General features: G+C 43.4%; 12 non-coding genes and 38 pseudogenes across 12 annotated transcripts; 49 read left to right on the top strand and 1 right to left on the bottom strand.

The window, feature by feature from the left end:
• Positions 1–4,571: 4,571 nt before the first annotated feature.
• On the bottom strand, positions 4,572–4,686 carry LOC136728226 (U5 spliceosomal RNA). Its single transcript, XR_010808591.1, has one exon. It is a non-coding gene; the product is annotated as a U5 spliceosomal RNA (small nuclear RNA).
• A 31,408-nt stretch (positions 4,687–36,094) lies between these two features.
• On the top strand, positions 36,095–36,213 carry LOC136728553 (uncharacterized; annotated as a pseudogene).
• A 219-nt stretch (positions 36,214–36,432) lies between these two features.
• On the top strand, positions 36,433–36,551 carry LOC136728581 (uncharacterized; annotated as a pseudogene).
• Positions 36,552–36,766: 215 nt separating this feature from the next.
• Positions 36,767–36,885, top strand: LOC136727821 (uncharacterized; annotated as a pseudogene).
• Positions 36,886–37,094: 209 nt separating this feature from the next.
• LOC136727939 (uncharacterized) lies at positions 37,095–37,213 on the top strand (annotated as a pseudogene).
• Positions 37,214–37,434: 221 nt separating this feature from the next.
• LOC136728388 (5S ribosomal RNA) lies at positions 37,435–37,553 on the top strand. Its single transcript, XR_010808738.1, has one exon. It is a non-coding gene; the product is annotated as a 5S ribosomal RNA (ribosomal RNA).
• Positions 37,554–37,768: 215 nt separating this feature from the next.
• Positions 37,769–37,887, top strand: LOC136727810 (uncharacterized; annotated as a pseudogene).
• Positions 37,888–38,105: 218 nt separating this feature from the next.
• LOC136727788 (uncharacterized) lies at positions 38,106–38,224 on the top strand (annotated as a pseudogene).
• A 210-nt stretch (positions 38,225–38,434) lies between these two features.
• Positions 38,435–38,553, top strand: LOC136728457 (uncharacterized; annotated as a pseudogene).
• A 208-nt stretch (positions 38,554–38,761) lies between these two features.
• On the top strand, positions 38,762–38,880 carry LOC136728561 (5S ribosomal RNA). The gene has a single exon (XR_010808761.1). It is a non-coding gene; the product is annotated as a 5S ribosomal RNA (ribosomal RNA).
• A 560-nt stretch (positions 38,881–39,440) lies between these two features.
• Positions 39,441–39,559, top strand: LOC136727731 (uncharacterized; annotated as a pseudogene).
• A 215-nt stretch (positions 39,560–39,774) lies between these two features.
• LOC136728205 (uncharacterized) lies at positions 39,775–39,893 on the top strand (annotated as a pseudogene).
• A 221-nt stretch (positions 39,894–40,114) lies between these two features.
• Positions 40,115–40,234, top strand: LOC136728617 (uncharacterized; annotated as a pseudogene).
• A 219-nt stretch (positions 40,235–40,453) lies between these two features.
• LOC136728314 (5S ribosomal RNA) lies at positions 40,454–40,571 on the top strand. Its single transcript, XR_010808670.1, has one exon. It is a non-coding gene; the product is annotated as a 5S ribosomal RNA (ribosomal RNA).
• A 215-nt stretch (positions 40,572–40,786) lies between these two features.
• LOC136728161 (uncharacterized) lies at positions 40,787–40,905 on the top strand (annotated as a pseudogene).
• A 220-nt stretch (positions 40,906–41,125) lies between these two features.
• LOC136728288 (5S ribosomal RNA) lies at positions 41,126–41,244 on the top strand. Its single transcript, XR_010808647.1, has one exon. It is a non-coding gene; the product is annotated as a 5S ribosomal RNA (ribosomal RNA).
• Positions 41,245–41,455: 211 nt separating this feature from the next.
• LOC136727904 (uncharacterized) lies at positions 41,456–41,574 on the top strand (annotated as a pseudogene).
• Positions 41,575–41,798: 224 nt separating this feature from the next.
• Positions 41,799–41,917, top strand: LOC136727730 (uncharacterized; annotated as a pseudogene).
• Positions 41,918–42,132: 215 nt separating this feature from the next.
• LOC136728204 (uncharacterized) lies at positions 42,133–42,251 on the top strand (annotated as a pseudogene).
• Positions 42,252–42,472: 221 nt separating this feature from the next.
• LOC136728615 (uncharacterized) lies at positions 42,473–42,592 on the top strand (annotated as a pseudogene).
• A 221-nt stretch (positions 42,593–42,813) lies between these two features.
• LOC136727874 (uncharacterized) lies at positions 42,814–42,932 on the top strand (annotated as a pseudogene).
• A 210-nt stretch (positions 42,933–43,142) lies between these two features.
• LOC136728010 (uncharacterized) lies at positions 43,143–43,261 on the top strand (annotated as a pseudogene).
• Positions 43,262–43,478: 217 nt separating this feature from the next.
• LOC136728716 (uncharacterized) lies at positions 43,479–43,597 on the top strand (annotated as a pseudogene).
• Positions 43,598–43,812: 215 nt separating this feature from the next.
• On the top strand, positions 43,813–43,931 carry LOC136728137 (uncharacterized; annotated as a pseudogene).
• Positions 43,932–44,152: 221 nt separating this feature from the next.
• Positions 44,153–44,271, top strand: LOC136728353 (5S ribosomal RNA). Its single transcript, XR_010808706.1, has one exon. It is a non-coding gene; the product is annotated as a 5S ribosomal RNA (ribosomal RNA).
• Positions 44,272–44,491: 220 nt separating this feature from the next.
• On the top strand, positions 44,492–44,609 carry LOC136728313 (5S ribosomal RNA). The gene has a single exon (XR_010808669.1). It is a non-coding gene; the product is annotated as a 5S ribosomal RNA (ribosomal RNA).
• Positions 44,610–44,825: 216 nt separating this feature from the next.
• Positions 44,826–44,944, top strand: LOC136728160 (uncharacterized; annotated as a pseudogene).
• A 220-nt stretch (positions 44,945–45,164) lies between these two features.
• Positions 45,165–45,283, top strand: LOC136727769 (uncharacterized; annotated as a pseudogene).
• A 224-nt stretch (positions 45,284–45,507) lies between these two features.
• On the top strand, positions 45,508–45,626 carry LOC136727873 (uncharacterized; annotated as a pseudogene).
• A 218-nt stretch (positions 45,627–45,844) lies between these two features.
• Positions 45,845–45,962, top strand: LOC136728391 (5S ribosomal RNA). Its single transcript, XR_010808740.1, has one exon. It is a non-coding gene; the product is annotated as a 5S ribosomal RNA (ribosomal RNA).
• A 554-nt stretch (positions 45,963–46,516) lies between these two features.
• On the top strand, positions 46,517–46,635 carry LOC136727872 (uncharacterized; annotated as a pseudogene).
• Positions 46,636–46,856: 221 nt separating this feature from the next.
• LOC136728381 (5S ribosomal RNA) lies at positions 46,857–46,975 on the top strand. Its single transcript, XR_010808731.1, has one exon. It is a non-coding gene; the product is annotated as a 5S ribosomal RNA (ribosomal RNA).
• A 221-nt stretch (positions 46,976–47,196) lies between these two features.
• Positions 47,197–47,314, top strand: LOC136728427 (uncharacterized; annotated as a pseudogene).
• A 216-nt stretch (positions 47,315–47,530) lies between these two features.
• LOC136728159 (uncharacterized) lies at positions 47,531–47,649 on the top strand (annotated as a pseudogene).
• A 221-nt stretch (positions 47,650–47,870) lies between these two features.
• On the top strand, positions 47,871–47,989 carry LOC136727739 (uncharacterized; annotated as a pseudogene).
• Positions 47,990–48,199: 210 nt separating this feature from the next.
• LOC136727896 (uncharacterized) lies at positions 48,200–48,318 on the top strand (annotated as a pseudogene).
• Positions 48,319–48,542: 224 nt separating this feature from the next.
• LOC136728308 (5S ribosomal RNA) lies at positions 48,543–48,661 on the top strand. Its single transcript, XR_010808665.1, has one exon. It is a non-coding gene; the product is annotated as a 5S ribosomal RNA (ribosomal RNA).
• A 222-nt stretch (positions 48,662–48,883) lies between these two features.
• LOC136727791 (uncharacterized) lies at positions 48,884–49,002 on the top strand (annotated as a pseudogene).
• A 210-nt stretch (positions 49,003–49,212) lies between these two features.
• On the top strand, positions 49,213–49,331 carry LOC136727775 (uncharacterized; annotated as a pseudogene).
• A 216-nt stretch (positions 49,332–49,547) lies between these two features.
• LOC136728211 (5S ribosomal RNA) lies at positions 49,548–49,666 on the top strand. The gene has a single exon (XR_010808578.1). It is a non-coding gene; the product is annotated as a 5S ribosomal RNA (ribosomal RNA).
• Positions 49,667–49,885: 219 nt separating this feature from the next.
• Positions 49,886–50,004, top strand: LOC136728693 (uncharacterized; annotated as a pseudogene).
• Positions 50,005–50,213: 209 nt separating this feature from the next.
• Positions 50,214–50,332, top strand: LOC136727845 (uncharacterized; annotated as a pseudogene).
• Positions 50,333–50,546: 214 nt separating this feature from the next.
• LOC136728569 (uncharacterized) lies at positions 50,547–50,665 on the top strand (annotated as a pseudogene).
• A 223-nt stretch (positions 50,666–50,888) lies between these two features.
• On the top strand, positions 50,889–51,007 carry LOC136728526 (uncharacterized; annotated as a pseudogene).
• Positions 51,008–51,222: 215 nt separating this feature from the next.
• Positions 51,223–51,341, top strand: LOC136727764 (uncharacterized; annotated as a pseudogene).
• Positions 51,342–51,566: 225 nt separating this feature from the next.
• LOC136727813 (uncharacterized) lies at positions 51,567–51,685 on the top strand (annotated as a pseudogene).
• Positions 51,686–51,899: 214 nt separating this feature from the next.
• Positions 51,900–52,018, top strand: LOC136727993 (uncharacterized; annotated as a pseudogene).
• A 203-nt stretch (positions 52,019–52,221) lies between these two features.
• Positions 52,222–52,340, top strand: LOC136728511 (uncharacterized; annotated as a pseudogene).
• Positions 52,341–52,545: 205 nt separating this feature from the next.
• On the top strand, positions 52,546–52,664 carry LOC136728132 (uncharacterized; annotated as a pseudogene).
• A 3,458-nt stretch (positions 52,665–56,122) lies between these two features.
• On the top strand, positions 56,123–56,237 carry LOC136728248 (U5 spliceosomal RNA). The gene has a single exon (XR_010808611.1). It is a non-coding gene; the product is annotated as a U5 spliceosomal RNA (small nuclear RNA).
• The last annotated feature ends 12,359 nt before the right edge of the window (positions 56,238–68,596 follow it).

Raw genomic sequence — 68,596 nt, 5'->3', positions numbered from 1 at the left:
TGAGAATAATTAACATGAATAAACTTACTGCTGAAGATGTAACCCTTACCCAGTGGCTAACCCTAACTATGTTACAGATGTTCCCTAAACACTTATTTTGCAGGATCAATAAAAAATTGTTAGGATTTTTTAAACTTTTACTGACACACATAGTTAATAGCAATGTGTTATAACTTTACCGAAAATAATAATCTGTATATCTTTAATTGTTTAGACGTTATTAAGATATAATGCATCTTTCACACAGGGAACATTTGTAACATGTTAGGAAAAACAAACAAATGATTTGAAAATATTCATAATTACAGCATACAATTTGTCAGGCTTCATAAGAATGGTATTTATAACATACTCTGTAAAAATCAAGCAAATAGCATTTGTGGTTCACGAGAAAATATATATATATAATCAAAGCTATCAGACTATAGCAGCCGGTGTATGAAGACACATACGATTATACAGCATTATTTGGCAGCTTCGCAAGACCTAATTTGAAACGTTGTTGGTAAGTTAGATAATTAGTGGGGACCCTCTATTTGCAGTTCTTCCCCTCCATAATTGCTAAAATAAAGTTTTACTGACATTTTATTGACCCTACCACTGCATAGGGCACATCTGTAACATGAACGCTACTGAATGGCACATACATTGAAAACTACGGAGAACTGAGACAAATCCACTTTACACTTCATAAATAATCTTAAAACGTTTCCAACCAAGGCAACACCCACTTGAAATACGTTCACTCTCATTTTTGGTAAACAAAAAGAGAGATTGTTACATATGTTCCCTATGATGCATCTACAGAGAGAGAGAGACAGACAGACACTAACTCTCTCTCTCTCTCTCTCTCTCTCTCTCTCTCTCTCTCTCTCAGCTGGGAGTGTGTGGGAGGGGTCTGCAGTGAGCGGGAGTGCTGCTGAGAGCTCTGTCCTTTGGCTGCGTTTTTTTGTTGCTTTACTTTTTTCAGTTTGTTTATTTTGTCTTCTGTTTTCAGTGCTTTTCTTATTGTGGGGGAACAGGGGAGGGGAGGGGGGAGTACCGGTAGTTCTTCCCGGGTCGGGGGGTCGGACCCCCTGAATGCGTCTTTTGAAAAACTGACCCGACGCCATGGAGTCAAGATCGCTCCGGTGCAGTTCTGCCCCCTAGAGCAGTGTGTGTTAGCGGTTGGGGAGGTAGCAGGGTGTGAAAATATCAAGTCTGCTGCCATTGTTATCTTCTTAAAAACCACTGATCTGCTCAATCAGCTAGTGGCTAATGGCACAGTGTTAGACGACACTTTCACCCCGGTGTTGCCGCTCGCTGCTCCTGCCCGGAAGGTAACGCTGTCTAACGTCCCTCCGTTCATCCGCACCGGCTCGGGCAGCTGATGTCCGGCATTAAGAGGGTCCCGCTGGGCTGCAAAGCCCCGCAACTGAAACACGTCGTGTCCTTCCGAAGGCAGCTGTATATGATCCTCAATAACATCAATGAGGATCTTAATGTCTCCGAAGTTGGATCTCTCTTGCTGCCACCACCACGAAGATTGCTCTTTAGTAATGTTGGAAAGTCAAAGACAGCAACCGTCAGGGTTCTTGCATATGACGTATTCGTGCTGCACCTCTCTGCAAGGATCCAGGACAGTTTGTCAATGTAAACTCCAGTGCCTGGGAATATTTCCACCTAAAAGACAATGGTAAATAAAAAACAAGTTTATCCCCAAACTATTCTTATATTACGTTAAGTGGAATACATTATCAGTAAGGCTGTGATTTTGTTACAGAAATGTGTTATTAAAGACCACAGTATGTCTCAATTCTAAGTTTATTAATTTACAGACATAATAAAGTCAGTGAATCTGTGACACCCATAATTCAATTACATTCTTATTATCAACTATAACTATGAATATAACTGATAATGTAGCATCATTAGATTGTTTACAACCAATATTTGTTTTCAATATATATATTTTTACCTTGTCTTTGTAATATTGTAGACCAAGAGTGTTATACCTGTTTTGGTGATTCTTTGTCAGATTCAGAACAATTTGCTGTGGGGCTGTCAGAACCACTTGATGGTGACACACTTTTGTCTTCATTGCTGATAAATGTGGCTTTTGTTACAATTTTTTTCAGATTGTCCAAAAGGTCTGGAATCTCTGGAGAAAAAAACCTTAGTATTAAATGATAATCATTTCTAGTAATATATTTAATACAAAGTGAAAACAAAACCATCAATGCCTGCAATTATACTTGAGAGACTTGCTCTATGTTATTGGCAAACTGACCTTTTTGTGGGTCATTAACATTAGCTACAAAAAAAATAAAAAAGATAAAATACAAGAATTACCAGGTCTAATGTAATGCATATAGTCATTAATGTAGGATTATGAAGTTATGTTGAAAAACTTTATTTAATAATCAGTATTATTAAACTATTAGACAGTGCACATTAAGAGTCTGTATTGTGGTTCTAGATTACTTCAGTATGATCAACTATAATACATTACTCTGGAATCTAAATTACTGAAGAATAACATTTATCAAGGTAAGGAATTATTTGCTATAAATAAAAAAACTTACCATCAACCATACGGTTTCGAAGACATTGGTTTTCATTTTTAAGTCTTGTGTTTTCCTTTTCGAGCTGCTTAACTTTTTGCTGTAGCTCAACTTCACTGGACTCTTTAAATGTCTGTAGAATATGACGGGATCTAATTCTTGAAGCTCCATCGGTTTTCTTTCTTATTTTGTGCTGTATTCAGAGAGGAAAAGAGTTTAAAATGAAAATATATATATATATGAATATGATAAAAAAAAAACAATCCTGCAATACATTTATTTAATATTTGCAGTAATTATCTCACCGGTAACTGTGGTTCATCAAGGTCACTATCATCTGAAATTTGAAGTTTTTTGTTTGGTTTAGGTACTCTCTTCATTTTAGGACAGGGCATTTTTGTTAGGTCATTAAGTTTTCTTCTTAGTTCGCCTTCTTTTCCTAAAATAAAAATAAAATAAATAAAACCCTGCATTATGTCCACAGATATTTGGGGATTATATTTATTTGTCATAAAAATACTGTGCTTTGACCATACAAATTAAGATGAACAGCCAACACTGAATCAAAACTGAAGTTAAATTATATCTGGTTTAATTTATTTTGTGATTTGGGGGATTTTATTGTATAGCACAACACACAATAAATCGTTCTTACAAATGCCAGTCAAGTATGACGAGTTTTAGCGCCCTCACCACCACCTACCATGTTATAAGAGTATGTTAGAAGTACAACACATTAATAACTTAAACATTCATTTCAAATATACTGTGATTGTATATATCAAATAGCATGTAAAGACTTTAATGTTTTTTTTTTAAATAAACATTGTTACCAGTCATAATGATCTGCGCTTCATGGACAGGCCATCCACCTTTTGGAGGTTTGTTCGTGTCTCTCCACTCTGCTCTGAAGTTTCGAGTCGTCTCTTCGTCATCATCAGCAATGCTGAATAAATCAAAATTGCGAAAGCAAGCAGTGGGAATCACGCTGTAAGAGTCTTTGTCGACCCCGCTTTCCCACTTCACCAACACGTGCATCACCGCCATACTACCTTCACCTTCTCGTCCGTTTTTTCTGCACCTTTTTCCCCCGACAAGTCACGGCACAAAAAACAGTCCCGCTCTGCATTCTGGTACTTGGCGTTCTTAATAACACCAACAGGGTGTAATCGCATAGACCACTCGAGTATAAAGTACTACATATCCCATCAGTTACAGTTTTTTTTCATCTTCTGAAACTGCAATTTAGCACTTTCAACTGTTTCTTAGTGATTCCTAGAATTACTAACCGGTATTGTAGTCAATGTGTTTATAACCTTTTTTGTTTAACGATTTGTGTGTTATCCTATGGGATCCCATGGTCTTTGATTTGGTCACGGAAGTGATTTGTCTTTGATTTGTTGATCTAGAGTTGAATTTTAATTAGTTTTTCCCTTTTGTATAATTAGTGTAGTGCTACATTTAGTCTTTGTTTTTAAATAAATTTGACAATTTATATCTTTGGAATTGGTGTCTGCGTCCAATTATTACAGAAATTGAGTTCTACAAGACTCCAGGATTCGTGATAAGGTGATACTATGAATTCACTTCTTTAATTGAAATGTATAAGTGTACCTTACGCTACATATATGTATGTATGTATGTATGTATGTCCAATTGCTTTGACAATACAAATGAATTGAATTGAGAGAGAGAGAGAGAGAGAGAGACAGACAGACAGACTGACAAACAGAAAAACAGACAGACACAGACACACACACACACAGAGCCAGCCAGCCAGCCAGCTCAGCGATGACATCACGAGCCTCTCTCAGCTGACTGCTATGACATCACAGAGCACGTACATTCCGTTGCTTGCCGTCTGTCAACCACTCAGTCACTGCCAGCCAGACTGGCTGGCTGGCTGGATGGGGGGGCTGCTTGCTGCTGCTGCGTACCTTAGCAAGCTTATTTGCTTGACCGGCCTTCCTACTCCTCTGCCCACATGCCCACCTATGCCCGATCTGCTGTTCACCTGGATCACAGCTCCGCCCCAACAAGGCAGAGCCCCCCAAGAATGGTACAAACTCACCCACGATCCCCTCCACGGAAAGCTTTAGCAAAAGGCAAAAGCGTTATACGTAATGAAGAGGAACCCGAGTCCAAGACGCATCCGACCAGCCATACATATTTGTGTGTATTAAAGATCACATTTTCTTACATTTAGTTTTTCTGTACTTTATTACATCTTATTGTGATTTATAAAAGTATTGTTTCTTTTCCATATGTATGTATGTATGTGTGTGTGTGTGTGTGTGTGTGTGTGTGTCTGTCTCTGTGTGAAAGTTAGTGTGTGTGGGTGTGACAGTGTGTGTGAGTGTCTGTCTGTCTGTCTGTCATGTAACTCGCACATCTGTGAGGGCACCATTTTTGCAGAAGAGATGTACACATTTTGGAGCAACATATGCTGCCATCCAGACATCATCTTTTCCAGTGACGTCCCTGCATTTTCAAACAGATCACATTTTATTACACTTTGTTTATCTGTACTTTATTACATCTTATTGTGATTTATACTTGTAATGTTTCTTTTCCATATATATGTATGTACAGTGGGGGAAAAAAGTAATTGATCCCCTGCTGATTTTGTACGTTTGCCCACTGACAAAGAAATGATCAGTCTATAATTTTAATGGTAGGTGTATTTTAGCAGTGAGAGACAGAATAACAACAAGAAAATCCAGAAAAATGCATTTCAAAAAAGTTATAAATTGATTTGCATGTTAATGAGGGAAATAAGTATTTGACCCATTTTCAATGCCCTGGCTTAGGGAAGGAGGTTCTCACCCATGATTTGATGGTACATGGCCCCGTCCATCGTCCCTTTGATGCGGTGCAGTTGTCCTGTCCCCTTAGCAGAAAAACAGCCCCAAAGCATAATGTTTCCACCTCCATGTTTGATGGTGGGAATGGTGTTCTTGAGGTCATTCCTCCTCCTCCAAACACGGCGAGTTGAGTTGATGGCAAAGAGCTTGATTTTGGTCTCATCTGAGACCACTTTCACCCAGTTCTCCTCTGAATCATTCAGATGTTCATTGGCAAACTTCAGACGGGTCTGTACATGTGCTTTCTTGAGCAGGGGGACCTTGCGGGCGCTGCAGGATTTCAGTCCTTCACGGCATAGTGTGTTACCAATTGTTTTCTTGGTGACTATGGTCCCAGCTACCTTGAGATCATTAACAAGATCCTCCCATGTAGTTCTGGGCTGATTCCTCACCGTTCTCATGATCATTGAAACTCCACGAGGTGAGATCTTGCATGGAGCCCCAGACTGAGGGAGACTGACAGTTATTTTGTGTTTCTTCCATTTGCGAATAATCGCACCAACTGTTGTCACCTTCTCACCAAGCTGCTTGGTGATGGTCTTGTAGCCCATTCCAGCCTTGTGTAGGTCTACAATCTTGTCCCTGACATCCTTGGACAGCTCTTTGGCCATGGTGGAGAGTTTGGAATCTGATTGATTGATTGCTTCTGTGGACAAGTGTCTTTTATACAGGTAACGAGCTGAGATTAGGAGCACTCCCTTTAAGAGAGTGCTCCTAATCTCAGCTCGTTACCTGTATGAAAGACACCTGGGAGCCAGAAATCTTGCTGATTGATAGGGGATCAAATACTTATTTCCCTCATTAACATGCAAATCAATTTATAACTTTTTTGAAATGCGTTTTTCTGGATTTTCTTGTTGTTATTCTGTCTCTCACTGCTAAAATACACCTACCATTGAAATTATAGACTGATCATTTCTTTGTCAGTGGGCAAACGTACAAAATCAGCAGGGGATCAAATACTTTTTTCCCTCACTGTATGTATGTATGTATGTATGTATGTAAGTTTGTGTGTGTGTGTCTGTCTGTGAAAGTGATTGTGTGTGAAAGTGTGTGTGTCTGTCTGTCTGTCTGTGAAAGTGTGTGTGTGTGTGTGTGTGTGTGTGCGTGTGTCTGTCTGTGAAAGTGTGTGTTTGTGTGTGTATGGGTGTGACAGTGTGTATGAGTGTCTGTCATGTAACTCGCACATCTGTGAGGGCACCATTTTTGCAGAAAGAGATGTACACATTTTGGAGCAACATATGCTGCCATCGAGACATCATCTTTTCCAGGGACGTCCCTGCATTTTTCAGCAGGATAACGCCAAACCACATTCTGCCCAGATTACAAGCGCATGGTTGCGTAGGCAGAGAGTGCGGGTGCTAGCATGGCCTGCCTGCAGTCCTGACCTGTCTCCGAATTGAGAATGTGTGGCGCACTATGAAGTGCAAATTAAGACAACGAAGGCCCTGTGCAGTTGCGCAGCTGAGGAAATGCATAATGGATGAATGGGGGGAAATCCCACTTGCTAAACTTAACCAAGTGGTGTCTTCAGTGCCCAAGTGCTTAATAAGTGTTATTAAAAGAAAAGGTGATGTTACATAGTGGTAAACAGTCGACTGTCCCAACTTTCTTGATTTCTTTTCACTGCTAATGAGATGCTGTAGAGTGAGTTAGTTATATTGCTTTCAGGAGCTCTAATCGTATTGATGAGTTCATGCAGCATTTGTAATTGAATTTCAAAAAGAAATCTTTGCTGTCTGGCCTGTGTGTATGAGATGTACTCTGTCAATCTTTGGCTAACAACTGAAACATTGGTAGAACAGAAATGGCAACATAAAAAAGAAAAGTACATTTTAAAAGAGCACATTAAATAGGATGAATATACAGTTTTTTACAATCACTTTGTCACTAATTTCAGAACCTTGATGTCATTTTTCAAAACTCTAGACACAAAACTCAAAACGGTCATCACTTGTAACACAGGCTGTCCAATGTTCAAAACATTGCATTGTGCATTCATATCTTTAAAGAAACCTAGCACTTGCAGACTTGTTGGTTCAAATAACTCATTTATCATGAAATACCATAGTAACATAGTAACACAGAAGATACCGATAGTTTCACTGTGTAGTTGTTCGTACAATCATTAAATATTGTAGTACAAAATATGTGATACATGTTTCATTATGGTACTACACATAAATACATCACTGTAAAAGGACTAGTAGAGAGAATACTACAGACACAGTGGAATCATTGAACAAAATCTGAAATGTATTGATGCAATACAATCAAATCACACCATAGGTTTCTTTGAATCCATGCAAAAATAATTAGCTACAAAAACGAACAAAACTACAGTAAAATGTCAACTGCAGTGTTCCTCACCTGGCTTAGTGTAAAAAGCAAAACAAAGGATTGATTACTGTACTTCTAAATTTCCATCAGCCCTGTGTTCAGGTTCAGGTTCTCACAACCATTTTTCACAAGAGGCATCTTGAAACTGAACATACCTGAACATACTCAGTCATCAGCTGCTTCACTCTGCATTTCTTTCAAAAGGCACACTATACTCTGTGCTACACATTGGTATGCAGTATACAGTCATTTGACAATTGAGAGTAGCCTAATGTTTAGTGCATGCTGAAGACTTGCCGCTTCTCAGTACGGACATTTCTGATGATTGAGGCCACAGTTGATCCTGAGTTGATTCTGAGGTTTGATTGAATCATTGTAGCTGCCTCAGTCATGGTCATGCCATGATTTACAACATGTTCTACAACTATTTCTCGGATTTCACTGGACACTATTTGCTGTTGCTGCCGCTGTCTGGTCCGTGGCCTTGTCCTCTACCACGTTCCCCCAACACCTCTCAAATGAGGCCCATGGCTGCCTCTCTGGTGAGGCCTAAGCCCTCCTCTATGACGAGGCCCACGACCACCTCTCAGAAGGGGTGCATGTCCCCTTCCATTCCTTTGACCACCACGTCTTCCTCCTCCCACTGCTTGACCTCTATTGTGACCTGGATGACCTGCCGGCTCCATGTTATCACTGTGTTGCTCGGGTGGATAGCACTCATTTCACTCGATACTCGTACCACAATGTGAAATCAATCATCAATAACCAGTTGGCAGTATTGGAAAAGCAATTACAAGGGCCTGCATACATACAGTAATGTCATATCTGATGTGGAAGAAGAATCATCTTCAACCAGGTTGGAGCGTTAGTTGCAAAGCCTTTAATACACGCAGCGTGGAGAGGAACAGTGACTCAAGAAGATCCCAAAGTCGCTCTGCCTTCATTTTAACAGTCAGAGCTTTTATTCACAAAAATCAAAGAGCTGGTTATAATCAGAAAGTCATTACTATGTTATCTTAAAAGTTAGCTAAGCAGAATTTATATCATTATAGGACAGAGTTCATAGATCAACACATGGATTAGGGAGCAGGCACTTCAATCATACTGTTTGACATTGTCTCCAAGATTCTCATCGTAAATAACAAGCAGAAATCAAACTACCTTCTGGCCTGACCTTCTAGCTTGACCTTATCTTTCTTAAGTATACAAGAGAGAAAAACAGGTATTAGAGAAAGAATTTCTAACTTTCCTTCCACACTGAAAACATGGTGTGGAAAAGTGCTACATGATGATGAATGATGATGAAATATTACATCCATAGATAATGTAGTCCAACTGGTTCATGCTCCTCGGTTATTGGTGTCAATGGATCTCATTATCCTGAAACTTTCATGATCGAAACATGGAATACTGTTCGTCAGTTTCCATAAAACTATGAATTAAGAGTAATGCAACAGTCACTTATCATTTTGAGCAGCTGTATCAATTGATAGTTAGATCTTTGTAATGAAATGAATAGACAGTGATCTCAGATGTAATGTGTGAATTGCATTTTGAAATGGTAATACTTTGACGTTAAGTTGTATCATTTTAGTTCAATGAACAAATGATCTGAGGTTGATGTGTATTGTATCCAAGCAATTGAAAAATGTGCATTTTGATCATCGGGTGTGAGTTTAGTGTCTAGAGTTTTGAAAAATGACATCAAGGTTCTGAAATGAGTGCCAAAGTGATTGTAAAAAAGTGTAATATCAGGGGACAGTGGCTATTAGTGATCTGGCCTTCCGTGGCCTCTGTATTAATGTAACAGGTCACATTGTATGTGTACACTGATACTTGATAGTATAATATAGTACAAGTAAAAAACATACATAGGTATCATAGAAGTATTTTGCAGAAATGATTATGGATACTTATCAAAATGGAGAGGAAATGCTAAATCCAGTCTCCCCAGGCTGAGCTTCTATTGCTGCACCTGCTAAGTGGCTGCTGGCCCCACTATATGGATAGAGCCACACCAAGTACAAGAGTCTCCCCATTGCTATTTATATCTCCCTATCCAGTCTTCTATACGTGTCAGGTATACAAGTGTGTGTGTGTGTGTGTGTGTGTGTCTGTCTGTCTGTCTGTCTGTGAAAGTGTGTGTGTGTGTGTGTGTGTGAAAGTGTGTGTGAGTGTCTGTCTGTCTGTCTGTCATGTAACTTGCACATCTGTTAGGGCACCATTAATGCAGAGATGTACACATATTGTTTATTTTCCATATATATGTATGTATGTATGTATGCATGTCCAATTGCTTTGACAATACAAATGCACTGAATTGAGACAGAGAGAGAGAGAGAGAGAGAGAGAGGTGCTAAGGCACATTTGTAACATAAATTAGGGAACATTTGAAACATGCTTAGGGAACATTCATAAGAACATAAGAACATAAGAACATAAGAAAGTTTACAAACGAGAGGAGGCCATTCGACCCATCATGCTCGTTTGGTGTCCATTAATATCTAAGTGATCCATGGATCCTATCCAGTCTATTTTTAAATGTTCCCAAACTTTCAGCTTCTACCACTTTCCATCTTGAATGCCTTGAAGCCCAATTTCCATTTGTTGTCCCCTGGTGCGTGTGTCCCTGCTGATCTGGAAAAGCTCCTCTGGTTTGAGGAACCTTTCATGATTTTGAAGACTTGGATCAAGTCCCCACGTAATCTCCTCTGTTCCAGGGTGAAAAGGTTCAGTTCCCTCAGTCTCTCCGAGTAGGACTTTCCCTTCAGACCTGGAATAAGTCTGGTTGCTCTCCTCTGAACTGTCTCTAAAGCAGCAATATCCTTCTTGAAGTGTGGTGCCCAGAACTGTACACAGTATTCCAGATGAGGTCTAGCGCATTGTACAGTCTTAACATTACTTAAATTCTACACTTTTGACGATATACCCTAGCATTCTGTATGCCTTTTGTATTGCTTCCCCACATTGTTTGGATGGAGAAAGTGAATCCACATAGATTCCTAGGTCTTTCTCATGCATTACTTCATCTAGATCTGTACCTCCCATAGTGTAATTATAGTGGACATTTTTGTTTTACTGCATGTATTACCTTGCACTTGTCCACATTGAATTTCATTTGCCAGGTGTCAGCCCACAACTGAATTTATCTAAGTTCCTCTGAATAGCATGTGCTGCCAAGATTGTATCTGCTAAGCCACCTATTTTAGTATCATCTGCAAATTTGACAAGGTTGCTAAGTATCCCAGAGTCCAGATCATTAATATAGATTAGAAAAAGCAAAGGCCCTAGTACTGATCCCTGTGGAACTCCACTAACAACCTCACTCCAGTTAGAAGTGACTCCTCTAATCTGTTTCCTATACATCAACCAGTTCATAATCCATCTACTTACATGACCCTGAATGCCTACAGCTTCCAATTTGAGGATCAGTCTTTGGTGTGGAACCTTATCAAAAGCTTTTTGGAAATCTAAGTATATCATATCATATGCTTTCACGTGATCTACAGCTGCAGTTGCATGTTCAAAAAAATTTATTAAGTTAGTAAGACATGATCTGCCTCGTCTAAACCCATGTTGACTATCTCCAAGAATATGGTTTTCATTGAGATGCTCCTCTATTTTCTGTCTAATCATTTTTTCCAACATTTTACAGGTGATGCAGGTGAGACTGATTGGTCTGTAATTTCCTGGCTCAGTTTTGTCCCCTTTCTTGTGGATTGGTATGAAATTTGCTGTCTTCCAGTCAGTGGGAACATCCCCTGTTCTAAGTGTCATTTGAAATAATCGAGTTAACGGCCTATACATAATTTCCCTCATTTCTTTAAGTACTGTTGGAAATATCCCATCTGGCCCAGGTGATTTGTTTGATTTTAATTCTGCTAGTCCCTTTAGTACCTCCTCCTCATTTATCCTGATCTCTCTTAGGGTTTGACTGGATTGATTGTCAACCTGTGGCATGTCATCTGTTTTTTCTTTTGTAAAAACCTCTGTGAAATACTCATTTAGAATATTTGCCACATCTTGTTCGTTTTCCAAGATACCTCCATTTTTGCCCTTTATCTGTTTCACCTCCTCCTTAATTGACCGCTTGCTGTTGTAATTTTGAAAAAAGCTCATTGCAATGGTTGTAGCTCCAAGAGCTATGTTTCTTTCTATTTCCCTCTTTGCTTTCCTGATCCCTTTCTTAAGATCTCTTTGCAGCTCAACATATTCTATGTATTTTGTTTCATCACCATCCCTTTTGTATGTGCTATACAACATTTTCTTCCTCTTTATATTTTTTTGCATGCCTCTGGTTTGTATGTATGTATGTATGTATGTATGTGTGGAAGGAAAGTTAGAAATTCTTTTCTCACAACTGTTTTTCTCTCTTGTATACTTAAGAAAGATAAGGTCAAGCTAGAAGGTCAGGAGGCCATAAGGTAGTTTGATTTCTCTTTGTTATTTACAATGAGAACCTTGGAGACAATGTCAAACAGAATGACCTACGTGCCTGTTCCCTAATACCATGTATAGACCTATGAACTCTGTTCGATAATGATATATGTTCTGCTTAGTTAGCCTTTAAGATAACATAGTAATGACTTTCTAGCATGTATGTATGTATATATATATATATATATATATATATATATGAATGTATGTATGTCCAGTTGCTTTTGACAATACAAATGAATTGAGAGGGAGAGAGAGAGAGAGAGACAGACAGACAGACTGACAAACAGAAAAACAGACACACACACAAACACACACACACACAGAGCCAGCCAGCCCGCCAGCCAGCCAGTCAGCCAGCCAGCTCAGCGATGACATCACGAGCCTCTCTCAGCTGACTGCTATGACATCACAGAGCACGTACATTCCGTTGCTTGCCGTCTGTCAACCACTCAGTCACTGCCAGCCAGACTGGCTGGCTGGCTGGATGTGGGGGCTGCTTGCTGCTGCTGCGTACCTTAGCAAGCTTATTTGCTTGACCGGCCTTCCTACTCCTCTGCCCACATGCCCACCTATGCCTCTACTCCAAGATACTTATACAATAGAAAAACTATGGTAATAATAATATAGCCCAAGACAAAAAATTAATCTTTCTAGACTGTATTAAAGTTCAGCACTTCGGAAAAATAGAATTATTTTGTATTTCAATAAAACAAAAATTATTACTGGTATCCACACACCCAACCAATGTAAATGTCACGGACGGTGTTAATTAGCTCCTTAATCACCATTACTTATTATATTTATATTTCACTTCACTTTATGCAATATGGCTTGTGTATTTTGTTTGGTTCTATATTGCCATTATTTTGTGTGTTGATTATCTTTCACTTTATTGTTTAATTTGTTATTCACTTAGTATTATTTTGATTGTTTGCACGCGTGCCTTATTATTTTTGTTTCTTCTTTCTTTCACAACTCACCTGGGTCCACCTGCACTCTTCACACGCGTCCCCACTTAATCACCCTGCCCTGGGAGAGGAGAGGATTATCTGCTGTAGTCCACTTTCCAATGTGGGAGGTCTCTGCGGCTCATATCTCATTCAATTATTTATTCATTTATCCTACATCAAGTTTATTTATTTTCCCACGTTTCATTCAATCACCATCAGAAGCTCTCTGTGCTAAAAGTGGCAGCACATTTGTCTCACACACATCAAACTCACCTTTTCCTGCTTCCCAAGCCTTATCAACTTACTCAGACCCTCGTCAACTTACTCAAACCCTCTTCAACTTTGGTTAACATTGCTCTGCATTCTAACAGCTATTCTTTCTCCTATTCTTAATTTCTTACAAGAAATGTATTCAGGTTTTTTTATCAATATGTTTTATTTATATTTATACAGATGTCACTCCATTATTCGTTTATTGAAGTCATATATGTACCTAACAAAATATTAGCCAATAGGCCATTGATCTCAATAATGATTCCCATAATCCTAGGACACCTTCTCTTTTACTCTTCCTTTCCATTCTTCCTTTTCTCCTGTAAAGCATTTTATATTACTTGAGCTTACTTATTCTATAGTTGTAATCTTATACTTCTGCGGTATCTTACCCTTTTCCTACATCACTCATCTTAAAACCATGGTCTACTTTGACTTTCATTTCAGGTATTATATGCTAGGCACCAATAACCAAACATTTTCTGAAAGACTGTAACATGTCACCAGACTGTTTACATTCTCCTGCTTTCACAGGCTGTCAGGGCTGCACCAGGCTCTCTTCTAGCCTTTCGTTTCCTTGAATTTGACTTTTGACAGAGCTTGTCCATAACATGATGTTTAACAAACAAATTCTGGTTCTTCTTGTGGAGACACCATGACTATTTATGTATTACTATTATTATCCATCTGTTTATTCAATGTATATTTTGGATTACTTTTCTTATAATAGTCTTTCTTTCTGATTTCTGATGCTTGAGGCACTCTGTATAGAGCCAAAGATCCTCATGAATATGATAAATCTGTTGTTACATTTTTAAATATAATTCTAAAATGATTGCCAAAACATAGACATTTACCTTATATCACCTTCAAACTATACATATTCATAAACACACAAAGCACATACACATTGATATCTAAAGATAATTCAGATATCCGATCTGTGGCATGTTTTATTGACCCTGCAGTGTCTCAAACAGCCCTTATAACTTATTATTTAAGCTTATGATTATTTAGAATAAAATGTCAAATAATCCCACTCGATTATTTCATTATTTCACTATCTCAGTTTTCTTGATCCATTGTGAAAAAGTTCTGTTATTTCCTCCTCATCTGTAGAGGCTACATTAGCCCACTCCCCGGTCTGATATTCTCGTAGTAACTGTATCCAAATGTTGGGCGGACATTTAGCCTTCACGATGATGTGTACATCGTGCGGGTGAAGGAGGTGAATAACCATCTTTTCATCTAGAATATCCCAAAAAGTTGTGTTACCCTGGTTTGGTTTTAATTTTGGGAGGGACGCCCATATCATTTCTTTTTCTCCTGGGGAGAAGGGGACATGGGTTTTAGTCGTATAGACTATTGATTGACCTTCCTCTTTACTCTGTCTAGTTTTGACTTGCATGGGTGCAGCTGGGACCGTTTTCAGAGCGGTCAGATCTGGATACAATGTATTATTATAACCAAAATCAGTGATTGATTTATATTCCGGATTATATGGGGGAGGAGCGCTAGCAAAACCTCCTTTTTCATATTCCCATGCTTTGCGATCTAAATCATCCCAATCGGGCCTGTCGTCCTCGGAGTGATCTGTGTCGCGACGCGCTCCTAACACGGCAGCACATCGTGCACCTACACCTTCACCTTTTCTGACCACTTTTCTTGCCCTTCTAATTTGCCTTGTAGTTCTATTAATTCTATCGTATTTTTCACAACTTCTTCTCTCAATTCACATTACTGTTTATGATGATCTTCCATTTCTGTTATTTTCTTTTCTTGATTCTCACCAACCTGACACAATATCACAATTCCTTTCTCTGTCTTATCTGGTTGTTGTTGCTTCCACCAGTCCCGGTGCTCCTTCGGAGACCAGTCTTTCTCCCAACTTCCTTCCAACATTTTCTTCTCTACATTCTGTTTTTTTATTTCTCAAAAAACCAATAATGCTGGTGTCACTCACTGTGACGATTTATCTGAAATATTACATTATTATATATTATATTATGTATATATATTATAATAAAAACAAACACTCCAGTAAGGTACGGACACCCGTACATGACACTGGCTAAGGTAAGGGAACCCATAAACAACCATAAGCACCCCCGGACCTAGGACAGACTGTAACTTGCTAACTTGCTAACTTGCTAACTGTTTTGTTTGCTTCACATCGTTTGCTGCTAGTTGCATGCCAAACGAGTTCGTTCTGTCCAAAATATAAGCTTTTTTCTTCTAATAAACTCAATAAAAATACAGTGCACTAGCAACTATTTCCCTTTCAAAAGTTGTAGTCCCGTTTCAGTTAAAACAAAATGTGTTCTTCAAACAAAGAAAATACTTGTGTTTCTTTTCCCTCTTTACCTGCTCTTATCACAAAGCTTCTCAACACAATCTCAGGTGCAGGTGCACTCTGCGCTATCCTTTGCCCGAGCTTTGTCCAGGAAAACTCACTGTAGCCATCTTAGTTCAACACGGGCTCTCCTTACCTGCGAGTCACACGGGTCCAGTTCACTTTGCAAGTGAACAGTCTCTTCTCAGAAACAATAAGGAAACTTGGAAAGAAACACAATCCCAGGTCGGTGTTAAAAAAAAGTTATTTGTTTTCATATTAAAAGAAAACATTTGTATTTTCTCTGCACACTTTACAGCTCCAATTAGCACACTCAACTAATCCCTGCCCCCCTCAGAACCGTCACTAAAGAAAGGTACTCACAGTCATTTTAAATATGACATCCTGTAGTGTTTGTTTTCAAAATATGATCTTATTATCACTTGAACCAAATAAATCCTTTGACCCACTAATACCAAATTACAGTTATGGGGGCCACAGATGTGATTTGAAAATACGATCTTTCATGTCTTTCTGTTGTGTTTTGACCTGGGGATCTGTAATTGTCCAAGTGGCTACTGCACATGTACTTATTTAATATTAAATGTGTTATTTAATTAGGCTTGGTTCTGGTGAGCATGTACAAGACGTCAGCTTTTTAAATAACTGTGTGTATTGGATCATACACATTTTAGAAATACTCTCTCAAACTTCCCGCATTGGTACCTCACCAGGGAGGTAGAAAACAGCAATAGCATTGAAAAAGTGTGATTGTAGTTCTGCTCTTCTGCAATATATTTCTACAATATCTTTAACATCTTCTTTAACATTGTTTTAAAGGCTGGGACCAATATGGTGGAATATCTCCAACACACGGACATTGAGAGACTCGACCCCTTTGTGCTGCTGCTCAGAGACCAACTCTCAGTTGTCTCTGAGTAGGCTATGGATCAACTTCCTTTCCTAATATGAAGGAGACCATGGATACAAAACCTATGAAAAACAGGTGATTATTGTTATTCTTCTCATTATAAACTACTTAATACATCTCTCCCATAAAGTACAACAGGATAGTGGTGACGTCATTCAGGATTGGATTGCCATTGGTCAAAAGCCCTCTGAGAGAAATTGTGTGGCGACACTCCACACTCTTAGAAGAAATTGTTCTGCACAGAACCATAAAGGGTTCCTCGAGTAATCGCTCTGGTGGATCCCTTTATGGTTCTATGTAGAACCCCTTCAAAGGGGTTACATGAAGAACCCCCAAACATAGCGTTCTACACAGAACCATTCGTTTTAAAATGTTATATATAGAACCCATTCAAAAGGGGGACACGTGCTATACCTGAATTTGTTTTCCAAATACAATCTTAAAAAAATGTATGAGTTCATATATACAAACACACATACACAACGTAGAAATCGCACTACTAGTGAAGTAACTTCATTTACATTATATGCCACAACTCCTCAATTTGGAACGCAAAAACAAGACATCTGATTTAAAAGTGTAAACTAATTACGAACAGCACTTTTGATTTTTATCTTCAATTCAGGGGCTACTTATTCGAACAGTAAACTGTATTCTCTCTTCAGAGTGACTGGAATGTTTTTGCCTACATTCAACTTAAATATGAAAGTTTCCAAAAACGGCATAGTTTTCTTTAAGGCTATTCAATGCCAAACACAAAATTCTCTCTGCTTTCAGTGCTTGTCCTTCAGCACAATTACACAGGTTCATGATGTTCTCATTTCAATACATTGTTTTCTTATTTAAACTATTTGACTTTGAGCTTACATTGAGAATAAAATCACTTTTGCAAGTAAAACCTGGCCAAGAAAGGAAGCAGCACTACAATAAAACAATACACAGAATACAAAGCAGTTCCTTCAAAAGTGAAAGTGATAAAGAGTGATGTCTGTCAGTAAATTACGTTGAGATACATATTGGTTATTTTGAATTAGGAGTCCAACTTCAATAACTTCTATTAACAAGCCAAAATACAGATCAGAATTACGGGTAATTGAAAATAATATGTAGCGCCTAGGTAAGCTTGGATGTGTTCAGAGAAACACTAAAAACGGACCTTCCTCACACCCGTCTTGTTGAGGTGGACGTGGTCATACAGGTGATGTGGCTGGATGTCTCAGTGGTGTGCCAGGTGGACGTTGGGGAGGAGGGCACATCTTCGGGATACTTCTGCGTTGATGGCCTGGATGATGTGCAGGGGCACGTCTGTGCGGGGCAGCAGTGTGGAGATGGTGATTTTGGCAGTTTGGAATTCCTCTGTGGCTTTCTTTGCCACCTGTCTCAGGGCTGAGGCCACATCGCCCCTGCGGGCACTCAGGTCGTTAGTGCCGGTGTGGATGAGGATGTGTTTGACCTGGCACAGCCTCCTCTTGGAGAGCAGCTCCAGGGCTCTCTGTGCTGTCGGGCACCAAAGCTTTTTCACTTTTCGCCCAGGGAAGAGGCGCCTCTCATCCAGGAACTTCCCATTGGAGTCGCTCAGAATGACCACCTCTGTGTTGACCTGCCACTCCGGGTTTTGCGTCGGGAGTGGTGGGGGCAGCGGGTGTGTTTTAGGGGAGTGGCGTTTCAGGGGTTTGTGTATTAGTGGCAGGTCTGGTGATAGTGGGGGTGTCAGGAGTGGTGGGGAGTGTGGGTGGATCAGTGGGTGCATCAGTGGGTGCGTCAGGGGTTGTAGGTGTTGTGGGGTCAGTGCAGTGCAGTCTCTGTGCTCCTCTCTTAGCTTCTCCAGCTGGCTCTGCAGGCTCCTCAGCTGGCTGTGCTGGGGTGTCCTGGTCAGCTCCTCCCTCGCTCTGTGCAGCTCCGTCCTCAGGGTTTGGCTCTGCTCCTCCTGGTCTCTCACTGCTGCTCTCAGCTCATGGATCTCAGCCTTGTGGTGCATCTTTAGTCCCTGAACTCCGCAAACTTCAGCTCCAGCACTGATAGGCATTCCTTTAGTGTTTTAATGTTGCTGGAGAGTTTTGGGGAGACAGGGGGGCAGTCTGTGGGAGATGGGGCACTGTCTGGCTCCGTGTGGCTGGGGGCAGACTGCAGGGTGGCCGGCTCTGGCTCGTGTTTCTCTACCTCAGTCTGCTGCTTTGAGGTGTGGAAGCCGAGAGATAATTGGTCCAGGCTGCTCTCGCTGCCCTGCACCATGATGGTCCCGTTGTGGTATACATTAAAAGTGAGCATCACACTGTCTGTGTCTTTCTCTACCAGCACTGAGATCTGCCTGCCTCTGCTAATGCCCCTCTTGTTGTTATTGGGGTATGTCTGGCACAGGGTTTTGTGAAAGGCGGTGGGGTACTGGGTGTAGAACAGTAGATTGTTCTTGACCCTGTTTTCTCCTTTACCGGTGTAGTCTAGGATGAGGGTCTCAGGAGATGCTCTCATCACAGCTTGTTTGTAGTCCTTCTTAGCCTGTGCAGAGCGAATGTCTTCAGGGTATCGGATTTCAAAAGGCAGCTCTGCAGTCAGACTGCTGTTCGATAGATTTCTATCAGTCTCAGTGGCAGTTGGGCTCTCTCCTACTGTCACTCTATTCAAATTGGAGCTCTGCATTTTCATTGGCTGAGTCAACTACTGAGAATGCTTATTTATTTTATTAATACATATTTTTTTGTTTAATTATTTGTCTCTATAGGTGAAAGGTCTTACCTCCAATTCTTGTCTTCAGCTTTTCTTTTCTGACTTTTCTTCCTGAACTGTCTCTCTGCTTTCTTCTTTTTGTGTTTCTCTTAAAATTATTATTTTTTGAATACTTTTTCTTCTGAATTTCTATTCCATGTCTTCTGTGTATGTTTATAGTGCTATATATTCATTTGTAAATGACAAATTAAATCCGCTTATGTATAAAAACAAATGTTTTTTAGGAGCTCATATTCCTCTCTCTCTCTCTCTCTCTCTCTCTCTCTCTCTCTCTCTTTCTCTCTCTCCCTCTCAATTCAATTCATTTGTATTGTCAAAGCAATTGGACATACATACATATACATACATACATACATACATACATACATACATACATCTACACGGAAAATAAATAATAGAATTATGAATCACAATAAGATGTAATGAAGTACAGAAAATGAAAATGTAAAAAAATGTGATCTTTAATACATACAAATAAAGAAAATAGGTTTACTATTTCCAGATTCCTTTTTTGAAATACAATGACATGCATAACAAACAAGTATTTACATTATATTTACAGCCGGTGCTCGTGTGTCACTGTGTCCCTCAGGCTGTGGTAGGCGCTGACATATTGGGCAGCCAGGGTGGCTGTGTGTCCCTCCCCCAGGAGGACTGGCGTTTTTCTTTTTTCTCAGTTTTGTCACAGGTTGGGTGGGCATCCATTATGTTGTTACAGAATTTGTCCCTTATTTTGGGCTAAAGCTTTCCGTGGAGGGGAACGTGGATCAGTTTGTACCATTTTTGGGAGAATCTGCCTTGTTGGGGCGGAGCTGTGACCAGGTGAACAGCAGATCGGGCATAGGTGGGCATGTGGGCAGAGGAGTTGGAAGGCCGGTCAAGCAAATAAGCTTGCTAAGGTACGCAGCAGCAGCAAGCAGCCCCCCCATCCAGCCAGCCAGCCAGTCTGGCTGGCAGTGACTGAGTGGTTGTCAGACGGCAAGCAACGGAATGTACGTGCTCTGTGATGTCATAGCAGTCAGCTGAGAGAGGCTCGTGATGTCATCGCTGAGCTGGCTGGCTGGCTGGCTCTGTGTGTGTGTGTGTATGTCTGTGTGTGTGTGTGTGTGTCTGTTTGTCTGTTTTTCAGTCTGTCTGTCTCTCTCTCTCTCTCTCTCTCTCTCTCTCTCTCCCTCTCAATTCAATTCATTTGTATTGTCAAAGCAATTGGACATACATACATGCATACATGCTAGAAAGTCATTACTATGTTATCTTAAAGGCTAACTAAGCAGAACATATATCATTATAGAACAGAGTCCATAGGTCTACACATGGTTTTAGGGAACAGGCACGTAGGTCATACCGTTTGACATTGTTTCCAAGGTTATCATCGTAAATAACAAACAGAAATCAAACTAGCTTCTGGCCTGACCTTCTAGCTTGACTCTATCTTTCCGCCTTATATACTTGGTGAATAATTGAGGAAGTAGCACCAAGTGACCACATTAGGCTGCCTGAGGGTTTCTGGGGAGTGTAGTTGTCTAGGGTCGGTTTTCTTCCCTAGAGTGCAGACCTTGCAGCAGACCTGGCCTGACATGTCTGCCATGTATGACCCTGCCCCTTGGTTTGTCCCACATCCTCCCCCCCAGCTGCGACCCCATAGGTCGAGCGACAGCCGCAAAAAAGCATGCACCCGGGACAGCCCATCAACATTCCCCATGGCCTTCCCTGGCCTGTGCTGCAGGGTGAAATGAAAATGTTGGAGACTCAAAAACCACCTCATCACACGGGCATTCCTGTCTTTCGAACGATGCATCCAAGTGAGGGGGGCATGGTCAGTGATCAGGGTGAAGTGCCTGCCCAACAAATAGTATCGAAGACTGTCCAAAGCCCACTTCACTGCCAAACATTCTTCTTCAACTACCAAATAATTTATTTCATTGGATTCCAACTTTCTGCTAAGGAACAACACCGGGTGTTCGTGATCACCCATTCTTTGGGACAAAACCACTCCGATCCCCACCTCAGAGGCGTCCGTCTGGACTATAAATTCTTTCTGAAAGTCAGGTACCATTAAAACGGGGTTGCGGCAGAGCGCCTCCTGTAGGCTCCGGAAAGCCCGGTTTGCTGTATCACCCCATCTAACCATATTGGGTTCTGTAGCCTTAGTCATATCAGTCAGAGGGGCCGCTAAGGTAGCATAGTTGGGAATAAACCTCCGGTAATACCCAGTTAACCCTAAAAATGCCCTAACCTGCTTTTTATTGACAGGCCTAGGCCAAGAGTTTATGGCTTCAACCTTGGATATTTGGGGTTTCACCATACCCCTCCCTACTGTATAGCCCAAGTATTTGGCCTCTTCCAACCCCAAATTGCATTTGGTTGGATTAGCCATCAGGCCTGCTGCATGTATTGAATCCAATACCGCTTGGAGCTGAGACAAATGTGATTCCCAATCTGGACTGTGAATGACCACATCATCTAAATATGCTGCCGCATACGTCCTGTGTGGTCTAAGTATGTGGTCCATCAACCTTTGAAAGGTGGCAGGAGCACCATGCAGGCCAAAGGGCATCACTGTGTAGTGAAACAGACCATCTGGGGTTGCAAAGGCTGTTTTTTCTTTGGCACCCGGGGTCAAGGGAATCTGCCAGTAGCCCTTGGCTAAGTCAATAGTTGAAATATAGCGAGCATTCCCAATATTCTCTAACAATTCATCTACTCGGGGCATTGGGTATGCATCAAACTTTGAAATTTCATTAACCTTTCTAAAATCATTACAGAATCTCCAGGAGCCATCAGGTTTGGAAACCATGACTATAGGGCTGGACCACTCACTGTGGGATTCTTCAATAACCCCTGCCTCCAGCATTTCCTTAACCTCATTTCTAATAGTGTTCCTGCGAGCTTCTGGTACCCTGTAAGGCCTCATATTTACCTTCTTTCCTGGGAGAGACACAATGTTGTGAGAGACTAAATGGGTACGCCCCGGTATGCCTGAGAAAACTTCCCTATTACGTATTATCAAGTCGTTCACCTCCTTCAACTGGTCAGGTGACAAGGCAGCTGCAATATTCACCTTCGGTGTCCCTAGTGGCTGAGGGGGGTAAGTCAACATCAACACTTCCCTGTCCTTCCAGGCTTTTATTAAGTTGACATGATATATTTGTTCTGGGGGTCGGCGGCCGGGTTGCTGAACCTTATAGTTCACTTCCCGTATTCGCTCTATAATCTCATAAGGTCCCATCCACGTAGCCAGAAATTTACATTCTACAGTGGGAACCAACACCAACACCCTATCACCAGGCTGGAACACCCTCAGTGTAGCCTGACGATTATAGGCGAATTGTTGGTGTTCCTGTGCCTGCCTTAGGTGCTCTCTCACAATGGGAGTGACTGTGGCTATTCTCTCTTGCATAGCATTGATGTGCTCGACTACACTCCGGAAAGGAGTGGACTCGTGTTCCCACGTTTCACGGGCTATGTCTAATATCCCCCTGGGGTGCCTCCCATATAACAGTTCAAAAGGCGAAAAGCCCAGGGAAGCCTGTGGGACTTCCCTAATGGCAGACATCAAGTAGGGCAGCATGAATTCCCAATTTTTCCCATCCTTATCGATTACCTTTCTTAGCATGGACTTCAGGGTCCTATTAAATCTCTCAACCAACCCATCTGTTTGTGGGTGGTAGACTGATGTTCTCAACTGCTTAACCTGCAACAATTTACACAGATCGGTCATAACCTTAGACATAAAGGGTGTGCCCTGATCTGTTAATATCTCCCTCGGTATCCCCACCCTACTACACATCAACATTAGCTCTTTTGCAATACCTTTTGAAGCCATGGTCCGCAGTGGAATGGCTTCTGGGTACCTGGTGGCATAATCCAAAATAACCAGTATATACTGATGCCCTCTGGCTGATTTTGGGAGAGGTCCCACCACATCCATAGCTATCCTAGCAAAGGGGGTCTCTATGATGGGCAAAGGGACCAGTGGGCTTCTGAAGGCTGGTTTAGGAGCATGTAGTTGACATTCAGGACATGAGCTACAATGTTCTGTCACGTCTGCATGTACGCCTGGCCAGTAAAACCTCCTCAGGAGTCTATCCTTGGTTTTGTCCATCCCCAGATGTCCCCCCAGGATATGCCCATGTGCCAGATTGAGAACTGTTCGTCTGAATGGGGTGGGAACTAGCAATTGCTCCACAATGTCCACCCCTATCTTATTTACACGGTACAATAGGTCATTTGTTACCATAAAATAAGGATAAGCTGTTGGCGGGTCTGCAGTAGTCATAGGGGTCCCATTTACTACCTTCACATTTTCTTTAGCATAGTGTAGAGTGAGATCTCGCACCTGTGCGCTGCCAAAATCAGTGGGGAGTCCCTCTAACACTGACACTTCTACATTGTCAGCTTCAGGGGTCTCTATGAATGGATTCTCACCCACCCTGCTAGTGCTGGGTTCCTCACCCTCCATAGGGTCATCTACGTCACTACATTCCACCCCTATGTTTTCAGTTTAATTTTCCCCAACTAAAACCTTCACTGTCGACTCAACTGGAACCAGGTCTACTTTTAGCTCTAGTTGTGGGATCGAGGTAACTTCTGGCTTACAGTTTTCAGTGTGCATTTCCAATTTACTATGTTTTCTATCTAGTTTTCCAAAATTAGGAAAATATCGTCCCAGTATCACATCATATGGCATGTTGGGTACCACACCGACTTCGTAATCTAGTTTCCCGGCCTCTGTCTGTATGTTTACAAGGGCTGTGGGATAGGGGCGTGTGTCACCATGTGTGCATGTGATACTGAGCTCCTGATGTCTATCCAGCTTGTTGGTCGCTACTAATTTTTCTGTGACCAGTGTAACCATACTGCCAGAGTCGAGTAGAGCAGCCACTTCTTTCTCATCGACTATCACTGTACACATGTGTTTTGGATTAGGTACTCCGCCTATGAAAACATCCGTCCCAACAGGGCAGGCATAAAATACCGGTTTCTCTTTCCCCATATCACACACATTACATTGCATTGGTTCCTCTCTACCTGGGCAGTGGGCCGCAATATGTCCTACTTTGTCACAATTGTAGCAGACAATTGGTTGTGATGGTGACCCCCTATAACCCTTAGTCTCGGCTTTAGGCCCCACCTTTGCCCCCCCCAGTCTTGCTCTTTTCTTCCAACCCAGCGCGTCATGTTTCCCAGAGTACTTTGGAACCATCTTACCCGGTCCGCTGGTTCGTCATGGCCTGGGGAACGAGTTTTTAACCTCCGGTACATGCTCTGCTGCTCCGGCTGTATAGAACCGCTCTACAATGGCCACCAAGGTGTCAGCGGACAGCACCTCATTCTGGCCAACCCAGCATCGAACGTCCTTGGGCAAACAGCGTTGGTAGTTGTCAAGGACTATGGCCTCCACCACCTCGGCTGATGAATGGACCTCTGGCTGTAGCCATTTCCTGGCCAGATGGATCATATCAAACATCTGCGTTCGGATTGGTTGTCCTGGTTGGTAGGCCCACTGCTGAAACCGATGTGCCCTCACTGCGGTGGTCACGCCCAATCGGGTCATTATCTCCGCTTTCAATTTATCATAGTCCTGGGCGTCCTTCAGCTCCAGATCAAAGTACGCTTTCTGTGCATCCCCTGCCAGATAAGGTGCCACAAGCCCTGCCCAGGAATCTTTTGGCCATCCCTCTTTCCGCTGTCCTCTCAAAGGTCATAAGGAAGGCCTCAACATCGTCCTGTTTTGTGATTTTCTGCAGAAAGTGATTGGTGCGGGGAGTGGAATGGGTTGCAGCCCCCTGTGGCCCAATCCTGGTTGCAAGTGCTTCAACACTCTCTTTCAGCTCTTTAGTCACCTTTTCCTGCTCTTCTCTAAACATTTTATTTGTATCATGCTGGACCTGCTGTGCTTCCTGATGCATCCGCATAGCATCCTGGTGAGCCACCTGCTGCACCCTGGTCGCTTCCTGTTGGGCTATTACAGCCTGTAGTTTTTTTTTTTTGGGATAAAAAAATTCACTCAGCCAGTCTGGGTTTCATGAGGTGCTGCCCGCATTCTACACCAAATGTGACAAAACGCCTTGGCTGTACACATGTGCGGGTCTTCTCTGTGATCTTCTTAGGAGTAAAAACCAGTCATGACCCAGGGAGGAGGTTGCAAATACAGGGCTGTGCCTGTATGTTTACTTCAAACAAAACAAATCTGAAAACAAAACCTAACTCACACTGGAGTTGTAACTAATCTTACATAATCATTCTATTTTAAACAAAGTCTGGAATAAATAAGTCTTGGCTTTCTCCTTATGAGCTACCTCTGTTTGCCAGATAACTCACCCTATTGTCTCTCACTTCTCTCTCTCTCAGGCCCGCCTTATATACCTGGTGAATAATTGAGGAAGTAACACCAAGTGACCACATTAGGTGCTAGAATGGCTGCCTGAGGGTTTCTGGGGAGTGTAGTTGCCTAGGGTCGGTATTCTACCCTAGAGTACACACCTTGCAGCAGACCTGGCCTGACATATCTGCCATGTATGACCCTGCCCCTTGGTTTGTCACAATACATACATACATACATATACACGGAAAATAAATAATAGAATTATGAATCACAATAAGATGTAATGAAGTACAGAAAAAGAAAATGTAATAAAATGTGATCTTTAATACATACAAATAAAGAAAATAGGTATACCATTTCCAGATTCCTTTTTTGAAATACAATGACATGCATTACAAACGAGTATTTACATTATATTTACAGCCGGTGCTCGTGTGTCACTGTGTCCCTCAGGCTGTGGTTGGCGCTGACATATTGGGCAGAATGTGTCCCTTATTTTGGGCTAAAGCTTTCTGTGGAGGGGAACGTGGATCAGTTTGTACCATTTTTGGGAGGATCTGCCTTGTTGGGGCGGAGCTGTGATCCAGGTGAACAGCAGATCGGGCATAGGTGGGCATGTGGGCAGAGGAGTAGGAAGGCCGGTCAAGCAAATAAGCTTGCTAAGGTACACAGCAGCAGCAAGCAGCCCCCCCATCCAGCCAGCCAGTCTGGCTGGCAGTGACTGAGTGGTTGACAGACGGCAAGCAACGGAATGTTCATGCTCTGTGATGTCATAGCAGTCAGCTGTGAGAGGCTTGTGATGTCATCGCTGAGCTGGCTGGCTGGTTGGCTGGCTGGCTGTGTGTGTGTCTGTGTGTGTGTGTGTGTGTGTGTGTGTGTGTGTCTGTTTGTGTTTGTCAGTCTGTCTATCTGTCTGTCTCTCTCTCTCTCTCTCTCTCTCTCTCTCTCTCTCTCCCTCTCAATTCAATTCATTTGTATTGTCAAAGCAATTGGACATACATACATACATACATACATACATGCTAGAAAATCATTACTATGTTATCTTAAAGGCTAACTAAGCAGAACATATTTCATTATAGAACAGAGTTCATAGATCTACACATGGTTTTAAGGAACAGGCACGTAGGTCATACCGTTTGACATTGTCTCCAAGGTTCTCATCGTAAATAACAAACAGAAATCAAACTACCTTATGGCCTCCTGACCTTCTAGCTTGACCTTATCTTTCTTAAGTATACAAGAGAGAAAAACAGGTTTGAGAAAATCATTTCTAACTTTCCTTCCATACAATAATACATACATACATACATATGGAAAATAAATAATAGAATTATGAATCTCAATATAATGTAATGAAGTACAGAAAAAGAAAATAATAAAATGTGATCTTTAATACATTCAAATAAAGAAAATAGGTATACCATTTCCAGATTCCTTTTTGAAATACAATGACATGCATTACAAACGAGTATTTACATTATATTTACAGCCGGTGCTCGTGTGTCACTGTGTCCCTCAGGCTGTGGTTGGCGCTGACATATTGGGCAGAATGTGTCCCTTATTTTGGGCTAAAGCTTTCCGTGGAGGGGAACGTGGATCAGTTTGTACCATTTTTGGGAGGATCTGCCTTGTTGGGGCGGAGCTGTGATCCAGGTGAACAGCAGATCGGGCATAGGTGGGCATGTGGGCAGAGGAGTAGGAAGGCCGGTCAAGCAAATAAGCTTGCTAAGTTACACAGCAGCAGCAAGCAGCCCCCCCATCCAGCCAGCCAGCCAGTCTGGCTGGCAGTGACTGAGTGGTTGACAGACGGCAAGCAACGGAATGTTCATGCTCTGTGATGTCATAGCAGTCAGCTGAGAGAGGCTTGTGATGTCATCGCTGAGCTGGCTGGCTGGCTGGCTGGCTGGCTGTGTGTGTGTGTGTGTGTGTCTGTTTGTGTTTGTCAGTCTGTCTGTCTGTCTGTCTCTCTCTCTCTCTCTCTCTCCCTCTCAATTCAATTCATTTGTATTGTCAAAGCAATTGGACATACATACATACATACATGCTAGAAAATCATTACTATGTTATCTTAAAGGCTAACTAAGCAGAACATATTTCATTATAGAACAGAGTTCATAGATCTACACATGGTTTTAAGGAACAGGCACGTAGGTCATACCGTTTGACATTGTCTCCAAGGTTCTCATCATAAATAACAAACAGAAATCAAACTACCTTATGGCCTCCTGACCTTCTAGCTTGACCTTATCTTTCTTAAGTATACAAGAGAGAAAAACAGGTTTGAGAAAATAATTTCTAACTTTCCTTCCATACAATAATACATACATACATACATACGGAAAATAAATAATAGAATTATGAATCTCAATATAATGTAATGAAGTACAGAAAAAGAAAATGTAATAAAATGTGATCTTTAATACATTCAAATAAAGAAAATAGGTTTACTATTTCCAGATTCCTTTTTGAAATACAATGACATGCATTACAAACGAGTATTTACATTATATTTACAGCCGGTGCTCGTGTGTCACTGTGTCCCTCAGGCTGTGGTAGGCGCTGACATATTGGGCAGCCAGGGTGGCTGTGTGTCCCTCCACCAGGAGGACTGAGCGTTTTTCTTTTTTCTCAGTTTTGTCACAGGTTGGGTGGGCATTCGTTATGTTGTTACAGAATGTGTCCCTTATTTTGGGCTAAAGCTTTCCGTGGAGGGGAACGTGGATCAGTTTGTACCATTTTTGGGAGGATCTGCCTTGTTGGGGCGGAGCTGTGATCCAGGTGAACAGTAGATCGGGCTTAGGTGGGCATTTGGGAATAGGAGTAGGAAGGCCGGTCAGGCAAATTAGCTTGCTAAGATACGCAGCAGCAGCAAGCAGCCCCCCCATCCAGCCAGCCAGCCAGTATGGCTGGCAGTGACTGAGTGGTTGACAGACGGCAAGCAACGGAATGTACGTGCTCTGTGATGTCATAGCAGTCAGCTGAGAGAGGCTCGTGATGTCATGGCTGAGCTGGCTGGCTGTCTGGCTTGCTGGCTCTGTGTGTGTGTGTGTGTGTGTGTGTGCGTGTGTCTGTCTGTCTGTCAATTCATTTCAATTCAATTCAAAGGTGCTTTATTGGCATGATCTATAACAATATTGCCAAAGCAGATACAAATGTTCTATCAATCAAGACAAAACATTGCAATACAAGATTCAGTGGAACAAATATAGTACACATTGAAATAAAATTAAGTAGGATATAAACCATATTTGTTGTTTGTATCAAAATGTGTGTCATGACATCAGAAAAATCACTGTTTTTATTTTGTTTTGCAAATGGAGTGCCACAGGCTGGTGTCTACACACTGTCTCGCAGGCTGTGGCAGGTGGATACATATTGCGCTGCTAAGAAGGCAGTGCGCTCCTCCTCTCCCAGCAGGACGGGGAGTTTGCAGCAATCGGGGATCATGCTGAACTCAGGGATATGCATTTTTAATATTTTAAAGTATGTCTCCCTGATTTTTGTGTATTTAGGGCAGGACAGCAGGAAATGCGCCTGTGTTTCGACCTCCCCTAGGTCACACTGGCTGCACAGCCGCTCTTCTCTGGCAACCCAGAATTTTCTGTAGCGGCCTTTTTCAATGGCGAGGCTGTGGTCACTGAGCCTGTATTTAGTTAGATTTTGTCTCTCTTTTATATTTTGGATTTTTAAGTATTCAGCCAATGTAATGTTTCTATTCAGGGCCCGGTAGCATTCCAATTTGTTTTGTAATTCTAATTCGTGTCTCTAATCTTTTGTGTATTTGCTTTTCAGGTACATGTCAATTTTCCCAATTGTTGTTGTTTTGGTCATTGTGTGTTCGGGCTCTGTGAGCCTCAGAGCCGTGGGGGCGTTTCTGTGTACGTGTAAGATGTTTTTATTAAATTCTAGGTGGAATATTTCCATGGGGCTTTTGTCCCAATTGTTGTTATTGAGGTTCATGAGGGGACCCCACACTTCGCTCCCATATAGCAGGATTGGTTGGATGATGGAGTTTAATATTTTAATCCAAATAGTTATTGGTATTGTTGTTTTCCCAAATTGTGTCTTTATGGCATAAAATGCCCGGCGTGCCTTGTCTTTTAATGCGTTTATAGCCAGGCTGAAGCTCCCTGACGCACTGATGGTCAGGCCAAGGTAGTTGTATCTGGTGCAGTGCTCTAATCCAGTGCTGCCCAGAGTGAAGCGGTACCTGTTTCCCTGAGATGGGGCTTTTTTCTGGAAAACCATAACTCTGGTCTTGTCCAGATTGACTGCCAGGGCCCATTTCTGACAGTACTGCTCTAGCAGCGCCAGGTTCTGCTGAAGCCCCTGCTCTGTGGGCGACAGCAGCACCAGGTCGTCTGCGTAGAGCAGGAACTTGATCTCTGTGTCATGGAGAGTTAGGCTGCGGGCGTCAGACTGCTCCAACACTGTGGCCAACTCGATGATGTAGATGTTGAACAGTGTTGGACTCAGACTGCAGCCCTGTCTCACTCCCCGCCCCTGAGTGAAGAACTCTGTTCTTGAGTTGCCAATTTGAACTCCGCATTTGTTTTCAGAATACATTGATTTAATGATGTCATAAACTTTACCCCCTACACCACTCTGTAGAAGTTTATAAAATAATCCCTTGTGCCAGATTGAGTCAAATGCCTTTCTAAAGTCTACAAAACAGGCAAATATTTTTCCTTTATTGTTTTGGGTATATTTATTTATGAGGGTGTGTAGAGTGTAAATATGATCGGTTGTGCGGTGTTTTGGTAGGAAGCCAATCTGACTCTTATTCAGGACACTGTGCTTGGTAAGGAAGGCCAGTATCTGGGCGTTGATGATACTGCAGAACACCTTCCCCAGGTTACTGCTCACACAGCTGCCCCAGTAGTTATTGGGGTCTAATTTGTCTCCACTTTTAAAAATCGGGGTGATCAATCCTTGATTCCCGACCTCAGGGAAACACCCGGCTCTCAGCACCAGGTTAAAGAGTTTGAGCAGAGCCTCCTGCAGCTGCGGGCTGCTGTGCTTCAGCATCTCAGGGCTGATGCTGTCGGGGCCGCTGGCTTTCCTGGGTTTGAGGATTTTGAGTTGATGTTTTAGTTCCTGTATTGTAAATGGGTTATCTAAGGGATTTTGGTTATTCTTAATGATTTCTTCCAATTTATTTAGGTTTTTTAATATTTTAACCTGTTCTGGCTTTGGATTGTTTTCAACATTTTGGTAAAGTTTTTCAAAGTGTGTTTTCCAGATTTCTCCATTTTGAATTGGTATTTCATTTTTTGTTTTTGGGGTATTTATTCTGCCCATATAGTGGTCTTTTTTCTTACTGAGGAGTTGCTTGTAGTGCCGCAGGGCCTGGCAGTAGCTGAGGCGAGCCTCCTGGTTGTCGGGCTCTCTGTGTTTAGTGTTGGAGAGATGTCTCAGGTGTTTCCTAGAAGTTTCACACTCCTGGTCACACCACTGTTCTTTTTTTCTTTTAGACGATTTCATATTTTGGTTTTTAATTGTTTTAATGTTTGATTTTAAAGCCAGTCTCTCAAATATTTCATTCAGTGTTTTGGTGGCTGAGTTTATTCCGTTTTGGTTTATTTGATAGTGTGAGGATTGATATCTGTCTAACATGTTTTCAATCTCATCACTATTCAGGGCTCTTGTGTAGTTCTCTGTGCTGGGCTCTGACCATCTCTAACTGGGTGGCAGGGAGACCAGTTTTGTGGGAAGTTTGGCTCTGACTTGTGGCTGCGCTGATCTTTTTAGGTAAAGTGTTATTTGGCTGTGGTCTGATAGTGGAGATTGTTGTCTGACTATAAACGCATTGTTGGCTTGTGGGTCCAGGTCAGTTATGGCGTAGTCCACCACACTGCTGCCCAGAGCCGAGCAGTATGTGAATCTCCCCAGAGAGTACCCCCTGGTCCTGCCATTGATGATATATAGACCCAGGCTTTTACATAGGCGCACTACCTGCTTCCTGCTCTTGTTTACCACGCTGTCGTGGCTGTGTCAGTGTGGAGGTGTGTGTGTGGCACAGCGGGGAGTCTCCGAACAGGTGTGTGTTCCCCTCTGTATTGATGTAGTCCATCTCTCTGCCAGTCCTGGCATTGAGATCGCCACACAGCAGTACAGAGCCCAGGGTCTGGAAGTGGCAGATTTCGTTTTGAAGCTCATGAAAGCCTTCCTCATTATAGTAGGGGGAGTCTGCGGGTGGCATATAAATTGCACATAGGTATATATCTGTGTTATTTTGTAGGGTGTCTTTTCTGATTTTCATCCACAGGTGTGTGTCTCCTCTCTGTACTGGGCATAGGGCTGCTCGGAGCTCCTCCCTGTACCACACGATAATCCCCCACGAGGCCCTGCCACACCTGACTTTGGGTTTTTTATAGGAGGGCACAATCAGCTCCCTGTATCCATTGTATCCATCCAGTGTATAGACATATCTGCACAGCACCAAGTCTCTACAAGAATGAAAACATCTGAACTATTTACAGTGTTGATCAGTTCAGGGCCTGTGCTCTTCATTCCAAAAGTTGAGGAGCGTAAACCCTGCATATTCCAACTGCTTATTTTAAAGGACATGTTAATATATTTTATTATACTTGTCTCTTCTACATAAGAAAGTTTAATTTGTGGTCTACAACTGATATTATATTACTATTAATAATTATATATGGATATACATAATAATCACTCAAAGATTTTATCTTTGCATCAAAATATCAGAATAATTAAATCACATTTTTTCTTACTCTCCATCTCCACAACCATATATATGTGTGTTGAGGCTCAGTTAACTCAGCAGTGTGATACAGATGACACTGAGGAGTTGCCTTATCTGGGCCAGCTGGGCAGCATCGGGCCTCCAGGCTCTGGAAGCCGCTGCTGCGTGGCTGTGTGGCTGTGCTGGTCCCCGGCTGTCCGCTCTGCTGTGCTGGACGGGCCCTCTGGGGATGGGGGGGTGGGGAATGGGGCCGCGGGGTCTCAGGGGCTGGGGCTGGGGTGGAGCCGGTGGCTGGGGATGTGGCCGGGGGCTGGGGGGTTTGCTCCTGGTCTCGAGGTGGGGGTGTGTGGGGTTTCGGCCCAGGGTTGTGTCCTTGAGGACCTTTGAGATGATCCTCACACCCGTCTTGTTGAGGTGGACGTGGTCATACAGGTGATGTGGCTGGATGTCTCAGTGGTGTGCCAGGTGGACGTTGGGGAGGAGGGCACATCTTCGGGACACTTCTGCGTTGATGGCCTGGATGATGTGCAGGGGCACGTCTGTGCGGGGCAGCAGTGTGGAGATGGAAATTTTGGCAGTTGGGAATTCCTCTGTGGCTTTCGTTGCTACCTGTCTCAGGGCTGAGGCCACATCGCCCCTGCGGGCACTCAGGTCGTTAGGATGAGGATGTGTTTGACTTGGCAAAGCCTCCTCTTGGAGAGCAGCTCCAGGGCTCTCTGTGCTGTGGAGCACCAAAGCTTTTTCACTTTTCGCCCAGGGAAGAGGCGCCTCTCAACCAGGAACTTCCCATTGGATTCGCTCAGAATGACCACCTCTGCGTTGACCTGCCACTCCGGGTTTGCGTCGGGAGTGGTGGGGGCAGCGGGTGTGTTTTGGGGGAGTGGCGTTTCAGGGGGTTGTGTATTAGTGGCAGGTCTGGTGATAGTGGGTGTGTCAGGAGTGGTGGGGAGTGTGGGTGGATCAGTGGGTGCGTCAGGGGTTGGAGGTGTTGTGGGGTCAGTGCAGTGCAGTCTCTGTGCTCCAGTGATGTGTAGCTCCTCTCTTAGCTCCTCCAGCTGGCTCTGCAGGCTCCTTAGCTGGCTGTGCTGGGGTGTCCTGGTCAGCTCCTCCCTCGCTCTGCGCAGCTCCGTCCTCAGGGTTTGGCTCTGCTCCTCCAGGTCTCTCACTGCTGCTCTCAGCTCATGGATCTCAGCCTTGTGCTGCATCTTTAGTCTGTGCATCTCATCCCGGAGCTGATCGCACAAGGAGGTCTGGGCCAGGGTGCTCAAGGTCTGCTCCCTGAACTCCGCAAACTCCAGCTCCAGCACTGATAGGCATTCCTTTAGTGTTTTAATGTTGCTGGAGAGTTTTGGGGAGACAGGGGGGCAGTCTGTGGGAGATGGGGCACTGTCTGGCTCCGTGTGGCTGGGGGCAGACTGCAGGGTGGCCGGCTCTGGCTCTTGTTTCTCTACCTCAGTCTGCTGCTTTGAGGTGTGGAAGCCGAGAGCTAATTGGTCCAGGCTGCTCTCGCTGCCCTGCACCATGATGGTCCCGTTGTGGTATACATTAAAAGTGAGCATCACACTGTCTGTGTCTTTCTCTACCAGCACTGAGATCTGCCTGCCTCTGCTAATGCCCCTCTTGTTGTTATTGGGGTATGTCTGGCACAGGGTTTTGTGAAAGGCGGTGTAGAACAGTAGATTGTTCTTGACCCTGTTTTCTCCTTTACCGGTGTAGTCTAGGATGAGGGTCTCAGGAGATGCTCTCATCACAGCTTGTTTGTAGTCTTTCTTAGCCTGTGCAGAGCGAATGTCTTCAGGGTATCGGATTTCAAAAGGCAGCTCTGCAGTCAGACTGCTGTTCGATAGATTTGTATCAGTCTCAGTGGCAGTTGGGCTCTCTCCTACTGTCACTCTATTCAAATCGGAGCTCTGCATTTTCATTGGCTGAGTCAACTACTGAGAATGCTTATTTATTTTATTAATACATATTTTTTTGTTTAATTATTTGTCTCTTACCTCCAATTCTTGTCTTCAGCTTTTCTTTTCTGACTTTTCTTCCTGAACTGTCTCTCTGCTTTCTTCTTTTTGTGTTTCTCTTAAAATTATTATTTTTTGAATACTTTTTCTTCTGAATTTCTATTCCATGTCTTCTGTGTATGTTTATAGTGCTATATATTCATTTGTAAATCACAAATTAAATCCGCTTATGTATAAAAACAAATGTTTTTTAGGAGCTCATATTCCTCTCTCTCTCTCTCTCTCTCTCTCTCTCTCTCTCTCAATTCATTTCATTTGTATTGTCAAAGCAATTGGACATACATACACATACATACATATACACTCACCTAAAGGATTATTAGGAACACCTGTTCAATTTCTCATTAATGCAATTATCTAATCAACCAATCACATGGCAGTTGCTTCAATGCATTTAGGGGTGTGGTCCTGGTCAAGACAATCTCCTGAACTCCAAACTGAATGTCTGAATGGGAATGAAAGGTGATTTAAGCAATTTTGAGCGTGGCATGGTTGTTGGTGCCAGACGGGCCGGTCTGAGTATTTCACAATCTGCTCAGTTACTGGGATTTTCACGCACAACCATTTCTAGGGTTTACAAAGAATGGTGTGAAAAGGGAAAAACATCCAGTATGCGGCAGTCCTGTGGGCGAAAATGCCTTGTTGATGCTAGAGGTCAGAGGAGAGTGGGCCGACTGATTCAAGCTGATAGAAGAGCAACTTTGACTGAAATAACCACTCGTTACAAACAAGGTATGCAGCAAAGCATTTGTGAAGCCACAACACGTACAACCTTGAGGCGGATGGGCTACAACAGCAGAAGACCCCACCGGGTACCACTCATCTCCACTACAAATAGGAAAAAGAGGTGAGACATTCAGATGGTAGAGTCAGAATTTGGCGTAAACAGAATGAGAACATGGATCCATCATGTCTTGTTACCACTGTGCAGGCTGGTGGTGGTGGTGTAATGGTGTGGGGGATGTCTTCTTGGCACACTTTAGGCCCCTTAGTGCCAATTGGGCATCGTTTAAATGCTACGGCCTACCTGAGCATTGTTTCTGACCATGTCCATCCCTTTTTGACCACCATGTACCCATCCTCTGATGGCTACTTCCAGCAGGATAATGCACCATGTCACAAAGGTCGAATCATTTCAAATTGGTTTCTTGAACATGACAATGAGTTCACTGTACTAAACTGGCCCCCACAGTCACCAGATCTCAACCCAATAGAGCATCTTTGGGATGTGGTGGAACGGGAGCTTCGTGCCCTGGATGTGCATCCCACAAATCTCCATCAACTGCAAGATGCTATCCTATCAATATGGGCCAACATTTCTAAAGAATGCTTTCAGCACCTTGTTGAAGCAATGCCACGTAGAATTAAAGCAGTTCTGAAGGCGAAAGGGGGTCAAACACAGTATTAGAATGGTGTTCCTAATAATCCTTTAGGTGAGTTCATCGTAGCTCTTAATACTCTCTTTCTGTCTGGAGGAGATATAATTGAAGAATTGTACACGTACCCGGCTACTTTCAACACCCTTTCCTGCACTGATATTTTTCCCTCCATTTTTCTTTTTTTTTTTTTTTTTTTTGCTGGAAGTTCCGTCAATACCCGTCAGTCTTTAAGAGACATCATGCAGCCAGGCCTCTTGGCTTGTGGCCACACCGTCCTGAACGCGCCCGATCTCGTCAGATCTCGGAAACTAAACGGGGCAGGGCCTGGTCAGTACTTGGATGGGAGATCTCCTGGAAATACCAGGTGCTGCCAGCTTTTAACGTCTCCTGGGGAACTTCATCGTAGCTCTTAATACTCTCTTTCTGTCTGGAGAAGACATAATTGAAGAATTGTACACGTACCCGGCTACTTTCAACACCCTTTCCTGCACTGATATTTTTCCCTCCATTTTTCTATTTATTTATTTTTTTTCTTGCTGGAAATTCCGTCAATACCCGCCAGCCTTTAAGAGACATCATGCAGCCAGGCATCTCGGCTTGCGGCCACACCATCTTGAACGCGCCCGATCTCGTCAGATCTCGGAAGCTAAACGGGGCAGGACCTGGTCAGTACTTAAATGTGAGACCTCCTGGAAATACCTGGTGCTGCAAGCTTTTACGTCTCCTGGGGAACTTCATCGTAGCTCTTAATACTCTCTATCTGTCTGGAGGAGATATAATTGAAGTATTGTACACGTACCCAGCTACTGTCAACACCCTTTGCTGCACTGATATTTTTCCATCCATTTTTCTTTTTTTTTTTTTTTTTTGCTGGAAGTTCCGTCAATACCCGCCAACCTTTAAGAGACATCATGCAGCCAGGCATCTCGGCTTGCGGCCACACCATCCTGAACGCGCCCGATCTCGTCAGATCTCGGAAGCTGAACGGGGCAGGACCTGGTCAGTACATGAATGTGAGACCTCCTGGAAATACCTGGTGCTGCAAGCTTTTACGTCTCCTGGGTAACTTTATCATAGCTCTTAATACTCTCTATCTGTCTGGAGGAGATATAATTGAAGTATTGTACACGTACCCAGCTACTGTCAACATCCTTTGCTGCACTGATATTTTTCCATCCATTTTTCTTTTTTTTTTTTGCTGGCAGTTCCGTTGATACCCGCCAGCCTTTAAGAGACATCATGCAGCCAGGCCTCTTGGCTTGAGGCCACACCGTCCTGAAGACGCAAGATCTCGTCAGATCTCGGAAGAAAAACTGGGCAGGGCCTGGTCAGTAATTGGATGGGTGACCTCCTGGAAATACCAGGTGCTGCAAGCTTTTTACATCTCCTGGGTAACTTCAGCGTAGCTCTTAATACTCTCATTCAGTCTGGAGGAGATATAATTGAAGAATTGTACATGTACCCGGCTACTTTCAACACCCTGTCCTGCACTGATATTTTTCCCTCCATTTTTCTATTTTTTTTTTTTTTTTTTTTTGCTGGAAGTTCCGTCAATACCCGCCAGCCTTTAAGAGACATCATGCAGCCAGACATCTCGGCTTGCGGCCACACCGTCCCGAACGCGCCCGATCTCGTCAGATCTCGGAAGCTAAACGGGGCAGGACCTGGTCAGTACTTGAATGTGAGACCTCCTGGAAATACCTGGTGCTGCAAGCTTTTACGTCTCCTGGGTAACTTTATCGTAGCTCTTAATACTCTCTATCTGTCTGGAGGAGATATAATTGAAGAATTGTACACGTACCTGGCTACCTTCAACACGCTTTGCTGCACTGATACATTTCCCTCCATTTTTCTTTTTTCTTTTGTTTTTTGCTGGAAGTTCCATCAATACCCTCCAGTCTTTAAGAGACATCATGCAGCCAGGCCTCTTGGCTTGAGGCCACACCGTCCTGAAGACGCAAGATCTCGTCAGATCTCGGAAGCTAAACGGGGCAGGGCCTGGTCAGTACTTGGATGGGAGACCTCCTAGAAATACCAGGTGCTGCAAGCTTTTTACGTCTCCTGGGTAACTTCATCGTAGCTCTTAATACTCTCTTTCTGTCTCCAGGAGATATAATTGAAGAATTGTACACGTACCCGGCTACTTTCAACACCCTTTCCTGCACTGATATTTTTCCCTCCATTTTTCTATTTTTTTTTTTTTTTTTTTCTGGAAATTCCGTCAATACCCGCCAGCCTTTAAGAGACATCATGCAGCCAGGCGTCTCGGCTTGCGGCCACACCGTCCTGAACGCGCCCGATCTCGTCAGATCTCGGAATTTAAACGGGGCAGGGCCTGGTCAGTACTTTTATGGGTTACCTTCTGGAAATACGAGGTGCTGCAAACTTTTTACGTCTCCTGGGAAACTTCATCGTAGGTCTTAATACTCTCTATCTGTCTGGAGGAGATATAATTGAGAAATTGTACACGTACCCGGCTACTTTCATCGTCCTTTGCTGCACTGGTATTTTTCCCTCTATTTTTTTTTTTTTTTTTTGCTGGCAGTTCCGTCAATACCCGCCAGCCTTTAAGAGACATCATGCAGCCAGGCGTCTCGGCTTGCGGCCACACCATCCTGAACGCGCCCGATCTCGTCAGATCTCGGAAGCTAAACGGGGCAGGACCTGGTCAGTACTTGAATGTGAGACCTCCTGGAAATACCTGGTGCTGCAAGCTTTTACGTCTCCTGGGTAACTTCATCGTAGCTCTTAATACTCTCTTTCTGTCTGGAGGAGATATAATTCAAGTATTGTACACGTACCCGGCTACTTTCAACACCCTTTGCTGCACTGGTATTTCTCCCTCCATTTCTCTTTTTTTTTTTGCTGGCAGTTCCGTCAATACCCGCCAGCCTTTAAGAGACATCATGCAGCCAGGCGTCTCGGCTTGCGGCCACACCATCCTGAACGCGCCCGATCTCGTCAGATCTCGGAAGCTAAACGGGGCAGGGCCTGGTCAGTACTTGGATGGGAGACCTCCTGGAAATACCAGGTGCTGCAAGCTTTTTACGTCTGCTGGGTAAGTTTATCGTAGCTCTTAATACTCTCTTTCTGTCTGGAGGAGATATAATTGAAGTATTGTACACGTACCCGGCTACTTTCAACACCCATTGCTGCACTGATATTTTTCCCTCCATTTTTCTTTTTCATTATTATTTTTTCTGGAAGTTCCGTCAATATCCGCCAGCCTTTAAGAGACATCATGCAACCAGGCCTCTCGGCTTGCGGACACACAGTCCTGAACGAGCCCGATCTCGGAAGATCTCGGAAACTAAACGGGGCAGGACCTGGTCAGTACTTGGATGGGAGATCTTCTGGAAATACCAGGTGCTGCCAACTTTTTACGTCTCCTGGGAAACTTCATCGTAGCTCTTAATACTCTCTCTCTGTCTGGAGGAGATATAATTGAAGTATTGTACACGTATCCAGTTACTGTCAACACCCTTTGCTGCACTGATATTTTTCCATCCATTTTTCTTTTTTCTTTTTTTATATTTTTTTATTGCTGGAAATTCCGTCAATACCCGCCAGCCTTTAAGAGACATCATGCAGCCAGACATCTCGGCTTGCGGACACACCGTCCTGAACGTGCCCGATCTCGTCAGATCTCGGAAGCTAAACGGGGCAGGACCTGGTCAGTACTTGAATGTGAGACCTCCTGGAAATACCTGGTGCTGCAAGCTTTTACGTCTCCTGGGTAACTTTATCGTAGCTCTTAATACTCTCTATCTGTCTGGAGGAGATATAATTGAAGAATTGTACACGTACCCGGCTACCTTCAACACGCTTTGCTGCACTGATATTTTTCCCTCCATTTTTCTTTTTTCTTTTGTTTTTTGCTGGAAGTTCCATCAATACCCTCCAGCCTTTAAGAGACATCATGCAGCCAGGCCTCTTGGCTTGAGACCACACCGTCCTGAAGACGCAAGATCTCGTCAGATCTCGGAAGAAAAACTGGGCAGGGCCTGGTCAGTAATTGGATGGGTGACCTCCTGGAAATACCAGGTGCTGAAAGCTTTTTACATCTCCTGGGTAACTTCAGCGTAGCTCTTAATACTCTCATTCAGTCTGGAGGAGATATAATTGAAGAATTGTACATGTACCCGGCTACTTTCAACACCCTGTCCTGCACTGATATTTTTCCCTCCATTTTTCTATTTATTTATTTTTTATTTTTTGCTGGAAGTTCCGTCAATACCCGCCAGCCTTTAAGAGACATCATGCAGCCCGGCCTCTTGGCTTGCGGCCACACCGTCCTGAACACAACCCGATCTCGTCAGATCTCGGAAGCTAAACGGGGCAGGGCCTCGTCAGTACTTGGATGGGAGACCTACTGGAAATACCTGGTGCTGCAAGCTTTTTACGTCTCCTGGGAAACTTCATCGTAGCTCTTAATACTCTCTATCTGTCTGGAGGAGATATAATTGAAGTATTGTACACGTACCCGGCTACTTTCAACAGCCTTTGCTGCACTGATATTTTTCCCTCCATTTTCCTTTTTTTTTTTTTTTTTTTTTTCTGGAAGTTCCGTCAATACCCGCCAGCCTTTAAGAGACATCATGCAGCCAGGCCTCTTGGCTTGCGGCCACACCGTCCTGAACGCGCCCGATCTCATCAGATCTCGGAAGCTAACGGGGCAGGGCCTGGTCAGTACTTGGATGGGTGACCTCCTGGAAATACCAGGTGCTGCAAGTTTTTTACGTCTCCTGGGTAACTTCATCATAACTCTTAATACTCTCTTTCAGTCTGTAGGAGATATTATTGAAGAATTGTACACGTACCCGGCTACTTTCAAAACCCTTTGCTGCACTGATATTTTTCCCTCCATTTTTCTTTTTTCTTTTTTTTTTTCTGGAAGTTCCGTCAATACCCGCCAGCCTTAAAGAGACATCATGCAGCCGGTCCTCTAGGCTTTCGGCCACACCGTCCTGAATGCGCATGATATCGTCAGATCTCGGAAGCTAAACGGGGCAGGACCTGGTCAGTACTTGAATGTGAGACCTCCTGGAAATACCAGGTGCTGCAAGCTTTTACGTCTCCTGGGTAACTTTATCGTAGCTCTTAATACTCTCTTTCAGTCTGCAGGAGATATAATTGAAGAATTGTACACGTACCCGGCTACTTTCAACACCCTTTCCTGCACTGATATTTTTCCCTCCATTTTTCTATTTTTTTTTTTTTTTTTTTTTGCTGGAAGTTCCGTCAATACCCGCCAACTTTTAAGAGACATCATGCAGCCAGGCCTTTCGGCTTGCGGCCACACCGTCCTGAATGCGCCCGATCTCGTCAGATCTCGGAAGCTAAACGGGGCAGGGCCTGGTCAGTACTTGGATGGGAGACCTCCTAGAAATAGCAGGTGCTGCAAGCTTTTTACGTCTCCAGGGTAACTTCATCGTAGCTCTTAATACTCTCTTTCTGTCTCCAGGAGATATAATTGAAGAATTGTACACGTACCCGGCTACTTTCAACACCCTTTGCTGCACTGGTATATTTCCCTCTATTTTTCTTTTTTTTTTTTTGCTGGCAGTTCCGTCAATACCCGCCAGCCTTTAAGAGACATCATGCAGCCAGGCATCTCGGCTTGCGGCCACACCATCCTGAACGCGCCCGATCTCGTGAGATCTCGGAAGCTAAACGGGGCAGGACCTGGTCAGTACATGAATGTGAGACCTCCTGGAAATACCTAGTGCTGCAAGCTTTTACGTCTCCTGGGTAACTTTATCGTAGCTCTTAATACTCTCTCTCTGTCTGGAGGAGATATAATTGAAGTATTGTACACGTATCCAGTTACTGTCAACACCCTTTGCTGCACTGATATTTTTCCATCCATTTTTCTTTTTTCTTTTTTTATATTTTTTTATTGCTGGAAATTCCGTCAATACCCGCCAGCCTTTAAGAGACATCATGCAGCCAGACATCTCGGCTTGCGGACACACCGTCCTGAACGTGCCCGATCTCGTCAGATCTCGGAAGCTAAACGGGGCAGGACCTGGTCAGTACTTGAATGTGAGACCTCCTGGAAATACCTGGTGCTGCAAGCTTTTACGTCTCCTGGGTAACTTTATCGTAGCTCTTAATACTCTCTATCTGTCTGGAGGAGATATAATTGAAGAATTGTACACGTACCCGGCTACCTTCAACACGCTTTGCTGCACTGATATTTTTCCCTCCATTTTTCTTTTTTCTTTTGTTTTTTGCTGGAAGTTCCATCAATACCCTCCAGCCTTTAAGAGACATCATGCAGCCAGGCCTCTTGGCTTGAGACCACACCGTCCTGAAGACGCAAGATCTCGTCAGATCTCGGAAGAAAAACTGGGCAGGGCCTGGTCAGTAATTGGATGGGTGACCTCCTGGAAATACCAGGTGCTGAAAGCTTTTTACATCTCCTGGGTAACTTCAGCGTAGCTCTTAATACTCTCATTCAGTCTGGAGGAGATATAATTGAAGAATTGTACATGTACCCGGCTACTTTCAACACCCTGTCCTGCACTGATATTTTTCCCTCCATTTTTCTATTTATTTATTTTTTATTTTTTGCTGGAAGTTCCGTCAATACCCGCCAGCCTTTAAGAGACATCATGCAGCCCGGCCTCTTGGCTTGCGGCCACACCGTCCTGAACACAACCCGATCTCGTCAGATCTCGGAAGCTAAACGGGGCAGGGCCTCGTCAGTACTTGGATGGGAGACCTACTGGAAATACCTGGTGCTGCAAGCTTTTTACGTCTCCTGGGAAACTTCATCGTAGCTCTTAATACTCTCTTTCTGTCTCCAGGAGATATAATTGAAGAATTGTACACGTACCCGGCTACTTTCAACACCCTTTCCTGCACTGATATTTTTCCCTCCATTTTTCTATTTTTTTTTTTTTTTTTTTTTGCTGGAAGTTCCGTCAATACCCGCCAACCTTTAAGAGACATCATGCAGCCAGGCCTTTCGGCTTGTGGCCACACCGTCCTGAACGCGCCCGATCTCGTCAGATCTCGGAAGCTAAACGGGGCAGGACCTGGTCAGTACATGAATGTGAGACCTCCTGGAAGTACCTGGTGCTGCTAGCTTTTACGTCTCCTGGGTAACTTTATCGTAGCTCTTAATACTCTCTATCTGTCTGGAGGAGATATAATTGAAGTATTGTACACGTACCCAGCTACTGTCAACACCCTTTGCTGCACTGGTATATTTCCCTCTATTTTTCTTTTTTTTTTTTTGCTGGCAGTTCCGTCAATACCCGCCAGCCTTTAAGAGACATCATGCAGCCAGGCATCTCGGCTTGCGGCCACACCATCCTGAACGCGCCCGATCTCGTGAGATCTCGGAAGCTAAACGGGGCAGGACCTGGTCAGTACATGAATGTGAGACCTCCTGGAAATACCTAGTGCTGCTAGCTTTTACGTCTCCTGGGTAACTTTATCGTAGCTCTTAATACTCTCTCTCTGTCTGGAGGAGATATAATTGAAGTATTGTACACGTATCCAGTTACTGTCAACACCCTTTGCTGCACTGATATTTTTCCATCCATTTTTCTTTTTTTATATTTTTTTATTGCTGGAAGTTCCGTCAATACCCGCCAACCTTTAAGAGACATCATGCAGCCAGGCATCTCGGCTTGCGGCCACACCATCCTGAACTCGCCCGATCTCGTCAGATCTTGGAAGCTAAACGGGGCAGGACCTGGTCAGTACTTGAATGTGAGACCTCCTGGAAATACCTGGTGCTGCAAGCTTTTACGTCTCCTGGGTAACTTTATCGTAGCTCTTAATACTCTCTATCTGTCTGGAGGAGATATAATTGAAGGATTGTACACGTACCCGGCTACCTTCAACACGCTTTGCTGCACTGATATTTTTCCCTCCATTTTTCTTTTTTCTTTTATTTATTCCTGGAAGTTCCATCAATACCCTCCAGCCTTTAAGAGACATCATGCAGCCAGGCCTCTTGGCTTGAGGCCACACCGTCCTGAAGACGCAAGATCTCGTCAGATCTTGGAAGCTAAACGGGGCAGGACCTGGTCAGTAATTGGATGGGTGACCTCCTGGAAATACCAGGTGCTGAAAGCTTTTTACATCTCCTGGGTAACTTCAGCGTAGCTCTTAATACTCTCATTCAGTCTGGAGGAGATATAATTGAAGAATTGTACATGTACCCGGCTACTTTCAACACCCTGTCCTGCACTGATATTTTTCCCTCCATTTTTCTATTTATTTATTTTTTATTTTTTGCTGGAAGTTCCGTCAATACCCGCCAGCCTTTAAGAGACATCATGCAGCCCGGCCTCTTGGCTTGCGGCCACACCGTCCTGAACACGCCCGATCTCGTCAGATCTCGGAAGCTAAACGGGGCAGGGCCTCGTCAGTACTTGGATGGGAGACCTCCTGGAAATACCTGGTGCTGCAAGCTTCTTACGTCTCCTGGGAAACTTCATCGTAGCTCTTAATACTCTCTATCTGTCTGCAGGAGATATAATTGAAGTATTGTACACGTACCCGGCTACTTTCAACAGCCTTTGCTGCACTGATATTTTTCCCTCCATGTTCCATTTTTTTTTTTTTTTTTTTTTTCTGGAAGTTCCGTCAATACCCGCCAGCCTTTAAGAGACATCATGCAGCCAGGCCTCTTGGCTTGCGGCCACACCGTCCTGAACGCGCCCGATCTCATCAGATCTCGGAAGCTAACGGGGCAGGGCCTGGTCAGTACTTGGATGGGTGACCTCCTGGAAATACCAGGTGCTGCAAGTTTTTTACGTCTCCTGGGTAACTTCATCATAACTCTTAATACTCTCTTTCAGTCTGTAGGAGATATTATTGAAGAATTGTACACGTACCCGGCTACTTTCAAAACCCTTTGCTGCACTGATATTTTTCCATCCATTTTTCTTTTTTCTTTTTTTTTTTGCTGGAAGTTCCGTCAATACCCGCCAGCCTTAAAGAGACATCATGCAGCCGGGCCTCTCGGCTTTCGGCCACACCGTCCTGAATGCGCATGATATCGTCAGATCTCGGAAGCTAAACGGGGCAGGACCTGGTCAGTACTTGAATGTGAGACCTCCTGGAAATACCAGGTGCTGCAAGCTTTTACGTCTCCTGGGTAACTTTATCGTAGCTCTTAATACTCTCTTTCAGTCTGCAGGAGATATAATTGAAGAATTGTACACGTACCCGGCTACTTTCAACACCCTTTCCTGCACTGATATTTTTCCCTCCATTTTTCTATTTTTTTTTTTTTTTTTTTTTGCTGGAAGTTCCGTCAATACCCGCCAGCCTTTAAGAGACATCATGCAGCCAGGCATCTTGGCTTGCGGCCACACCATCCTGAATGCGCCCGATCTCGTCAGATCTCGGAAGCTAAACGGGGCAGGACCTGGTCAGTACATGAATGTGAGACCTCCTGGAAATACCTAGTGCTGCAAGCTTTTACGTCTCCTGGGTAACTTTATCGTAGCTCTTAATACTCTCTCTCTGTCTGGAGGAGATATAATTGAAGTATTGTACACGTATCCAGCTACTGTCAACACCCTTTGCTGCACTGATATTTTTCCATCCATTTTTCTTTTTTCTTTTTTTCTTTTTATTTTTTGCTGGAAGTTCCGTCAATACCCGCCAACCTTTAAGAGACATCATGCAGCCAGGCCTTTCGGCTTGTGGCCACACCGTCCTGAACGCGCCCGATCTCGTCAGATCTCGGAAGCTAAACGGGGCAGGACCTGGTCAGTACATGAATGTGAGACCTCCTGGAAGTACCTGGTGCTGCTAGCTTTTACGTCTCCTGGGTAACTTTATCGTAGCTCTTAATACTCTCTATCTGTCTGGAGGAGATATAATTGAAGTATTGTACACGTACCCGGCTACTTTCAACAGCCTTTGCTGCACTGATATTTTTCCCTCCATTTTCCATTTTTTTTTTTTTTTTTTTTGCTGGAAGTTCCGTCAATACCCGCCAGTCTTTAAGAGACATCATGCAGCCAGGCCTCTTGGCTTGCGGCCACACCGTCCTGAACGCGCCCGATCTTATCAGATCTCGGAAGCTAACGGGGCAGGGCCTGGTCAGTACTTGGATGGGTGACCTCCTGGAAATACCAGGTGCTGCAAGCTTTTTACGTCTCCTGGGTAACTTCATCATAGCTCTTAATACTCTCTTTCAGTCTGTAGGAGATATTATTGAAGAATTGTACACGTACCCGGCTACTTTCAAAACCCTTTGCTGCACTGATATTTTTCCCTCCATTTTTCTTTTTTCTTTTTTTTTTTGCTGGAAGTTCCGTCAATACCCGCCAGCCTTAAAGAGACATCATGCAGCCGGGCCTCTTGGCTTTCGGCCACACCGTCCTGAATGCGCATGATATCGTCAGATCTCGGAAGCTAAACGGGGCAGGACCTGGTCAGTACTTGAATGTGAGACCTCCTGGATATACCAGGTGCTGCAAGCTTTTACGTCTCCTGGGTAACTTTATCGTAGCTCTTAATACTCTCTCTCAGTCTGCAGGAGATATAATTGAAGAATTGTACACGTACCCGGCTACTTTCAACACCCTTTCCTGCACTGAAATTTTTCCCTCCATTTTTCTATTTTTTTTTTTTTTTTTTTTGCTGGAAGTTCCGTCAATACCCGCCAACCTTTAAGAGACATCATGCAGCCAGGCCTTTCGGCTTGTGGCCACACCGTCCTGAACGCGCCCGATCTCGTCAGATCTCGGAAGCTAAACGGGGCAGGACCTGGTCAGTACATGAATGTGAGACCTCCTGGAAGTACCTGGTGCTGCTAGCTTTTACGTCTCCTGGGTAACTTTATCGTAGCTCTTAATACTCTCTATCTGTCTGGAGGAGATATAATTGAAGTATTGTACACGTACCCAGCTACTGTCAACACCCTTTGCTGCACTGATATTTTTCCATCCATTTTTCTTTTTTTTTTTTTTTTTTAATTTTGCTGGAAGTTCCGTCAATACCCGCCAACCTTTAAGAGACATCATGCAGCCAGGCCTCTCGGCTTGCGGCCACACCGTCCTGAATGTGCCCGATCGCGTAAGATCTCGGAAGCTAAACGGGGCAGGACCTGGTCAGTACTTGGATGGGAGACCTCCTGGAAATACCTGGTGCTGCAAGCTTTTTACGTCTCCTGGGAAACTTCATCGTAGCTCTTAATACTCTCTATCTGTCTGGAGGAGATATAATTGAACTATTGTACACGTACCCGGCTACTTTCAACAGCCTTTGCTGCACTGATATTTTTCCCTCCATTTTCCATTTTTTTTTTTTTTTTTTTTTTGCTGGAAGTTCCGTCAATACCCGCCAGTCATTAAGAGACATCATGCAGCCAGGCCTCTTGGCTTGCGGCCACACCGTCCTGAACGCGCCCGATCTAATCAGATCTCGGAAGCTAACGGGGCAGGGCCTGGTCAGTACTTGGATGGGTGACCTCCTGGAAATACCAGGTGCTGCAAGCTTTTTACGTCTCCTGGGTAACTTCATCATAGCTCTTAATACTCTCTTTCAGTCTGTAGGAGATATTATTGAAGAATTGTACACGTACCCGGCTACTTTCAAAACCCTTTGCTGCACTGATATTTTTCCCTCCATTTTTCTTTTTTCTTTTTTTTTTTGCTGGAAGTTCCGTCAATACCCGCCAGCCTTAAAGAGACATCATGCAGCCGGGCCTCTTGGCTTTCGGCCACACCGTCCTGAATGCGCATGATATCGTCAGATCTCGGAAGCTAAACGGGGCAGGACCTGGTCAGTACTTGAATGTGAGACCTCCTGGAAATACCAGGTGCTGCAAGCTTTTACGTCTCCTGGGTAACTGAATCGTAGCTCTTAATACTCTCTCTCAGTCTGCAGGAGATATAATTGAAGAATTGTACACGTACCCGGCTACTTTCAACACACTTTCCTGCACTGATATTTTTCCCTCCATTTTTCTATTTTTTTTTTTTTTTTTTTTTTGCTGGAAGTTCCGTCAATACCCGCCAACCTTTAAGAGACATCATGCAGCCAGGCCTTTCGGCTTGTGGCCACACCGTCCTGAATGCAACTGATCTCGTCAGATCTCGGAAGCTGAACGGGGCAGGGTCTGGTCAGTACTTGGATGGGAGACCTCCTAGAAATACCAGGTGCTGCAAGCTTTTTACGTCTCCTGGGTAACTTCATCGTAGCTCTTAATACTCTCTTTCTGTCTCCAGGAGATATAATTGAAGAATTGTACACGTACCCGGCTACTTTCAACACCCTTTGCTGCACTGGTATATTTCCCTCTATTTTTCTTTTTTTTTTTTGCTGGCAGTTCCGTCAATACCCGCCAGCCTTTAAGAGACATCATGCAGCCAGGCATCTCGGCTTGCGGCCACACCATCCTGAACGCGCCCGATCTCGTCAGATCTCGGAAGCTAAACGGGGCAGGACCTGGTCAGTACATGAATGTGAGACCTCCTGGAAATAACTAGTGCTGCAAGCTTTTACGTCACTTGGGTAACTTTATCGTAGCTCTTAATACTCTCTCTCTGTCTGGAGGAGATATAATTGAAGTATTGTACACGTATCCAGCTACTGTCAACACCCTTTGCTGCACTGATATTTTTCCATCCATTTTTCTTTTTTCTTTTTTTCTTTTTATTTTTTGCTGGAAGTTCCGTCAATACCCGCCAACCTTTAAGAGACATCATGCAGCCAGGCCTTTCGGCTTGTGGCCACACCGTCCTGAATGCGCCTGATCTCGTCAGATCTCGGAAGCTAAACGGGGCAGGGCCTGGTCAGTACTTGGATGGGAGACCTCCTAGAAATACCAGGTGCTGCAAGCTTTTTACGTCTCCTGGGTAACTTCATCGTAGCTCTTAATACTCTCTTTCTGTCTCCAGGAGATATAATTGAAGAATTGTATACGTACCCGGCTACTTTCAACATCCTTTCCTGCACTGATATTTTTCCCTCCATTTTTCTATTTTTTTTTTTTTTTTCTTTTTGCTGGAAGTTCCGTCAATACCCGCCAACCTTTAAGAGACATCATGCAGCCAGACATCTCGGCTTGCGGCCACACCGTCCTGAACGCGCCCGATCTTGTCAGATCTCGGAAGCTAAACGGGGCAGGACCTGGTCAGTACTTAAATGTGAGACCTCCTGGAAATACCAGGTGCTGCCAGCTTTTTACGTCTCCTGGGGAACTTCATCGTAGCTCTTAATACTCTCTTTCTGTCTGGAGAAGATATAATTGAAGAATTGTACACGTACCCGGCTACTTTCAACACCCTTTGCTGCACTTGTATTTTTCCCTCTATTTTTCTTTTTTTTTTTTGCTGGCAGTTCCGTCAATACCCGCCAGCCTTTAAGAGACATCATGCAGCCAGGCATCTCGGCTTGCGGCCACACCATCCTGAACGCGCCCGATCTCGTCAGATCTCGGAAGCTAAACGGGGCAGGACCTGGTCAGTACATGAATGTGAGACCTCCTGGACATACCTGGTGCTGCAAGCTTTTACGTCTCCTGGGTAACTTTATCGTAGCTCTTAATACTCTCTATCTGTCTGGAGGAGATATAATTGAAGTATTGTACACGTACCCAGCTACTGTCAACACCCTTTGCTGCACTGATATTTTTCCATCCATTTTTTTTTTTTTTTTTTTTTTTTTCCTGGAAGTTCCGACAATACCCGCCAACCTTTAAGAGACATCATTTAGCCAGGCCTTTCGGCTTGTGGCCACACCGTCCTGAATGCGCCCGATCTCGTCAGATCTCGGAAGCTAAACGGGGCAGGGCCTGGTCAGTACTTGGATGGGAGACCTCCTAGAAATACCAGGTGCTGCAAGCTGTTTACGTCTCCTGGGTAACTTCATCGTAGCTCTTAATACTCTCTATCTGTCTGGAGGAGATATAATTGAAGTATTGTACACGTACCCAGCTACTGTCAACACCCTTTGCTGCACTGATATTTTTCCATCCATTTTTCTTTTTTTTTTTTTTTTTTTTTGCTGGAAGTTCCGTCAATACCCGCCAACCAATAAGAGACATCATGCAGCCAGGCCTCTTGGCTTGTAGTCACACCGTCCTGAACGCGCCCGATCATATCAGATTTCGGAAGCTAAACGGGGCAGGGCCTGGTCAGTACTTGGATGTGTGACCTCCTGGAAATACCAGGTGCTGCAAGCTTTTTACGTCTCCTGGGTAACTGCATCGTAGCTCTTAATACTCTCTTTCTGTCTCCAGGAGATATAATTGAAGAATTGTACACGTACCCGGCTACTTTCAACACCCTTTGCTGCACTGGTATATTTCCCTCTATTTTTCTTTTTTTTTTTTGCTGGCAGTTCCGTCAATACCCGCCAGCCTTTAAGAGACATCATGCAGCAGGCATCTCGGCTTGCGGCCACACCATCCTGAACGCGCCCGATCTCGTCAGATCTCGGAAGCTAAACGGGGCAGGACCTGGTCAGTACATGAATGTGAGACCTCCTGGAAATACCTCGTGCTGCAAGCTTTTACGTCTCCTGGGTAACTTTATCGTAGCTCTTAATACTCTCTATCTGTCTGGAGTAGATATAATTGAAGTATTGTACACGTACCCAGCTACTGTCAACATCCTTTGCTGCACTGATATTTTTCCATCCATTTTTCTTTTTTTTTTTTTTTTTGCTGGAAGTTCCGTCAATACCCGCCAACCTTTAAGAGACATCATGCAGCCAGGCCTCTCGGCTTGTGGCCACACCGTCCTGAACGCGCCCGATCTCGTAAGATCTTGAAAGCTAAACGGGGCAGGACCTGGTCAGTACTTGGATGGGAGACCTCCTGGAAATACCTGGTGCTGCAAGCTTTTACGTCTCCTGGGTAACTTTATCGTAGCTCTTAATACTCTCTTTCTGTCTGGAGGAGATATAATTGAAGTATTGTACACGTACCCAGCTACTGTCAACACCCTTTGCTGCACTGATATTTTTCCATCAATTTTTTTATTTTTATTATTATTTATTTTTTCTGCTGGAAGTTCCGTCAATACCCGCCAGCCTTTAAGAGACATCATGCAGCCAGGCCTCTCGGCTTGCGGCCACACCGTCCTGAACGCGCCCGATCTTGTCAGATCTCGGAAGCTGAACGGGGCAGGGCCTGGTCAGTACTTGGACGGGTGACCTCCTGGAAATACCAGGTGCTGCAAGCTTTTATCGTCACTTGGGTAACTTCATCGTAGCTCTAAATACTCTCTTTCTGTCTGGAGGAGATATAATTGAAGTATTGTACACGTACCCGGCTACTTTCATCACTCTTTGCTGCAGTGATATTTTTCCTTCCATTTTTCTTTTTTCTTTTTTATTTTGCTTGAAGTTCCGTCAATACCCTCCAGCCTTTAAGAGACATCATGCAGCCAGGCCTCTTGCTTGCGACCACACCGTCCTGAGCGCGACCGATCTCATCAGATCCCGGAAGATAAACGGGGCAGGGCCTGTTCAGTACTTGGATGGGTGACCTCCTGGAAATACCAGGTGCTGCAAGCTTTTTACGTCTCCTGGGTAACTTCATTGTAGCTCTTAATACTCTCTTTCAGTCTGGAGGAGATATAATTGAAGAATTGTACATGTAACCGGCTACTTTCAACACCCTTTCCTGCACTGATATTTTTCCCTCCATTTTTCTATTTTTTTTTTTTTTTTTTTTTTTTTGCTAGAAGTTCCGTCAATACCCGCCAGCCTTTAAGAGACATCATGCAGCCAGGCCTCTTGGCTTGCGGCCACACCGTCCTAAACGCCCCCAATCTCGTCAGATCTCGGAAGCTAAACGGGGCAGGGCCTGGTCAGTACTTGGATTGTTGACCTCCTGGAAATACCAGGTGCTGCAAGCTTTTTACGTCTCCTGGGTAACTTTATCGTAGCTCTTAATACTCTCTTTCTGTCTGGAGGAGATATAATTGAAGTATTGTACACGTACCTGGCTACTTTCAACACCCTTTCCTGCACTGATATTTTTCCCTCCGTTTTTCTTTTTTTTTTTTTTTTGCTGGAAGTTCCGTCAATACCCGCCAACCATTAAGAGACATCATGCAGCCAGGCCTCTCGGCTTGTGTCCACACCGTCCTGAACGCGCTCGATCTCGTCAGATCGCGTAAGCTGAACGGGGCAGGTCCTGGTCAGTACTTGGATGGGTGACCTCCTGGAAATACCAGGTGCTGCAAGCTTTATACGTCTCTTGGGTAACTTCATCGTAGCTCGTAATACTCTCTTTCAGGCTAGAGGAGAAATAATTGAAGAATTGTACACATACCCGGCTACTTTCAACACCCTTTGCTGCACTGATATTTTTCCCTCCATTTTTCTTTTTGCCGGAAGTTCCGTCAATACCCTCCAGCCTTTAAGAGACATCATGCAGCCAGCTCTCTAGGCTTGCGGCCACACTGACCTGAACGTGCCCGATCTTGTCAGATCTCGGAAGCTAAACGGGGCAGGGCCTGGTCAGTACTTGGATGGGAGACCTCCTGGAAATACCTGGTGCTGCAAGCTTTTTAGTCTCCTGAGTAACTTCATTGTAGCTCTTAATACTCTCTTTCTGTCTGGAGGTGTTATAATTGAGGATTTGTACACGTACCCGGCTACTTTCAACACCATTTGCTGCACTGGTATTTTTCCCTCCATTTTTCTTTTTTTTGCTGGAAGTTCCGTCAATACCCGCCAGCCTTTAAGAGATATCATGCAGCCAGGCTTTTTGGCTTGCGGCCACACCGTCCTGAACGCGCCCGATCTTGTCAGATCTAGGAAGCAAAACGTGGCAGGACCTGGTCAGTATTTGGATTGGTGACCTCCTGGAAAAACTAGGTACTGCAAGCTTTTTACGTCTCCTGGGTAACTTCATCGTAGCTCTTAATACTCTTACTTAATACCAGCAGCCACTTAGCAGGTGTAGCAATAGAAGCTCAGCCTGGGGAGACTGGATTTAGCATTTCCTCTCCATTTTGATAACTATCCATAATCATTTCTGCAAAATACTTCTATGATACCTATGTATGTTTTTTACTTGTACTATATTATACTATCAAGTATCAGTGTACACATACAATGTGACCTGTTACATTAATACAGAGGCCACGGAAGGCCAGATCACTAATAGCCACTGTCCCCTGATATTACACTTTTTTACAATCACTTTGGCACTCATTTCAGAACCTTGATGTCATTTTTCAAAACTCTAGACACTAAACTCACACCCGATGATCAAAATGCACATTTTTCAAAACTCTAACACTTTTTTACAATTGCTTGGATACAATACACATCAACCTCAGATCATTTGTTCATTGAACTAAAATGACACAACTTAACATCAAAGTATTACCATTTCAAAATGCAATTCACACATTACATCTGAGATCACTGTCTATTCATTTCATTACAAAGATCTAACTATCAATTGATACAGCTGCTCAAAATGATAAGTGACTGTTGCATTACTCTTAATGCATAGTTTTATGGAAACTGACAAACAGTATTCCATGTTTCGATCATGAAAGTTTCAGGATAATGAGATCCATTGACATCAATAAACGAGGAGCATGAACCAGTTGGACTACATTATCTATGGATGTAATATTTCATCATCATTCATCATCATGTAGCACTTTTCCACACCATGTTTGCAGTGTGGAAGGAAAGTTAGAAATTTTTTGTCTAATACCTGTTTTTCTCTCTTGTATACTTAAGAAAGATAAGGTCAAGCTAGAAGGTCAGGCCAGAAGGTAGTTTGATTTCTGTTTGTTATTTACGATGAGAATCTTGGAGACAATGTCAAACAGTATGATTGAAGTGCCTGCTCCCTAATCCATGTGTTGATCTATGAACTCTGTCCTATAATGATATAAATTCTGCTTAGCTAACTTTTAAGATAACATAGTAATGACTTTCTGATTATAACCAGCTCTTTGATTTTTGTGTATAAAAGCTCTGACTGTTAAAATGAAGGCAGAGCGACTTTGGGATCTACTTGAGTCACTGTTCCTCTCCACGCTGCGTGTATTAAAGGCATTGCAACTAACGCTCCAACCTGGTTGAAGATGATTGTTCTTCCACATCAGATTTGACATTACTGTATGTATGCAGGCCCTTGTAATTGCTTTTCCAATACTGCCAACTGGTTATTGATGATTGATTTCACATTGTGGTACGAGTATCGAGTGAAATGAGTGCTATCCACCCCAGCAACACAGTGATAACATGGAGCCGGCAAGTCATCCAGGTCACAATAGAGGTCAAGCAGTGGGAGGAGGAAGACGTGGTGGTCAAAGGAATGGAAGGGGACATGCACCCCTTCTGAGAGGTGGTCGTGGGCCTCGTCATAGAGGAGGGCTTAGGCCTCACCAGAGAGGCAGCCATGGGCCTCATTTGAGAGGTGTTGGGGGAACGTGGTAGAGGACAAGGCCACGGACCAGACAGCGGCAGCAACAGCAAATAGTGTCCAGTGAAATCCGAGAAATAGTTGTAGAGCATGTTGTAAATCATGGCATGACCATGACTGAGGCAGCTACAATGATTCAATCAAACCTCAGAATCAACTCAGGATCAACTGTGGCCTCAATCATCAGAAATTTCCGTACTGAGAAGCGGCAAGTCTTCAGCATGCACTAAACATTAGGCTACTCTCAATTGTCAAATGACTGTATACTGCATACCAATGTGTAGCACAGAGTATAGTGTGCCTTTTGAAAGAAATGCAGACAGAGTGAAGCAGCTGATGACTGAGTATGTTCAGGTATGTTCAGTTTCAAGGTGCCTCTTGTGAAAAATGGTTGTGAGAACCTGAACCTGAACACAGGGCTGATGGAAATTCAGAAGTACAGTAATCAATCCTTTGTTTTACACTAAGCCAGGTGAGGAACACTGCAGTTGACATTTTACTGTAGTTTTGTTCTTTTTTGTAGCTAATTATTGTTGCATGGCTTCAAAGAAACCTATGGTGTGATTTGATTGTATTGCATCAATACATTTCAGATTTTGTTCAATGATTCCACTGTGTCTGTAGTATTCTCTCTACTAGTCCTTTTACAGTGATGTATTTATGTGTAGTACCATAATGAAACATGTATCACATATTTTGTACTACAATATTTAATGATTGTACGAACAACTACACAGTGAAACTATCGGTATCTTCTGTGTGGGTGATCTAAATAAATGTTACTATGTTATTTCATGATAAATGAATTATTTGAACCAACAAGTCTGCAAGTGCAAGGTTTCTTTAAAGATATGAATGCACAATGCAATGTTTTGAACATTGGACAGCCTGTGTTACAAGTGATGACCGTTTTGAGTTTTGTGTCTAGAGTTTTGAAAAATGACATCAAGGTTCTGAAATTAGTGACAAAGTGATTGTAAAAAACTGTATATTCATCCTATTTAATGTGCTCTTTTAAAATGTACTTTTCTTTTTTATGTTGCCATTTCTGTTCTACCAATGTTTCAGTTGTTAGCCAAAGATTGACAGAGTACATCTCATACACACAGGCCAGACAGCAAGGATTTCTTTTTGAAATTCAATTACAAATGCTGCATGAACTCATCAATACGATTAGAGCTCCTGAAAGCAATATAACTAACTCACTCTACAGCATCTTATTAGCAGTGAAAAGAAACCAAGAAAGTTGGGACAGTCGACTGTTTACCACTATGTAACATCACCTTTTCTTTTAATAACACTTATTAAGCACTTGGGCACTGAAGACACCACTTGGTTAAGTTTAGCAAGTGGGATTTCCACCCATTCATCCATTATGCATTTCCTCAGCTGCGCAACTGCACAGGGCCTTCGTTGTCTTAATTTGCACTTCATAGTGCGCCACACATTCTCAATTCGGAGACAGGTCAGGACTGCAGGCAGGCCATGCTAGCACCCGCACTCTCTGCCTATGCAACCATGCGCTTGAAATCTGGGCAGAATGTGGTTTGGCGTCATCCTGCTGAAAAATGCAGGGATGTCCCTGGAAAAGACGATGTCTGGATGGCAGCATATGTTGCTCCAAAATGTGTACATCTCTTTCTGCAAAAATGGTGCCCTCACAGATGTGCGAGTTACATGACAGACAGACACTCATACACACTGTCACACCCACACAAACACATACACTTTCACACAGACACACACACACATACATACATACATACATACATATATAAGGAAAAGAAACAATACATTTAAAAATCACAAAAAGATGTAATAAAGTACAGAAAATCTAAATGTAATAAAATGTGATCTTTAATACACACAAATATGTATGGCTGGTCGGATGCGTCTTGGACTCGGGTTCCTCTTCATTACGTATAATGCTTTTGCCTTTTGCTATAGCTTTCCGTGGAGGGGATCGTGGGTGAGTTTGTATAATTCTTGGGAGGCTCTGCCTTGTTGGGGCGGAGCTGTGATCCAGGTGAACAGCAGATCGGACATAGGTGGGCATGTGGGCGGAGGAGGAAGGCCGGTCAAGCAAATAAGCTTGCTAAGGTACGCAGCAGCAGCAAGCAGCCCCACCATCCAGTCAGCCAGCCAGTCTGGCTGGCAGTGACTGAGTGGTTGACAGACGGCAAGCAACGGAATGTACGTGCTCTGTGATGTCATAGGAGTCACCTGAGAGAGATGTTTGTGATGTCATCGCTGAGCTGGCTGGCTCTGTGTGTCTTGCTGGCTGTGTGTGTGTGTGTGAGAGAGAGAGAGACTTTTTGACTTTTATCAGACTTCATTGCCTGTTTGCAACACGCAATAATTCATACAAATGAAAATAAATAAATAAATAAAAAATAGTGTTCCCCTTTGTTTGTCTCCCCCCAACAAGCATTAACTCCGCCACTGATCTGTACACTTTTAAAGAAAGCAACCCAATACACACAACAAAACAACCATCAAATACTAAACCCTATAAATGAATTACATAATAAAAACCAACTCCCCGTCATACAATTCACAAAGGGCATCATTAATACACCAGACCTGTTCAAAACTCTCCAAATCATTCATCAGCCTGTAATAGTTAAACTCTAGTCTGACTCTGCACTTGACCAGCATGGCAAACACTCTCACTGCATCCTCACTGCCCTCCCCACACACTCTGTTCTTCCTAGTCTTATAGACGGCCATTTTAGCCTGGCCCAGCAAGAAGTTTACCAGCTGGTCCACATGTTTGGTCCTTCTGGTGTATCGCGCCCCTAAAATAAAAACCTTTGTGTTAAAAATCAGGTTAAGATCAGTAAAAAGACGAGTTAAAAGACTAAAAATGGGTGACAACCGAGAGCAAGTGCTGAAACAGTGAAACACGGTCTCTCTCTGAGCACAGAATGGGCAGGCGTCGGACACAGCAGGGTTAAGAACAGTAATAAAAGAATTGACAGCAATAATGGTGTGTAACACCCTCCACTGCAGATTGCCAGCTCTCTTATTGAGGGGGGCTTGTACAGGCTTCTCCAGGCGGGCGCAGTGTCTTCCCCCAGCCCCAGCCTGTAAAGTAATTTTAGGAATCACAAAGAAACAGTTGAAAGTGCTAAATAAGTATTTTGATGCACCATATTAATTTAGGAAATTTACATGTTGTTTTTCATCAGCTTCTGTATCTGATGGCTCCACATCACTGGCTGGATTGACAGCAACGACACTCTAAAAAAAGAAGTGTTAAGTTTGAGCATTCAGGACTTGTTTTGAAGATCCTGAATATCACTGGTCCACAATTTATCTGTGAAACTATGGGTTAATCTCCATATACAAAATACTTTTCACACACACTTTAAATTTACAACTAAATTTACATGTTGATGTCTTTCGTCAGCTTCTGTATTTGATGGCTCAATATAACTGGTTGCATTAACAGCAACGGCACACTACAAGAAAATAACATTATATTTAAACATTCAGGACTGGTTTAGCATCACCTCGAATATCCCTAGCCCTTGAGGTCGATTGTTATTGTGGTCTTCAAGACCAGTGCTTCTCAACCTTAGTCCTGGAGGAGGCCCACTGTCTGCTGATTTTCATTACAACAACATTGTAGGTTATATCAGTGACTGTGGTCCTAAAGTACCCCTATGCCTGCTGTTTTTTTTCCAGTTGAGCTCTTAATTACCTAATTGGCTTAACTGAAGCCATTTAACCCTTTTCCCAGGTCTTTGGTTGTTGATGAGTTACAAAGAGCTGGATTGTGGCCCGCCATGACTGGAAGTGAAGAACACTCACTCTAGGCCTTTAACTTAATGTTCATATGTAGGGGCCTATCCATCTGATTTGTTTTTGCACATTTATTAACAGAAAAATTGATGGTACGTGAAATCATCTGAGCTGAAAAATATAATGTTCCACCAATAATAAAATAAATGTATTAATTAAAATTATAGAGATAATAGAATGTTCACAGATTATTAGTTCAGAAAACAAAATATTTTTTTATATCTTAAATAGAATTAACACTCAAATCAGTTGTAGGGTAAACAAGGTCTATTTTTTGGATTGATTTTATAATTATACATGTATGGCTGCATGAAGCTTACCTGAGAATCTGATATTTTAGTAACTTTGTTGCTTCTTGTTGGGTAGTCCACGTTTGCCGCCGTTCTTTTTCTGTAAATGTAAATCAAAAGGCAATAATTACATACTGTAATTAAAATACAAAAAGTATAAACATTGTATTATTATTTTTGTATCCTGTTTCTCCATCTCGATGCTGTTCTTTTTGGAATTGCATATCTAGGTTTACTTAAATACTGTTTATAAGATTGTAAACTCATCATCCAAATTTCTTCATTTGCCAAACTTTATGTAGTGCGCTTGCAGTTTCAGAAGAAGAAAAAAAACTGTAACAGATGGGATATGTAGTACTTTATACTCGAGTGGTACTCTTATAAATTTCAATTAAAGAAGTGAATTTATAGTATCACCTTATCACGAATCCTGGAATCTTGTAGAACTCAATTTCTGTAATAATTGGACGCAGACACCAATTCCAAAGATATAAATTGTCAAATTTATTCAAAACAAAGACTAAATGTAGCACTACACTAATTATACAAAAGGGAAAAACTAATTAAAATTCAACTCTAGATCAACAAATCAAAGACAAATCACTTCCGTGACCAAATCAAAGACCATGGGATCGCATATGATAACACAAATCGTTAAACAAAAGAGGTTATAAACACATTGACTACAATACCAGTTAGTAAGATGAAGGTGAGTCTCTTGTTAGTATTATTAGTCAGACATTAAATAACTACGCAGGTTAGTATTTATGTCAGGTAACTTCTCGTTATATACACTCACCTAAAGGATTATTAGGAACACCATACTAATACTGTGTTTGACCCCCTTTCGCCTTCAGAACTGCCTTAATTCTACGTGGCATTGATTCAACAAGGTGCTGAAAGCATTCTTTAGAAATGTTGGCCCATATTGATAGGATAGCATCTTGCAGTTGATGGAGATTTGTGGGATGCACATCCAGGGCACGAAGCTCCCGTTCCACCACATCCCAAAGATGCTCTATTGGGTTGAGATCTGGTGACTGTGGGGGCCAGTTTAGTACAGTGAACTCATTGTCATGTTCAAGAAACCAATTTGAAATGATTCGGCCTTTGTGACATGGTGCATTATCCTGCTGGAAGTAGCCATCAGAGGATGGGTACATGGTGGTCATAAAGGGATGGACATGGTCAGAAACAATGCTCAGGTAGGCCGTGGCATTTAAACGATGCCCAATTGGCACTAAGGGGCCTAAAGTGTGCCAAGAAAACATCCCCCACACCATTACACCACCACCACCAGCCTGCACAGTGGTAACAAGGCATGATGGATCCATGTTCTCATTCTGTTTACGCCAAATTCTGACTCTACCATCTGAATGTCTCAACAGAAATCGAGACTCATCAGACCAGGCAACATTTTTCCAGTCTTCAACTGTCCAATTTTGGTGAGCTTGTGCAAATTGTAGCCTCTTTTTCCTATTTGTAGTGGAGATGAGTGGTACCCGGTGGGGTCTTCTGCTGTTGTAGCCCATCCGGCTTAAGGTTGTACGTGTTGTGGCTTCACAAATGTTTTGCTGCATACCTCGGTTGTAACGAGTGGTTATTTCAGTCAAAGTTGCTCTTCTATCAGCTTGAATCAGTCGGCCCATTGTCCTCTGACCTCTAGCATCAACAAGGCATTTTCGCCCACAGGACTGCCGCATACTGGATGTTTTTCCCTTTTCACACCATTCTTTGTAAACCCTAGAAATGGTTGTGCGTGAAAATCCCAGTAACTGAGCAGATTGTGAAATACTCAGACCGGCCCGTCTGGCACCAACAACCATGCCACGCTCAAAATTGCTTAAATCACCTTTCTTTCCCATTTAGACATTCAGTTTGGAGTTCAGGAGATTGTCTTGACCAGGACCACACCCCTAAATGCATTGAAGCAACAGCCATGTGATTGGTTGGTTAGATAATTGCATTAATGAGAAATTGAACAGGTGTTCCTAATAATCCTTTAGGTGAGTGTATATATCAGTCTCATTAACGTTTAGGTGGAGAGAAAGATCCTATCATTACTTGTTACCACAATTTCCCTTAACTGATTATTATTCAATGATTAAGGATAGGCAGGGCCACCTATAATCTGGTGTCTATTAACTTGTGTCAATTTCAGACTAAACAGTTAAACAGGAATGAGAAGATATTTCTCGGCGTTGACAGATTTTATTTCTAAAATTATCAACAAAACAGTTTAATGCAACACACATTTATATTTAAGAAAACTAAATGATATTACACATTCTAGAGTTATGAATCACAGATTAACATTTCTAATTGATTTCTCAAATGTCATGAATCATGAACTCCAAACTGTTAAACTTATCTGAACTTCGTCGCAGAGAGGCCTCTCTGGCTTCGGGCTCAGATAACAGCACACGGCACGAGGTCCGTGTGGTTTGGAACAAAGGCAGTCCGGTTCGGCTTTGTCCAAGAACTTCCACTCAGTCGATGCACCTGGAAGTTGGGGTTTCGCGAAAGTAGAGTCGTTTCCAAACAGATTTTCCACTGGTTTGAAGGCTCCAAGGTTGTGCACAAAATCTTCTTTGTAAGCAGGGTTCCACCGTAGTTACTTGAAGACAAAGTCTTTGAGGAAAGCAAGGCCCTGTTTGTTCCAAGGGTCAAGTTTCTTAAAACTCAAATAGCTATTTAAATGACTGACACTTTCGTATTCAGTCGACTTAGTCATTTGTCCAGCTGTAAAACTCCACTGATCAGGTGGGCACAGGCGGGCAGCGCAGTCTGTAAAGTTCTTTATTTAATAAAGTCCTTTAAAAGAATTCTTTGTACGGCTCAATCTCCTTCTCCCAGTTTAACTCTTCTGTTGCCGGCAAAGACTTGGTTGGTTTCTGGTTCCGGTTCGGGCAACAGAGCTACAGGTTGAGCTGTGGCAGCGAGTTACTGGTTCAGGTGAGAGAGAGAGAGAAAGAAAGGCCGTGTTTGTCCTTTATAGTCTGTCAGATCAATAGGTGATTGGTTCCTGAGTTCTTGAGATTGGATTTCGGTTTCAGCCCCCAGTGTCCTATTGGAGGGGGGCTTGATTTATGACTGATGTCAATCCATGCCATCTTTTGGAAATGCCGGTTGGCCTGGGTTCGTAGCTCTATGTCGGGATTTCGGCTCTCATCCACTTCAAAGAGTTTTTATCACCTACAGGCCCCTTTCTCCAGACATCTCATAGCAGAATAACAAACTATTTGGCCTCTTCTCGGTGCCATCCTCCCCAAAACTGTCACTTTGATGCAAACCAGTTCCAAGCTGATGAGCTAAGGAAATCTGATAACTTTGGGGGGGAGAGGTCTTCTTTAGATCCGTGCTTCAGCTCAGAGCCCAAATACTCTTATCCAAATACACCCAACATAACGCTACATACCCCCTTTCTTGAATGGGACTGAGGTCGACTAGGACGTTATCCCCTTCAAGACAAAATAAGACGTTAAGCATTTATCTCAAAGTTATGTAACAGAATTCAACAGTGGACTTCACCATTCATGACCCCGAGAAATCAAAGAAAACAAACTAATAGTTCATTATTTAAGCAGAATGTATTCCAATCAAATTGACAATCCTATACTAGCACATATACAGGTTACATATTATAACACAAGTACATTAAAACAAAAAAACAATTGGTATTACTCAGTATTGAGTATGGTTACTGACGGTAACCAATAGGTGGAAGTTGATTAACAGAGGGAGGTGACTGGGAATTCAGGTGTTATTCAGGCACCTGACCTTCACTATGTCTATAATAGTTGGTAGGGACCTGGGTTCGAATGGTTGGCTTACATGGTAAGCCGGTGCCCCCTTTAGGGACATGCACAAAAAATGGTCTCATTGGGAAGTTGTACCTTGGTGGCTGTATCATATCTGTCATTCAATTCCACCGGCTTTGGTGATTCAACTTGAGCCCACAACCTGTTCAATAGATCCTGACCAATGATCAACTTCTCTGTTTCAAATTTGGAAATATAAACTGGATGAACCAACTTAATCTTCCCAAAGGTGAACTCTAACAATGCCATTTGAGTGAGCTGTGCCTTAGTCTCTGTGTAACTTGTAATGTTCACACTACAAGCTTCCACTTTCAGTCGTTGGTCTGAGGTTTCCATAATTTGTTTCAGGTTGCCCATTGTGGTGGCAGACATTAAACAAATTTCAGCCCCAGTGTCCAACAAGGCTCCTCACTCCCACACATTCTCAATGGTCACTTCTATGTAAACTTGCTTGGCTCTGCCTCTCTGTGTCAGATCACCCAGTAACATCACCAAAGGTTCAGCTTGCCTGCAGGCAACTTCCCCCACTGGGAGGTCCCAGTGGGCTGATGTGTCAGAGAAACCCCCCTGCTGTTCCTCACATCCAATCAAAAACACAGAGGCGGGGACAGGGGGTGGTTCCAGAGCTAGTCATTCCTTAGGTGGCGAGTCCGGCCCTTTACCCTGGCTACTAACTTCCAGTTTGGGAAGAGGGGGCAAAGGGAGCAGAGCTAAGCGTAGCAGTAGCTCAGAAACTGCAACATTGCTCAGAGACTGAGTTAACCCACCTAGGCTAGGAGCAGATTTCTTTTTTTTATTGTAAGCCTGGGTGTCTTGGATTCCATCCTTGGGAGGTTCTTTCCTTCTTTGAATCTCTGTCCCCTCTAACTCCAGTGGAGAAATAGGGCTCTCAGAGCGCCTTGCCAGTACTTGGGTGCTTGAATCTTTACGATCAGAAGTGCTATTGTACTTGCTTTCACAAGCTTTCTGTGCCATTTTTTCGAATTTCAGCTATGTTCATATACGTTGCGTCTGCATGTAATATGATCATTTCCTTAATCGTTGGGAACAAATTAGCAACAAACAACCCTTTAAAGCTCACCTCTTCCTCGGCCCCGGGTCGATCTTGACCCGCAAAATAGGTTTTCCTAAGCTTTTCATAGTAATCACGGGGGGACTCATGCTTACCTGTTTGATCTGGTGTGCGGCAGTCACTGCTGCCACTGGATCAATGAACCTGGAATAGTCCCTAACTAATGCTCTGCACAAGCGTTGAAACCTATCGCAGACCATGGACCCTTGCCTCTCCATCCAAGAATGGACTTGGCGAGAGGTAGTTTTGCGGATTAGGAGAACCTTTTCCTTCTCCGTAGCCTCAGGATAGAAACTCAAAGCATACTTAATGTCCTTAATATACGCTTCCACATTTCCTTCCTTGTCTGCTGGGTTAAAGGTTTCACAATCTTTAGCCAGTTCTCTCAACTGGCGCATGTTAACCTTTCGGTCTGGACTCTCGGGAGAGGAAGTTCGTCTGTGCGACGAGCTTCTTACCCTGGGTGGAGAAAGACTACAGGGAGGGGTACGATCAGGACGAGGCAACCCGGGGCCTAAATGTGGAGACGGTGTGCGACTCCGTGCATTGGCCGGTTCCGGCTGTTCCTTTATGCTGTCAGGTGTCAGCTTTGCAGCTCACCAATAGGCAGCTTTCAGGGCCCCTATTTGTTGCTTGAGACGCTCATTTTCAACTTCAGTTGATTTGAGTTCTCCCCTAAGCACCTGATTTACTCTCCTCATTTCTTCACTGTCCCTTTTTAAATGTATGACCTCGCCTTCGAGTATCTCCATTTTTACAGTGCCCAAATCTTTCTCCCTGACTGTTTTGCAAAGACGCATTTCCAAAACATCCCGGTCCTTCAAAACTATCCTTTCATTTTCAACCGCTTTACATCTGTCATTTTGCAGACCTTTTACTTGGATCAGAGTTGTTTCCAATTCAACTTGACATTGTCTTAAATCATTTCCTAATTGCTCTCTCTGTTCAATTAAGTCATCTTTTTCAGCATTCAACACAATGACTTGTTTTCCACAAGTATCTAGCTTTCCTTCAAATTCTAAAACCATTCCATGCCGTTTGGCTCTTTCTTCTTTCGCTTTAGCATACTTTTCTCCTAGCTTTTTCAGTTTTTCAAACTTGCTTATGATCCAGTTCACTACCCTTGAGCTCGCAAGTGCTAAGCTAGCCATAACTTTCATCACCTCTATCGACTCTTTTTCGAGTTGCGTCGTAGTGTCGTTTACCAACTGAGTTCGACGCGACTCTACTTCAAAGTCCAAACTGCCTAGGCGTCCAAGGAATTCAGGAATCTCTGTTCCTGGTACCTTAACAATCAATGCTTCACATGGGGACATTTGGGTAATCATTGTTTTGGCTATTCAGTAACAACCCAACAGAACAGTACTCGATTAATCACCTAATGACTCTAATGCCAACGCTTAGGATATCAACAATTTATCACAAGTAACTAAAACAGACTTAATCTTTTGTGACTTTGGATTTATGACTGATGTCAATCCATGCCATCTTTTGGAAATGCCGGTTGGCCTGGGTTCGTAGCTCTATGTCGGGATTTCGGCTCTCATCCACTTCAAAGAGTTTTTATCACCCACAGGCCCCTTTCTCCAGACATCTCATAGAAGAATAACAAACTATTTGGCCTCTTCTCGGTGCCATCCTCCCCAAAACTGTCACTTTGATGCAAACCAGTTCCAAGCTGATGAGCTAAGGAAATCTGATAACTTTGGGGGGGAGAGGTCTTCTTTAGATCCGTGCTTCAGCTCAGAGCCCAAATACTCTTATCCAAATACACCCAACATAACGTTACACACCACATCCCAAAGATGCTCTATTGGGTTGAGATCTGGTGACTGTGGGGGCCAGTTTAGTACAGTGAACTCATTGTCATGTTCAAGAAACCAATTTGAAATGATTCGACCTTTGTGACATGGTGCATTATCCTGCTGGAAGTAGCCATCAGAGGATGGGTACATGGTGGTCATAAAGGGATGGACATGGTCAGAAACAACGGGCCGTGGCATTTAAACGATGCCCAATTGGCACTAAGGGGCCTAAAGTGTGCCAAGAAAACATCCCCCACACCATTACACCACCACCACCAGCCTGCACAGTGGTAACAAGGCATGATGGATCCATGTTCTCATTCTGTTTACGCCAAATTCTGACTCTGAAATCGAGACTCATCAGACCAGGCAACATTTTTCCAGTCTTCAACTGTCCAATTTTGGTGAGCTTGTGCAAATTGTAGCCTCTTTTTCCTATTTGTAGTGGAGATGAGTGGTACCCAGTGGGGTCTTCTGCTGTTGTAGCCCATCCGCCTCAAGGTTGTACGTGTTGTGGCATCACAAATGCTTTGCTGCATACCTCGGTTGTAGCGAGTGGTTATTTCAGTCAAAGTTGCTCTTCTATCAGCTTGAATCGAGTCGGCCCATTCTCCTCTGAGCTCTAGCATCAACAAGGCATTTTCGCCCACAGGACTGCCGCATACTGGATGTTTTTCCATTTTCACACCATTCTTTGTAAACCCTAGAAATGGTTGTGCGTGAAAATCCCAGTAACTGAGCAGATTGTGAAATACTCAGAGCGGCCCGTCTGGCACCAACAACCATGCCACGCTCAAAATTGCTTAAATCACCTTTCATTCCCATTCAGACATTCAGTTTGGAGTTCAGGAGATTGTCTTGACCAGGACCACACCCCTAAATGCATTGAAGCAACTGCCATGTGATTGGTTGGTTAGATAATTGCATTAATGAGAAATTGAACAGGTGTTCCTAATAATCCTTTAGGTGAGTGTATATGTATGTATGTATGTATGCATGTCCAATTGCTTTGACAATTCAAATGCACTGAATTGAGAGAGAGAGAGAGAGAGAGAGAGAGAGAGTTGTAGTCCAGACCACTGCAAAATTCCTGCTGAAGTGATCTGGATCACCACACAATGGCCCAAGGACCACTGCAAACTTGGATTTCAATGTATTTGTGTAATCTGTGTTGCAATAGCACCTACCATGTTCCTTTGTGGTGATCTGGTTAATTCTGATCTGGGAAAACCACAATCCTGCAGGTTTAATAAGTCTCTCTACACATCAGTCCCTGAGTACCTTCAACCAATGGTCATTTTGACCAATTAAGCCCAAGATTTGAGTCAATTAAGTTGTCAAGGACTACCCAGTGAAGACGTGAACTCACGACTAGGTCACACTGTGAGCTCACCAGAGCAGACATTACACTGAGCTCACTGTGAGCTCACTTAGCGCTTTTCCAGCGACATGGTGCCGGTGCTGGAGCCGGAGCCGCTGCCCTTACTCGGTGGCTAACCCACCTCTATGTTACAAATGTTCCCTAAACACTTATTTTGCAAGATCAATAAAAATCCTTTAGGAAATTTAAACTTTTACTGACACACATAGTTAATAGCAATGTATTATAACTTTACCAAAAATAATAATCTGTATATCTTTAATTGTTTAGACGTTATTAAGATATAATGCATCTTTCACATAGGGAACATTTGTAACATGTTAGGAAAAACAAACAAATGATTTGAAAATATTCATAATTACAGCATACAATTTGTCAGGCTTCATAAGAATGGTATTTATAACATACTCTGTAAAAATCAAGCAAATAGCATTTGTGGTTCACGAAAAAAAAAAAAAAAAAAAAAAAAAAAAAATATATATATATATATATATAATCAAAGCTATCAGACTATAGCAGCCGGTGTATGAAGACACATACGATTATACAGCATTATTTGGCAGCTTCGCAAGACCTAATTTTAAATGTTGGTGGTAAGTTAGATAATTAGTGGGGACCCGCTATCTGCAGTTCTTCCCCTCCATAATTGCTAAAATAAAGTTTTACTGACATTTTATTGACCCTACCACTGCATAGGGCACATCTGTAACATGAACGCTACTGAATGGCACATACATTGAAAACTACGGAGAACTGAGACAAATCCACTTTACACTTCATAAATAATCTTAAAACGTTTCCAACCAAGGCAACACCCACTTGAAATACGTTCATTCTCATTTTTGGTAAACAAAAAGAGAGATTGTTACATATGTTCCCTATGATGCATCTACAGAGAGAGAGAGACAGACAGACACTAACTCTCTCTCTCTCTCTCTCTCTCTCTCTCTCTCTCTCTCTCTCTCTCTCTCTCTCTCTCTCTCAGCTGGGAGTGTGTGGGAGGGGTCTGCAGTGAGCGGGAGTGCTGCTGAGAGCTCTGTCCTTTGGCTGCGTTTTTTTGTTGCTTTACTTTTTTCAGTTTGTTTATTTTGTCTTCTGTTTTCAGTGCTTTTCTTATTGTGGGGGAACAGGGGAGGGGAGGGGGGAGTACCGGTAGTTCTTCCCGGGTCGGGGGGTCGGACCCCCTGAATGCGTCTTTTGAAAAACTGACCCGACGCCATGGAGTCAAGATCGCTCCGGTGCAGTTCTGCCCCCTAGAGCAGTGTGTGTTAGCGGTTGGGGAGGTAGCAGGGTGTGAAAATATCAAGTCTGCTGCCATTGTTATCTTCTTAAAAACCACTGATCTGCTCAATCAGCTAGTGGCTAATGGCACAGTGTTAGACGACACTTTCACCCCGGTGTTGCCGCTCGCTGCTCCTGCCCGGAAGGTAACGCTGTCTAACGTCCCTCCGTTCATCCGCACCGGCTCGGGCAGCTGATGTCCGGCATTAAGAGGGTCCCGCTGGGCTGCAAAGCCCCGCAACTGAAACACGTCATGTCCTTCCGAAGGCAGCTGTATATGATCCTCAATAACATCAATGAGGATCTTAATGTCATTTTTAAATTTAAGATCGACAATACCGACTACGTCGTGTTCGCTACTTCGGAGTCCATGAAGTGTTTCAGGTGTGGGAGCGAGGGGCATGTCGTGAGGAACTGTCCCGAGCAGGACAGGGAGCGGGAGGAGGAGCGGGGCGACGCGGGGAGGAATAGAGACACCGGCCCGCAGCCACAGATGCAGCGGGCAGACAGAGATCGAGCCCCGGCGGAGGAGACAGTCGCCGGTCGGACCGATGGTACCACTGATGCCGTGACGGGGGAAGAGCTGCCCGGAGGCGATGACGCACAGCTGGGGGACGGGGTCGAGGCAGCGGGGGATAGTGACGACCGAGACGCCGGGGGGAGATGGTGTTGAGGCGGTGCACGGGGCGCTGGTTAGTGACGAGGAACAACCTCAGCAGCCAGCAGACGGGCGGACAGACACACAGGGTGTAGCCGAGGAGGAGGCAGGGCCAGGCTCGGCGGTACAAGCCGAGGCGCCGGGTGGAAAAAACGCACTAAGAAGGTGCTGGGAGGGAGCACGGACGGTGTTGGTAAATAGTGGCAGTAAAAGAAGTGGTGGCACAGTAGTGAAGCTGGGGTAGCGAGCGGCTTGG

This window comes from Amia ocellicauda, unplaced genomic scaffold, assembly GCF_036373705.1.
Source record: "Amia ocellicauda isolate fAmiCal2 unplaced genomic scaffold, fAmiCal2.hap1 HAP1_SCAFFOLD_29, whole genome shotgun sequence".
Classification (NCBI taxonomy): domain Eukaryota; kingdom Metazoa; phylum Chordata; class Actinopteri; order Amiiformes; family Amiidae; genus Amia; species Amia ocellicauda.
Note: the sequence above shows the minus strand (reverse complement) of the source record. Positions and strands in the feature narration are given on the sequence as shown.